Source organism: Pseudopipra pipra, chromosome 27, assembly GCF_036250125.1.
Source record: "Pseudopipra pipra isolate bDixPip1 chromosome 27, bDixPip1.hap1, whole genome shotgun sequence".
NCBI classification, from domain to species: domain Eukaryota; kingdom Metazoa; phylum Chordata; class Aves; order Passeriformes; family Pipridae; genus Pseudopipra; species Pseudopipra pipra.
The window spans coordinates 3,975,766-4,040,879 of NC_087575.1; the positions used below are offsets into that span (position 1 = coordinate 3,975,766).

Sequence of the window (65,114 nt, forward strand, 5' to 3'; positions counted from 1 at the left end):
TGGGGCTGGTCGGCTTCGCGGGCACCACAGGGACCGTCAAAGGGCAGAAAAGGGAACCTCAAAGGGCAGAAGAGGGAACGTCAAAGGGCAGAAAACAGATCGACCCCAGGGGCAGCAAAGGGACCGTCCTGGGGCAGCAAAGGGACCGTTCCGGGGGAGTGAAGGGGCAGTCCCCGAGGGCAGAATAGGGACCGTCCTGAGGCAGGAAAGGGACCATCCTGGGGCAGTAAAAAGGGACCGTACTGAGGCACCGAAGGGGTCTTCCAGGTGCAGAAAAGGGACCATCCTCGGGCAGAAAAGGGACCTTCCTCAGTGGCAGAAAAGGGACTGTCCTGGGGCAGTGAAGGGACCACCCCCAGGGGCAGCTCAGCCATCACAAACATCCCACACAATCAGAACAGGGGCAGAGCCTGCAGCCGGTTTATTGCCCGTTCCTGGCAGTACTGGGGTCCCTCGGTGGGACAGGGGACAGTGGCCCTGCCCTGCCCGTCACGGCCCCTCCCAGGGTGTCCCCGAGGCCGGCGGGCTCCAGGCGCTGGACTCCCCGAAATCCGCCACCTCCTTGGCGGCCACCTGGATGTGGTGGAGGGTCCCGGGTTCCACGTCGGTCAGGATGTGGGATGTCAGCTCCAATGGCCCGATCTGGGGACAGCAGGGTTAGGGGCACCCGGGGACACGGCCCTGTGTGTGCAGGGCAGCCTCAGTTTGCCCTGGGTGGGAGCAGGGGGGTGGCAGTACCGTGGTGGGGACAGAATCGTTGTCCCGGGTGTAGCGGAGGTGATACTTCAGTGGGAAGTACTCTGGGAAGGGCCAGGACGCCGGAGGGCTCCACTCCAGCAGCAGCTTTGTGGTCTCTCCAGGGATGGGAGAGACCCTCAGGTCCTCAGGGGGGTCCGGCTTTACTGAGGAACAGGGAGATAAGGAATCAGGGAATCCCAGAGTGGTTTGGGTTGGAAGGGACCTTAAAGCCCATCCAGTTCCACCCCTGCCATGGGCAGGGACACCTTCCACTAGCCCAAGTTGCTCCAGCCTGGCCTTGAACACTTCGAGGGATGGGGCAGCCACAGCTTCTCTACCCAACCTGTGCCAGGGCCTCCCCGCCCACAGGGAGGAATTCCTTCCCAATATCCCATCTCAATCTCTCCTCGTGTGGATTAAAACCATTCCCCACATCCTACCACCATCTGCCTGTGTAAAAAGCCTTTTTTCTTCTTTTTTAAATGAAGGGGAAGGTGATGCCTGGGGGATTCAGGGACACGCAGGGGGATCCAGGGACATGCAGGGGGATCCAGGGACACCATGTGTCCCCTCCCTGTGAGCTGAGCTGTGCAATGCAGGCTGCAGAGACAACCTGAGACCCCCAAATCATCGCACTGATGATTCCACATCCCGAGGAAGGGAGAAACCAGAGGGGAAAGACCCAAAGGTATCCGGATCAGACCCAGGGGGGTGAGGTGTGACGGGTGTGGAGGGGACTCCAGTGTCCCCCCATGCCAGCTGCACTCACTGATGTTCTCCAGGAGGAAGGGCAGGATTCCAGAGGCAGTGCCCAGGGGGTTCACAGCCGTCACATTCACCACGTAGGGGGTGAGGGAAAACACCTGCAGGTCCCCAAAGGAGCAGCTCCACGGCCCCGTGCGCTCGCACTCGCCCATGTCTGTGCCATGCCTGGGGGGCACAGGGGGCAGCTGGGTGAAGGGGGGGTGACACAGACACAGGGGGGGCTCAGCTGGGCTTTGAGGACCCCCCCACTGACCTGTACGTGGCCACAAAGTCGGTGTCCAGCAGCGGGTCGGGGGTCAGAGCCCAGGAGCAGTTCACAGCCTGCGGGTAACTGGTGGCCCAGCACTCGATGGCGGGTGGAGAGGGGGGGTCTGGGGAAGGGGACAGGGGTCACCCCACTGCCAGTGCCCCCAGGGGACCCCCCCAGCAGCACTGGGGGCCACGGCGGGGCTGGGGAGGGTCACTCACAGCCCAGGCGCAGGCAGATGGTGGCCCAGGTCTCGCCGGTGCCGGGGTGGTGGCAGCTGTAGTTGCCCTCGTGGGCCAGGCTGGCGTTGGGCAGGGCCAGCCCCGGGGCAGGGGACGTGCCCAGGACGGTGCCCCCCCGGCGCCACTCGGCCGGACCCCCCGGGCACTGCAGCAGCACCTCGGTGCCCAGGGGGCTGTGCTGGGGGGCACAGCGGGCTGGGGGGGACACAGGAGGGGTCAGGGGGACATGCCATGGTGGGGGTGATGCTGGGGCAGGAAGGGTCTGTGCCCCTCTGGGCCCCCCAGTGCCATTCCCAACACCCCAGTGCCCCCAGCCCCCCAGCTCTGCCCTTGATGCCCTCGTGTCCCCAGGCCCCCACTGTCCCTGTTCCTCCACCTCCAGTCCCTCCACGCCCCTGTTTCTGTCCCCCCATGTCCCCTATTTCCCTCCATACTCCCTCCCAGTCCCCCAGTCCCTCCATCCCAGTCTCCTGTTCTTCCCAACCTCCATCCCACTCCCCCAGTCCCTCCATCCCAGTCCCCTGTTCTTCCCAACCTCCATCCCAGTCCCCCCAGTCCCCCATACCTCTGTCCCCATTGTCCCTGTCCCCAGTGCCGTTGTAGGGGACGGTGCAGGCAGGTGCCACAAAAGCCACCACCCAAAGCCAGTTCATGTCAGGAGGCTCAGAGGAGCTGCCCAGTGACCTGCAGGGACAGGCAGGACAATCAAACCCCAGGGCAGGGGACAGCAGGGACACCACAGGGCCTGGGGACATCACCTTGAAGCTGGGGGGGGTTCAAACCCCTCTCTGGGCCACCCCACAGTGCTGTGCCTCAGTGTCCCCTCTGGCTGTGCCACACACCCCAGGGACAGGGATGGATTCTGGCTGTGATGACCAGATCCTGCTGCCAGGGAGGAGAGGGCATGAAAACTCCTGCTGTTCCCACAGTTTCCTACCAGGCCCTGCAGCCACCCCTGCAGTCCCGTGCCGGGAATTGAGGTTTAGGATCACTCCGGGCCTGGACCTGCACCCTGGGATGGCCTCCACCCCCATGGACATCCAGGGTGGGACCATCCCTCAGAGAGACCCCCAAAGCCCAGCCCGGGGCCCAGCTGAGCTCCCTGCTGTCCCCAAGCCCAGCCCCACAGGGACAGATCTTGCCCTTGTCACCTCCCACCGTGTCCCTGGGTTGGCTCAACCCCAGGAGGGACATCCCTCACTTTCCTTGGATTTGGGGCTCCTGCAGTGCCCTAAACCAGGTGCTGTGGGGTCACCCCAGACCCCCAACACCCCCCTCTGCCCCCAGCCCCGTGGGGAGCCCAGTCCCCCAAAATCCTCACCACAGCAGGGCCAGGCCTCTGGGACCGGAGTGTCCCCAGCGGAGCGGGAAGCCACAGCCTCATCCCACTTCCTCGGGCAGGAAACGCCGTCCCCCGTGGGGACCAACACACTTCCCAGTGTTGTTCCACTGGGATCCCCACGCTCGGGGCCCCAGGCTCACAGGGAAGGGATTCCAGCCCTGGCCAAGAGGGTTCCCACCTCCCCACACTGCCACCGAGCCCCCTTCCTTCACAGTCACCCTCTGAGGACAGCGGGGCTGGAGATGGTGGCAATGATCCCCCGCTGTCCCCCCCAGCTCCCCACACAGCCCCCTGTGCCCACCCTGGTGCCCCCAGAGAGGAGCCAAAATTGGTGTGGCTATAAATACTTTATTGCTGCTGTGCTGGGTCGGGGGGCAGCAGGGCCCGGGTGGGTGCGGGGGGTGGGTGCCAGTGACAGGGCAAGCAAAGGGGCACAGAGGGTGCTGTGACAGACCCGTCCCCACCCCGTGTCACTGGCAGTGCCACTGCCCCCCATGGCACTGCCGTGCTGGCAGGGGCTCATCTGCTCTGCTCCTGCAGCCGCTGCATCCTCAGGATCTGGCACAGGAGCCTCTGCACGTCCTCGTCCATGTGGCCCTGGCGTGGAGGGGACATCGAGGGGGACATCGAGGGGGGACATCAGGAGGTCTCTGTGTGTGTCCCAAGCGCCCCTGGGCTGGCACCAGTCCCTCAGTCCCCCACCCCTCTGCCCCCAGATCTTCCCAACCTCCATCCCAGCCCCGTGTTTGCCTGCTGTGGGCACCAAGGCGTGGCTGGCAGGTGGCCCAGTCCCCCCCAGCGGTGTCCCCAGCTGTCCCCCCAGCCCTGTCCCCGTCTCACCTGCACTGCATAGAGCAGGTGGCTCCGGTACAGCGTCACCACCTTGCTGTGCCGCACCTCTGTCTCCTGCAGGACAGGGAGGGGGGTTTGGCCACGGGGCTGGGGCTTGTGGGAGCCCAGAACCCACCAGGTGACGGCCACCAAACCCCCCAGGGCCCACCTCCAGCTTCTCCTCCAGCGCTCGGATCCTGTCCTGGAGCGCTGCGGTGTTGGGGAGGGACTGTGGTTGATCCCCTGGCTTGGGGAGGGCGTTCAGGGCTTCCTTCAGCCTGAAAACCTCCTTGGAGAGCTCCGTGATCTGCAGAGTGCACAGAGATCAGGGGGACCCCGCACCCCAACCCTGCTGGGGTGCAGCCCTGGGTGGGCCCCGTGCCTGGGAAGGGGAAGGAAAAACCAGGGAAGAGCCAGGAGAGCAGAGGAAATTCTCCTCTGGGAGGGTGGGGAGGCCCTGGCACAGGTTGGGCAGAGAAGCTGTGGCTGCCCCACCCCTGGAAGTGTCCAAGGCTGGGTTGGAGCACCCTGGGATAGTAGAAAGTGTCCCTGCCCGTGGCAAGGGGTGGCACTGGATGATTTTTAGGATCCCCCTCAACCCAAACCATTCTGTAACTCCATGTGTGCAGCTCCCAGAGGCAGAGCTGCCTCCAGGAGGGGATTTTCTGGGATTAAAAGCCCCGGAGTCCTTCTCCCAGCACCACCTTTGCCTGTTTGAACTGAACAGCCCTGAGAAAAAGAATAGGGAATAAGGACAGACCCCTGTGGTGCTCCTGCTCTGGTTTAGCCCAGCTCTGCCACCCAAACGAAGCCTGTGCTTGGAGCAAGTGCCGCTGAACTGGGGCCAAACTGGGGGAAATCAAGTCAGTCCTGTCTCATCCCCCCTGGAGGAGGTTCCCAGGAGTTGTGGGGTTTGGAGGAGCACAGGCAGAGCGTGGCTGTTTCCCTCTGGCTTCTGCACCGAGCTCCAGGGGACTTTCAGACCAAACGAGTTTCAGAGGGCTGGGAATGTCAGACCCCCACTCCCCCCAAACCTCTGCTCCGTGTCCCCCCCCCCCGTACCTTCCTATCCCTCTCCCTGACCAGCCGAGCCGCGTCCTCGGCGTGGCCGTGGAGCTCCCGCAGCCGCCGCGCCTCGGCCCGCGCCTCCTCCAGCTGCTTCTGCGCCGCCGCCAGCCCGTCCTCGGCCGCCTGGCGCTCGCTCTTCATGAACAGCGCCTGCCGCTGCACCCTGAACACCTCCTCGCACGTCCTCTCGTGCCGCCGGCCCAGCTCCTCCAGCCGCCGGCCCAGCGCCGCCGCCTCCTCCCGCAGCGCCGCCGCCGCCGCCTCGTGCTCGGCGCGCGGCACGGCCGCCGCCAGCTCGGCCTCCAGCCGGGAGGCCTCGCGCCCCTTGGCCTCGGCCGCCGCCTCCAGCTGCGCCAGCCGCTCCCGCAGCGCCCGCGCCTGCTCCTCCAGCGCGGCCGTGGCGCGGGCGTGCTCATCCCGCGGCACCCAGCCCTCGGCCCGCGCCTGCCGCAGCCGCGCCAGGGCCTCCTCGTGCTCCCGCCGCCCCACGGGCCGCGCCGCCAGCTGCTCCCGCAGGCTGCCCAGCTCGGCCTCCCGCCGCGCCAGGGCCTCCCGCAGCTCCGCCAGCTCCGCCGGCTCCTCGTGCGCTCCCGGCTCCGGCTCGCGCCGCGCCTTGGCCTCCAGCTCCCGCCGCAGCGCCTCGGCCTCGGCCTCCGCCCGCCCGCAGCGCTCCAGCAGCGCTTCCTTCTCCCTCGACGCCTCCTCCGCGGAGGCTCCCGGCGAGGCCTCTGCGGCCTCCAGCCGGGCCTGCAGATCCTTCAGCTGCTGCTCCCGCTCGTCCAGAGCTTTCCGTGCCTGCTGCAGGGCCGCCCGCGCCTCCGCCAGCTCCGCGCCCGAGGAGGAGGAGGAGGAGGAGGGCGGTGGTTGTGGCACCCGCAGCTCACCCAGCGCCGCCTTGCACTCGCCCCACGTCCAGGCCGGCTCCTCGGCGAGCCCCTGCGCCGCGCTTCCCTCCGGGAATCCCTCCGGGACTTGCTCCGGGGCTCTCTCGGCGGCGCCGCGCTGCCCCTCCGGCCGCCCCCCGGCCTCGCCCCTCGCGCCCTGTGCCCGCAGCTGCTCCAGCTCCCGCTGCAGGGCCCGGTAGAGGCTGGCGGGCACCACGTCCCCCGGGGTGGGCGCGCTGCTCTCGTCCCGCTCGTAGTTCTCCAGCACCTGCTGAGGACACCATGAGGCCCCCGCGGGACAGGGGGCAGAGGAGGGAGGGACAGACGGACGGACAGACGAGGACGTGCCTGTATTTTGTCCCTCAGCTCCTTGTTCTGCACGGTGAGGGACTGCACCTGCCCCTGCAGCGTGGCCAGCAGCTCCTCGGCCGAGGGGCTCAGCGTCTTCTTGGAGAGCAGCAGCTCCGCTCCTGCGGGGCACAGGGACTCCGCTCGGTGCCCACCCGTGCCCACCCACACCCCCACTCCCCAGTGCCACCCCCCGAGGTGGCCTCGGGAGGCCTTCAGGGCCCTACCTGGGAACTCAAGCGGGTCTCCCTCCTCGTCCTGCAGTGTCTCAATGTCGTAGCTCGTGTTCTCCTTCTCGTTCTGGGGACGCAGGGTGGTGGTGACCCTCACTGACACCCCTCCCAGCCCCTGGCACTGCCAGCTGCTGCCCACACCCACCTCCAGCGAGGACAAGCGGCTCCGCAGAGCCTCCACCTCCTTGCCCAGCCGCTCCTTCTCCCCATCCCGGGCCGCCAGCTGCTGCTCCAGCTCCTGGATCTGTGGGGCAGGATGCAGGAATTGTGTCCTCTTGGCTCCCATTGGAGTCCCGACGGCATTCCCAGCACCAGGAGCACCCCGAGCTCCTCACTGGCCTTTACCTGCTTCTCCATGGAGCGCAGGGAGCCCTCGTCCAGCTCTGCCCTCTAGCAGGACCCGGAGAGAAAACAGGGAGGGATGAATGCTGTCCCCATCCCTGCTGTCCCCATCCCTGCTGTCCCCATCCCTGCTGTCCTCATCCCTGCTGTCCCCATCCCTGCTGTCCCCATCCCCACTGTCCCCTCCACTCCCCAGGGACACGGTGCCATCTCCCCAGGGCCCTGCAGCTGGTACCTCCCGGCGCTGCTTCTCCTGCTGCTCCAAGCCCCGGATCTTCTGCAGGAACTGGGCCCGTTCCTGCCGCAGCCTCACGATCTCCTCGTAGGCGTCCCGGTCCTCCTGCAGGTAATCACAGAATCATGGAATCCCCCAAGCTGGAAGGGACCCACGAGGATTGTCGGGTCCAACTCCTGGCACAGGACACCCCAAAAATCCCACCGTGTGCCTGAGGGCGCTTTCTGACCCCAGGGAGAGAAGGAAAAGCTCTGGCAGGGTGGGGACCCCCCGAGGCCAGCACAGGGGTGTGCCCTGCAAGCGAGCCAGGTGAGGACCTGGAGTTAAGGGGGACCCCCTCTCACCTGGCTGAGGGTGCCCAGAGGAGGCAAAGGGGCCTTCCTCTTCCTCGGGGTGCTGCTCTTCTCCCTGATGGATGACTGGCTGGGGGAAGAGGTCTGTGGAGACACCAGGGCAGAGGGGACATCACACCCACGGTGACCTCCGTCCTCCCTGCCCCAGTGCCACCTCAGAGAGCCCCGGGGGACCCCCTGGCAGACCCTCACCTGGGATGTCTGCTCAGTTGACTCCTCTTCTGAGGGGCAGAGCGGGAGGGAAGAGAAACAGGGGAAGTTTGTAGGGGACCAGAGCCCGTGTGGGTGTGGGGACACTCGGGGACACGCACACGTGAGTGCACAGTGTTCAAGGGGACACAGACAGACAAATACAGGGATGTACACGGGTCTGAAGGACAGGGATGCAGTGCAGACACAGGGAGACACCTGCACACACAGGCACATGTGAAAACACCCATGCACTGAGACCCCCTCAACATGCAAACACGCGTGAACACGCGTGTGCAAGCATGCGCAGACACCGAGCCAGGCAACCAAGGGTCAGCACCACCTCAGCTGGTGACAGCACAGCCAAAGGCAGCGCCAGTGCCCAGGAGAAGGGGCCATGTGCCCCCCAGCCCCACCCAGCCTCCTCCATCCCCGCCCCAAAGCGCCCTGACGGTGCCAATCCCCCCGCGGGTCCATCCCCTGCGGGGTGACAACCCCCTCACCCTCCATCCCCGGGGCACAGGGAGCACCAGGGTGCCACGGCTGCCTCACCGCTGGCCCAGGAGCGGCGCTGAGCAGCCTCCTGCAGGAAGTGCTGGATGAGGGCGTTGCCCGTGGCCAGGCTGTAGTGAGCGGCGTCGTGGCCCGTGGCGTCGACCACGGCCACGCGGGCGCCGGCGTTGACCAGCACCTCCACGGTCTCCACGCTGCCGCTCTCACAGGCCAGCATCAGGGCTGTCCTGGGCACGGGGGGACAGCAGAGGTGAGGGGGGCATCCCCTTGGTCTCCACGTGCCCTCCCGGTGCCCGCCGGCGCGGCCCCACCTGCCCTGCAGGTCCCGGCTGTTGACGGCGGCCCCGCGGTGCAGCAGGTACCGGCACAGCTCCGAGTGGCACATCTTGGCAGCCAGGATCAGCGGGGTGGAGCCGTCCTGGGCAGGGCAGGGGGGGTGAGGAGGAGCAGACCTGATATCCCCCCCTGATTTCCACACCCCGCAGGCACAGCCTGGCACGAGGAGCACGAGGAGCAGCAGGACCTCACCTTGTCCTTGATGTTCAAGGGGGCCTTGAAGTCACAGAGGATCTCGGAGCACGAGATGCAGCCGCTGACGGCTGTGGAAGGGACAGAGCTGAGCGCTCCCTCCCCGGGGACAGGGCAGGGTGGCACTGTCCCCACTGTCCCCACTGTCCCCACTGTCCCCACTGTCCCCACTGCCCCCACTCACCTGCCAGGTGCAGCGCGGTCCGGCCGCTGCCGTCGGCCACGTCCACAGGGCAGGAGGCCTGAGGGACAGAGCCTGGGTTATAGGACAGGGACAGACAGACAGACAGACAGACAGACAGACAGACCGCTCGACGGGATGTGGTTCTGTGGCACGGGGGAGGGCAGGGCACAGGCTGACAGATTGCTTGAGTGGGCATGGCTGCGTGGCACGGTGGATGGCAAGGGACGGACAGACAGACAGACAGACAGGGGTTCCATGGTGTGGTGGAACACAGGGGACAGACAGACAGACAGCCAAGTGAAGGACAAGGGACAGACAGACAGACTCCTTGAGTGGACACAGCTCCCTGGAACAGTGGAGGGCAGGGGACAGACAGACAGTCTGTGGCTCCGTGGGGTGACAGGGGACAGACAGCCTGGTGAAGGACAGGGGACAGACAGACAGCCTGGTGAAGGACAGGGGACAGCCAGCCAGCTGTGGCTCCATGATGTGATGAAGGACAGGGGACAGACAGACAGTCTGTGGCTCTGTGGGGACAGGGGACAGACAGACAGCCTGTGGTTGGTTCTGTGATGTGATGAAGGACAGGGGACAGACAGACAGCCTGTGGCCCCGTGGCATTGTGGAAGGCCGGGCAGGTGCCAGGCAGCACCACACAGAGCCAGGAATCACCATGCCAGGTCAGGGCACTGGTGAGGGAAGGGGGTTCAAGGACAGGGAGGACACTCTGCTGGCACAGCACCCTCCTCCTCCTCCTCCTCCTCCTCCTCCTCCTCCTCTTCCCCTCCCTCCCTCCCTCCTTCTCCACCCGCCTCGTACCTGCAGCAGTTTGCTGACACACTGAGGGTGCCCGTGCTTGGAGGCCAAGTGCAGGGCAGTGGAACCTGGGGAGGGACAGACAGACAGAGGGGTCAGAGCACAGACAGCAGGTCTGTGGCACAGGGGACAGCCTGGGGGACACACAGAGGGATGGGCACACGGGCTGGGCACACAGGGACATCCTCAGGAGCCTCATCGCTCAGGGTTTGAACTCCTGGCGTGGCCGTCACCTCTGTCCCCTGGGGACAACCAGGTGGTCCTGGGCGGCCCGTGGCAGTAGCCAGGGGCACGTGGTGGCCCTGCCCTCACCCGAGCTGTCCTTGGTCATGGCATCCACGCCGTGGGCCAGCATGGCTTCCAGGCAGTCCACGTTCCCCCGGGTGGCAGCCAGGTGGAACCTGCAGCGAGACCGGGGGGCTGTGGCACCGTGGCACTCGTGTCCCTCGTCCCCGGCCCTGTCCCCGGGGTGTGGGGTGGCACTCACGCGGATTTGCCCTCCGAGTCCAGCTTGGTGGGCACCAGGCCCTTGCGGAGCAGGAGCGACGTCACCCGCCCGGCATCGTTGTAGTCCACGGCCTGCAGGAGCTTCTCGTCGTTCTTGGTCCAGTCCTGGCTCTGCAACAGAGCCCAAAGGAGCTCTGTGACACTGTGTGACATTGTGTGATACTGTGTGACACTGTGTGACACTGTGTGTGTGACACTGTGTGACACTGTGTGACACTGTGTGTGTGACAGTGGGTGACATTGTGTGACACTGGGTGACACTGTGTGTGTGACACTGTGTGTGACACTGTGTGACATTGTGTGACACTGTGTGTGTGACACTGTGTGTGTGACACTGTGTGACACTGTGTGTGTGACAGTGTGTGTGACACTGTGTGTGTGACACTGTGTGTATGACACTGTGTGACACTGTGTGTGTGACACTGTGTGTGACACTGTGTGACATTGTGTGACACTGTGTGTGTGGCACTGTGTGTGTGACACTGTGTGTGTGGCACTGTGTGACACTGTGTGTGTGACACTGTGTGTGTGACACTGTGTGTGACACTGTGTGACACTGTGTGTGTGACACTGTGTGTGACACTGTGTGACACTGTGTGTGTGACACTGTGTGTGTGACACTGTGTGTGACACTGTGTGACACTGTGTGTGTGGCACTGTGTGTGTGACACTGTGTGTGTGACACTGTGTGTGACACTGTGTGACACTGTGTGACACTGTGTGTGTGACACTGTGTGTGACACTGTGTGTGTGACACTGTGTGTGACACTGTGCTGTCCCCGGGGCTGGGCTGGGGGCTGTCTTTGTCCCCGTCCCTGCTGTCCTGCACCCAGCCCTGCCCCTTAGGGTGGCTGTCTCTGTGCCAGCCCCTCTGCTGGGGGCTGTGCTGTCCCACTCCCAGTACGGAGGGTTCAGCTGGGACTGGGATGAGGGTCCCCTCCAGCCCCTCCCAGTTTGCAGCTCACAGACCAGGGCATTTACAGACCCAATGGGACCAGCTGGGATTTGGGAACGAGCCCGGCTGCCCCTGCCACCCCAATAAACACAGCCAGCACCCAAGGGAGCCCCACCCTGCCCCATTCTCCCCACTGATCCCAATCCCAGCCCTGAGGAGGAAAGGACCAAGCCGGGGCAGCTCCCCTGGGATGCTCCAGCCTCGCTGGGATAACACGACACTGTCCCCGTGCACAGCAGAGGGGCTGGAAGGGACCTCGCTTTCCCAGTGCTCCCGTTCATCCCTATCCCGAGGGACTGACCCGCAGCGGGACAGCACCAGGACAAGGACTGGAAGTCCTGGGTTCACCCCGCGCCCGGTGACGACAAAGCCGAGCCGGCTGCGGCCGCGGCGGCAGGAAATGGATGTCACCTTTCGGGAGCTGCTGGCACCGTGCCCCGAGCCAGCCCGGGGGCACCGTGCCCGCCGGGAACCCCTCGGAGCCCCTCCAGCCCGGCGGGGCAGGGAGTACACCAGTCTCCCGGGGTTACTGGGCAAACTGGGAGGGTGGTGCCCGCGCCCCCCACCCCCTCGTGGGGCAAGGACAAAGCAGGTTTGGGGAGGGCGCAGGGGGAGCCCCGGGGTGGGGCCGGGGAGGGGGGCGCGGGGGGTGCGGGCGGGGCGGGGGGGACACGGCTGAGCCCGCAGGACGCGACCGGAGGGGTCCCGAGGGGGGTCCCGAGGGGGGTCCCGAGGGGGACGTACCGCGAAGGAGGCGGCGGCACAGAGGCAGATCTGCTTCATGGTGCTGAGGAGGAGGCGGCGGGCAGCCATAAACCCCGCGCCCCCCGCCTGGGCCAGCCCGCCCACCCCAGAGCCCGGCTCGGAGCAGCATCGCCGCCCGGGCGGGGCAGGGGCTGCCGCAGTGGGAAGCGGGACCCGCCTCCCTCCATCCCTCCGTCCCTCCCTCCCTCCTCTCCTCCCTCCCTCCCTCCTCAGCATCCCCGCATCCCGCCCCGGAGCATCCCCCAGTTAGGGACCAGCACCCAGACTGGTCCCAGTTCCAGTGGGAGGGCTTGGGGAGTGGGCGCAGCTTTCCCACCCCAAGCTCAAGCGAGGCGTCAACTCCTCCCCAAAGCAGGGCTGAGCATCCTCCTGCCCCTCAGATCCTGCCCCCCGAGGAGGGGGACGTGGGACCCCCTGCCCCGCCCTGGGGGCACGGACTGACCTCCCACCGCAGCCCGGCGGCCAAGGGGGCGCAGGACCCCCCGCCTGGATCTCCGGGTCCCCCCGAACTCCCCCCAAAGTGCAGAGGGTCCCCAGACACTGTCCCGGCAGAGCCCCGGGAGCAGCAGGACAGCGGGAGCCTCCCAGGGGATTGTCCAGGGCGGAGCGGGGGAACTGAGGCACGGAGCACCCCTGAGGTGGGTGGGGGGCTCCAACCTGTGTCCCCGTGTCCCCAGCCGTGTCCCCCGGGTGCCTGTCACCCGCCCTGTCACCCTGTGCCCCCGGGGCAGAGCCCTCGGCCGTGCCAGGCGGCTCCTGAATAATTGAGGAGCATCGACTCGCTGCTTCCGCGGGCTGTGGCAGCTGGAAAGCTGGCAGTTGTCACCAGGGAGAGGACAGGGAGAGGACCTGGGACCTGCTTCCCTCTCCTTTGTTCCGCCCCACTCCCAAGGTTGGCTCTGGGAGCACTCGGGGGTGCGCTGGGGGCTCGATGCCACCGGCCAGGGTGGCAGTGCCAGCCTCCTTGGGGCTGCTGTCCCCGTGGGGGAGCGGCCACCCCTTCCTTGTCCCAGGGGGTGTTCCCGTGTCCCTGTGACACTGGGGACATCCTGGGGGGAATCTCCATGTCTTCAAGTCCCTGTAAGACTTGGGACATTCTGGGGCAGGTCCCCACCCATATCCCAGGGCAGGTTCCCGTGTCCCTGTGGACATCCCAGGGCAGGTCCCTGTATCCCAGGGCAGGTCCCTGTATCCCTATGTCCTTATGGACATCCCAGGGCAGGTCTCTGTATCCCAGGGCAGGTCCCTGTATCCCAGGGCAGGTCTCTGTATCCCTATGTCCTTATGGACATCCCAGGGCAGGTCCCTGTGTCCCTGTGTCCTCATGGACATCCCAGGGCAGGTCCCTGTGTCCCTGTGTCCTCATGGACATCCCAGGGCAGGTCTCCGTGTCCCTGTGAAACCTGGGACATCCTGGAGCAGATTCCTATGTCCCCAAGGACACACCAGGGCAGGTCCCTCTGTCCTCATGTCCCTGTGGATATGCCAGGACAGGTCCCCATATCCCTGTGGACATCCCAGGGCAGGTCCCCATGTCCTCAAGGACATCCCACAGCTGGTGCCCACATCCCTGTGGACATCCTGGGGCAGATCCCTGTATCCCTGTGTCCTCATGGACATCCCAGGGCAGGTCCCCATGTCCTCACATCCCTGTGGATATGCCAGGGCAGGTCCCTTTGTCCCTGTGGGGCATCCCAGGGCAGGTCCCCATGTCCCCAAGGACATCCCAGGGCAGGTCCCCATGTCCCCAAGGACATCCCAGGGCAGGTCCCCGTGTCCTCCTGTCCCTGTGGATATGCCAGGGCAGGTCCCCACGTCCTCAAGGACATCCCAGGGCAGGTCCCCATGTCCCTGTGTGCATCCCAGGGGTGGTCCCTGTATCCCTGGATCCTCATGGGCATGTCCCTGTGCCCCTGTGGACATCCCAGGAGAGGTCCCCGTGCCCCCAAGCCCCCAGGGATGGCACTCACGTCTCCCTTCTTGAACTTGGCCCTCAGGCTCTTCATGGTGGCTCCAACCTCAGCCTCGTGGCACCTGGAGGGGGGATGGCCGTGCTGGAGGGTTTGTCCCCCCCCGGGGACAGCTCAGCCCCCCCGTCCCGTCCCGCTGTTCCCAGCCCTGTCCCCGTGTCCCCGCAGCCGCAGCGGAGCCGGGAACAGGACCCGGGGAGTTGGGTTACGGCTGCGGCTGCGGTTACAGCCCGGGGGGGTCCGGCTGGGGAGGGGTCTGTCTGTCTGTCCGTGTGGCTGTGTGTCCCTGCAGGGACAGGGACAGGGGGCAGAGGGGACATGGGCTGGAGGGGGAGCTGGGGGGGCTCAGCTTGGGCTGCTCAGCCCTCTTGCGGGCTGGTGACAGGCACGGCTGGGTCCTGATGGTTGGCACCTCCTGAATTTCCTTGGCACCCCCTGAATTTCCTTGGCACCCCCTGAAATTCCATGGCACCCCCCTGTTCTTCCCTGACCCCCCCTGTCCTTGATGGTACCTCTGTCCTGCCCTGGCACTCGCTGCCCTGCCCTGGCACCCCCTGACCTTGGTGGCACCTCCTGGCCTGGCCTGACACCTCCTTCCCTTCCCTGGCATTCCTTGCCTCTCCCTGGCACCCCCTGCCCTTGCCAGCACCCCCTGCCTTCCCCGACACCCCCTGAACTTCCCTGACACCCCCTGAACTTCCCTGACACCCCCTGTCCCTCCCTGGCATCCGCCATCCTTCCCTGGCACCCCCTGTCCTTGCCAGCACCTTCTGCCCTTCCCTGGCACCCCCTGTCCCTCCCTGGCATCCACCATCCTTCCCTGGCACCCCCTGTCCTTGCCAGCACCTCCTGCTTCCCCTCCATCCTCCCCTGCCACCCCTCTCCTACCTTGCCCTTCATGGCACCCCTTTGCCCTCACTGGCACCCGTCAGCACCCCCTGCTCTCCCTGTCACCCCCTGCTATCCCTGTCACCTCCTGCCCATCCCTGTCACCCCCTTTCCCCGCTCCCCCATCGCAGCCCGGGTTGGGGGGGCACAGCCCCGGTTTGGGCAAGGTTTGGGCAAGGTTTGGGCAAGCGCTCGGCTTGGCCCGACACAAAGATGGCGGCGGCGGCACGGGGGGCGTGTCCCGTTCAAGCCCCGCCCCCTCGGCGCCCCGCTTCCGGCCGCGGTGCGGCCGCGCCGATGGCGGTGAATTACGCGGCCGGGCTGTCCCCGTACTCGGACAAGGGCAAGTGCGGCCTCCCCGAGGTGAGCAGCGCCCGCGGGAGGGACCCTCCGACCGTCCGGGGGGGTCTCGGCCCGCCCGCAGCGGAACCGCCGCCCGCCCGGGCCTCCCCCCGCCATCCACGGGCCCTGCCCCGGCCCGGCGCGTTCCCATGGCAACCGCGGCCGAGGCCCCCGCGGGGACACCCCTGAGGAGCCCAACCCCGGGAGGGACCGAGCGCTTTGGGTGTGCCCAGCCCTGCCCCGTGGAACCTTCCTTGTCCCCCCTCCATGGCCCCTTCCAGGCGCCCCCCGCCCATCCAACGGCTCCCTCCTTACCCCTCCAGCCCCACCCAGGGACCCCCTCCTTGGCCCCCCATATCTCTCCTTGGCCCCCCCTCCGTGGCCCTTTCCATGACCCCCCCAACCCCATCCAGCTGCTCCCTCCGTATCCCCTCCAGATCCACCCCATGGCTCCTTCTTTGTCCCCCCCCAGCCTCACCCCGTGGCCCCCTCTTTGTCCCCCCAGATCCATCCCATGGCTCCCTCCTTGCCCCCCCCTCAGCCCACCCCATGTCCCCCCTCCTTGTACCCCTCCAGGCCCGTCCCATAATTCCCTCCATGTCCCCCCCATCTCACCCCGTGGCTCCCTCCTTATCCTCCCAGTCCCACCCCATGACCCCCTCCATGTCCCCTCCATGTATCTCCCAAATCCCTCCACGTCCCCCCCTGAGCCCCAGCAGTACTTGGGACCCTTATAAAGGCTTTGGGGTGAGGGGACAGGGAGATGGGGCTGGAGAAGCATCTCAGGAATTCAATCCAGGTGGGCACAGTGCTCCCCCCCAATCCCGTGTCCCACCTCCATGGCTCCCACGTCCCTCGCTGTCCCCGGGGCTGGTGGCACTGCTGGTGACAGCTGGTGACACGCGGGGTGGCCCCAGGTCACTCCTGGAGCCCAGCCTGGATCAGCTGCCTGGGAGAGCAACAAACCCCCCGGGAGCGTTGGGTGTTCCCGGCCCTGCCCCCTGCTCGGACAGGGGGGCTCCTCTCCCGTTAAATGCTTCTGTTGTTAAGGAATGTGGAATCTTCCATGGATAAGGAAGAGCTGTGGGTTACTGGGAGGTGTGTGGGATCATAGGATCACACACTGGTTTGGGTTGGAAGGGACCTGAAGGATTATCCACCCCCTGCCATGGGCAGGGACACCTTCCACTGTCCCAGGTTGCTCCAGCCTGGCCTTGGACACTTACAGGGATGGGGCAGCCACAGCTTCTCTGGGAAAACCTGTGCCAGGGCCTCCCCACCCTCCCAGGGAAGAATTCCTTCCTAATGTAACCCACAGTCACATGCACCCCATGGGGATCCACCCCCACATCCCTCCATCCCGGGTTTGTCTCTTTGCCCAGATTTTCGACCCTCCGGAGGAGCTGGAGCGGAAGGTCCGGGAGCTGGCGGAGCTGATCCGGAGCTCCTCCAATGTGGTGTTTCACACAGGGGCAGGAATCAGCACGGCCTCGGGCATCCCTGACTTCAGGTAAGGGGATGGCACCTCCTCCAAGTCCATCTTCCAGCTTAGAAAGCTCTTGGAAAGCTCTGGCTTACCCCAGCCAGACCTACTCCATCCATCCATCCATCCATCCATCCATCCATCCATCCATCCATCCATCCATCCATCCATCCATCCATCCATCCATCCCATCAGTCCTGGATCCAGCTGTGAACACCTTTTTCACACCTCCCTGATGTTCAGCTCTTCCCACCAAATGCCCCCATGTGCTCTGCTTGCATCAGCCACCGAAATCCTGGTGGTCCATGACCTCCATTCCGCAGGGCCTGGCTCATCCCTTCTCCCTCTTTCCCTCTTTCTGCAGGGGCCCCAATGGTGTCTGGACCATGGAAGAGAAAGGGCTCTCCCCAAAATTCGACACCACCTTTGAGAATGCCAGGCCCTCCAAGACTCACATGGCGCTGCTGGGGCTGCAGAGAGTGGGAATCCTGAAATTCCTGGTCAGCCAGAACGTGGATGGCCTGCACGTGCGTTCGGGATTCCCACGGTACTGCCCCTGCCTTTCCCAGCCCCGTGGAAGGGATTTGATTCCCAAGGGATCTGATAGGGGGAGTGAAAGCTGGAAGGGGATGAACCAGCTGGAATTTAGAGGCTGTGGTTCAAATCCAGAGGGTGGTGGAGTGGAGTCGTCCTCGGTTGTTGCTCCCTGGAAGTGCTTCTTGTGCACAGGAAAAACAGGTCATGGAATTGTAGAATCCCAGAATGGTTTGGGTTGGAAGGGACTTTAAATCCTATCTCATCCCACCCCCTGCCATGGGCAGGGGCACCTTCCACTATTCCAGGTTGCTCCAACCTGGCCTTGGACACTTCCAGGGATGGGGCAGCCACAGCTTCTCTGGGAAATCCATCCCAGTCCCTCCCCACCCTCCCAGGGAGGAATTCCTTCCCAATATCCCATCTAACCCTGCTGCTCTCCTGTGCCACATCATGGAGTCAGGGAATCCCAGACTGGTGTGAGTTGGAAGGGACCTTAAAGCCCACCCAGTTCCACCCCTTCCCTGGGCAGGGACACCTTCCCCTATCCCGGGTTGCTCCAAGCCCCATCCAGGTCGTGGTGTTTGTAGGTGTCGGTGCTCCCTGAGGGATCAGGGCCCTGGGGGTGGGAATCTGGATCCAAGCAGGACACGTGCTCCTGGGAGCAGCTCAGGGTCCTTTCCACCCTCTCCATACCCATCCAGAGGGGTGGAGGCACAGGAGGGAGGATGGGAACAGCTGGAATGGCTCTGGGTGCAGAGACGTGTCTCGCCCCAGTTTGCCGGAGCTCTCGGAGCACTGGATCCTGGCCTGCCTCAATTTGCTTCCATTAAATTCCAATAAAACCAGTGCTGGGCCCCAAAGAGCCTTAACAAGCATTTGGCCTCTTGATAAATCTGGGAATCTCCAAGAGCAGCAAGAGAGAGAGGGAAGGTCCCGGGGCTGGAACTGCTCTGACTTACCGGTGCTCTCCGATTCCCTGGCGGTGAGGTCGGGATCCCACGGAGGATTCCCGAGGATTCCGAGAATTCCCTCTGCAGGGAAGAGCTGAGGGTACCAGAGCTCCAGTCCCTGCCTGGGGGGGACTGGAGTGGCTGTTCCAAAGATGTCCTCAAAGGAACCTGCCTCTCCCCCCAGCCCTCGTGACAGCCGGAGCTTCGCCCTTCACGAACTCCAGCCCGTTATAAAACCCATTCCCGGCACTTAAGAGCAGCCAGGGATTGTTGTGGGAGGGAAAAGTGCTCGGAGCTGCCTGGGAAGGGGAGGGGAGAGCAGCAGAAAATAAAAGGAAGGGAGGCATTGAGGCTTGAAAGATGCTGAGTGTCCGGGACTGACGTTCAGACCTCTGGGGTTTTTATGCTGAGGCACCGGAACAGGTTTGCCAGAGAATCTGTGGATGCCCTTGGAAACAAGGATGGGAAAAGGGAAATAGGCCTTGGAAAATGCTCTCAGGGACATGGTGGCATTGTTGGGGTGTCCTGGGCAGGGCCAGGAGTTGGACTGATGATCCTTGGGGGTCCCTTCCGACTCAGGATGTTCTGTTATCCCTGGAAATGTCCAAGGCCAGGTTGGAGCAACCTGGGATAGTGGGAGGTGTCCCTGCCCATGGCAGGGGTTGGAATGGGATGATCTTTAAGGTCCTTCCAACCCAAACCATCCTGGGATTCCACGAGTGGGGGTGAGAATGAGGATCATGAAGCAATCTCGGAGAAGATGCTTCTCACAAATACCTTCAACCATCTCTGGCTGAGCAGAGCTGCCTCCAGGGGGGATTTCCTGGGATTAAAAGCCCCAGAGTCCTTCTCCCAGCACCACCTTTGCCTGTTTGAACTGAACAGCCCTGGGAAAAGGAATAGGGAATAAGGACAGAACTCCAGTTGAGCCCAGCTCTGCCACCCAAACGAAGCCTGTGCTTGAGCAAGAGCCACTGAACTGGGGCCAAACTGAGGGAAATCAAGTCAGTCCTGTCTCATCCCCCCTGGAGGAGGTTCCCAGGAGTTGTGTGTGGGGTTTGGAGGAGCACAGGCAGAGCATGGCTGTGTTTCCCTCTGGCTTCTGCACCGAGCTCGAGGGGACTTTCAGGCTAAACGGGTTTCAGAGGGCTGGGATGGCACAGGGACAGAGAGGTGCTGAGGAAAGCAAAGATCCAGGTGCTCCCAGGAGCAGAGATTTGAGCTGGATCAGGAGCTGGAATCGATGCTGCAGGTGGAAGCATTCCAAGTAAAAAGCCAGGACATGCTGTCCCTCCTCAGTCCCTGCTGTGGTGGCCTCGGGGAGATGAACCCCCCACCTGGCAGAGCTGGAATGCAGGGAAGCCCTTGAGCTTCAGGGCCCTGGTGAGGAAGGGAGGAGGGGTGTTGCTCCAGGGCTCTCCACCCCTTTCCCACCTCACCTGTGCCGTTCTCCCGCAGGGACAAGCTGGCTGAGCTCCACGGGAACATGTTTGTGGAAGAGTGCGTGAAATGCGGCAAGTACGTGTGCCCTGAGCCCGGGGAGGGGGGCTTGGAGGGGTTTTCCACGTCGGGGGGGGCATTCCAGCCCTTCCCTGAGCAGCTGGCCCTGAGTGGCTCCGTGTCTCCGCAGGCAGTACGTGCGGGATGCCGTGGTGGGCAGCATGGGGCTCAAACCCACCGGCCGGCTCTGCAGCGTCACCAAGGCCCGCGGGCTGAGGGCCTGCAGGTAGGGCTGGGGCCCTGCAGGTGGGGCTGGATCCCTGCTGGAATGCTGGGTGTGGGATGGCAGGGATCATAGAATCGTAGGATCATAGGATCATAGGATCAGCTGGGTTGGAAGGGACCTCCGGGATCATCAATCCAACCTTTGATCCAACCCCGCTGTGGTTCCCAGCCCATGGCACTGATGCCACATCCAGTCTCTTCTTAAAAACCTCCAGGGATGGAGAATCCACCCCTTCCCTGGGCAGCCCATTCCAATGGCTGAGCACCCTCTCTGCAAAGAAATTCTTCCTAATATCCAACCTAACCCTCCCCTGGCACAGCTTCAGACCCAGCCCTCTTGTCTTGCTGATGGTTGCCTGGGAAAAGAGACCAACCCCCCCCAGCTCCCCCCTCCTGTCAGGGAGTTGTAGAGAGTGATGGCAGGGATCTCTTGGAGTGGCCAGCAGTGCCTCAGGGTTAGGAGAAGCAGCTGAGGGTGTGGGAAGGTCTGGGACAAGGGGCTGGGTCACCACTCCCCCCCTTCCTCACCTCTGCCAGGGCAGCTCTGCTGTTCCTGCCTGGCAGGGGAAAACTTGGGCCCTGTGTGTGTTTTCCAGAGGGAAGTTACGAGACACTATCCTGGACTGGGAAGATTCCCTGCCCGACCGTGACCTCACGCTGGCAGATGAAGCCTGCAGGTGACTGAGCACCCTGGGGAGTGGGAGGTGGAACTGGATGAGCTTTAAGGTCCCTTCCAACCCAAACCATCCCGTGGTTCTGGAGTTCTGTCTCCTCCCCGCAGGAAAGCCGATCTCTCTGTCACCCTTGGGACCTCCCTGCAGATCAAACCCAGCGGGAACCTCCCGCTGATCACCAAGAAGAGAGGAGGGAAGCTGGTCATAGTCAACCTGCAGGCAACCAAACACGTGAGTGAGCGTCCTCTGCACCCTGGGCTGCTCCTCTGCCCTCGTGTCACCTCCCCCAGGCCCAGCCCAGGTTTGTCCCTGTCCCCTCCCAGGTGGGAGTTAAACCTGCAATTCCAGATAAACACTTAGAAATTGCAGGTAAATCTGCAGACTGGTTTGGGTGGGAAGGGACCTTGAAGTTCATCCAGTCCCACCCCCTGCCATGGGCAGGGACACCTTCCACTGGACCAGGTTGCTCCAAGCCCCGTCCAACCTTATCCAGGCAAGTTTTAAGAGCAGAATAAAAACTCAGCCCAAAGCCTGATGTATCCTCTGGTGAATCAAAGCCCAGTGAAATCATGGAATATGCTGAGTTAGAAGAGACCCCTCAGGATCATCGAGTCCAAGTCCTGGCCCTGCACAGAAACCCCAACAATCCCACCCTGTCCCTCAGAGCGTTGTCCAAACCCTCCTGGAGCTCTGGCAGCCTTGGGGCTGTGACCAAACCCTGAGGAGCCTGGGCAGTGCCCACCCACCCTCCGGGGGAAGAACCTTTCCCTGAGATCCAACCTAAACCTCCCCCAGTCCAGCAGGTCCACTTTCTGCTCAGCCCTGATTTCGGTGCCCCAATTATCCGAAATCTTTAACACCCAGATTTCTGGGACGTCGTTATCGCTCCCCTTGTCCCCGTCCCACCCTGTCCCTGCTCTCTTCTGTCTGGGTGTCCGGGTGTGTCCCCGGGGTGTGACACCCTGGGGACATCTCCTGGTGTCCCTGGGAGGGGCCCTTTGTCCCCAGCAGTGTGTCCCCACCCCAGGACAGACAGGCCGACCTGCGCATCCACGCCTACGTGGACGACGTGATGACGAAGCTGATGAAGCTCCTGGGGCTGGAGGTGCCCGAGTGGACGGGGCCGGTGGTGGTGGAGAGCGCGGAGCTGCCGAGGCCGGAGCAGCTCCTCACATCCCCCGGGAAGTGGCTGAAGGAGGAGCCCGTCTCCCAGCACAACGGCACGGGAACGCCGTGTCCCGGGAATACGCCGTGTCCTGGGAATACGCCGTGTCCCGGGAATACGCCGTGTCCCGGGAATACGCCGTGTCCCGGGAAGGTGCTGGTGGAGCACCACGATGGGCTGAAGCAGGAGTGTCCCAGCCCGGACACGGGGCTGCCGCCAGTGAAGAAGGTGAAGGTGGAGCCTCTCCTGAGCTGAGCCCTGGACTGTTCCCTCTCTCCAGACACTCGTCCGTGCCGCTTTTCCTACCGACTTTTTTTTACACCCTTAAATATTGTCCCTTTTTTTATGTAAGTATTAAACACACTTGAAGCACACGCGGCGGGGCTTGGGAAGGGCGTCGCTCCTTCAAGTGTCCCAAAGCTCCCGGTTCCTTTCCTGAGAGGAGGCAGCTGTGGGGCACAGCTGGAGCTCGGGGAGCAGAAGGATGGGGGGTCTGGGCACTGGGATGGTGACACGGGATCAGTGGGACAGCTGGCACCAGGTGGTGGTTGGGATGAGCCACCACCAGGTCCTGGCTGTGCCCATCCCACAGACTGGGGGGTGTGGATTTTCCCAGAGAAGCTGTGGCTGCCCCATCCCTGCAAGTGTCCAAGGCCAGGTTGGACAGGGCCTGGAGCAACCTGGGATGGTGGAAGGTGTCCCTGCCCGTGGCATGGGGTGGAACTGGATGGGCTTTAAGGTTCCTTCTAACCCAAACTGCTCCATAATTCTCTGATTCCATGTCACTTGGCCATGGAAGGGGACTGGTGCTGGCTGGATCCCAGTTGGATGCAGGGCTGGGAGCTGTGGGATGTGCCCTGGTGTCCCACTGGGCCTGGCCACATGTCCCATCTCTCCTGGGCCCCATTGCCTCGAGACAGTTGGGCTTGAGGTCCCCCTGGCCCAAGGCTCCTTGAAACCTTGTGGATCACCCCCTCTTAAATTAAATCAGGTGGATTTTTTTCCAAAATAACTTGTATTTAGAGATGAAAATAAAAATATAAAAAAACAAAAGAACACCAAAACAACCCAAGAACAAAACCAACCAGTTGCACCATCAGCAAAACCAACCAGCCCAGGGCCCCTCCCGCTCCCTCAGCCCCGTCCTGAGCGACCCCTCATCCCTTCCACAACTTCCAGTGCACCCAGGGGGCAGGAGCAGCCCCTTCCCTCCCAGTAAGGCCAATGGGAAGCGATCTCCTCTTCCCAGTTCCCAGGCACAAGCAAAGCCGAGCGGGTCCAGCAGCTGGAGGCACGTCCCGGAGGGGTCACCCCGAGGGCTCATCCCGGAGGGGATGAGGTGCTGTGTCACCCCGTGGCGTCCCCCGTGGTCCCTGGGTGCTGCTAAAGCTCCTCCTCTGGCTCCAGCCCGGCGGGGTGGCCGTGCCCAGCTTTGGACCAGGCCAGCGCTGCCAGGCTCTGGTGTGACGTGGGGCTGTCCCCTGGCACGGCGTCGGTGCCGTCCCCGGCCCCGCGGCTCAGCCCCTCGGGGGCCAGTGCCGCCGTGTCGTTCCCGAGGGGCACTTTGTTCCTGAGGGACACTTTGTCCAGGTGTGTGTGGCCACTGAAAGCTTCGTGCAGGGTCTCGGGGGGCTCCGACCACAGGGGCTCCCGGGGCTGCTCGTCCCCGGGCTGGGGCTGGCTGTGAACCACGCGGGAGGCGGCCGCGTTGTGCAGCGACCTGGAGAAAACTGAGCGCCACGGGGCCAGGGTCAGGGCCTGGGCTGGGACCCGAGGGCCTGGCACGGCCCTGGCACTGCCCCAGCACAGCCCAGCTCAGCCTCAGCTCAGTCCCAGGACAGCCTGGCACAGCCCCGGCACAGCCCAGTACAGCCCAGTACAGCCCAGCTCAGCCTGGCACAGCCCCGGCACAGCCCAGTACAGCCCAGCTCAGCCTTGGCTCAGCCTGGCACAGCCCCAGTACAGCCTCAGCTCAGCCTTGGCACAGCCCCAGTACAGCCTCAGCTCAGCCCCAACTCAGTCCCAGGACAGCCTGGCACAGCCCCAGTACAGCCCAACTCAGTCCCAGGACAGCCTGGCACAGCCCCAGCACAGCCCAGTACAGCCCAGCTCAGTCCCAGGACAGCCTGGCACAGCCCCAGTACAGCCCAGCTCAGCCTTGGCACAGCCCCAGCTCAGCCCAGCTCAGTCCCAGGACAGCCTGGTACAGCCCAGATCAGCCTTGGCACAGCCCCAGCTCAGCTCAGCTCAGCACAGCCCCAGCACAGCCCAGCTCAGCCCCGGCTCAGTCCCAGCACAGCCTCAGGACAGCCTGGCATAGCCCAGTACTGCCCCAGCTCAGCCTGGCATAGCCCCAGCTCAGCCCAGCTCAGCCTTGGCACCGCCTGGCACAGCCCCAGCTCAGCCTTGGCACCGCCTGGCACAGCCTGGCACAGCCCCAGCTCAGCCTTGGCACCGCCTGGCACAGCCTGGCACAGCCCCAGCTCAGCCCAGCTCAGCCCTCACCTCGCACTGGCCTGAAGTCGCCGTTGGGCTCGTCCTTGCTGGGGGCGAAGGGGCTGACGGAGGGGAAGACGATGAGGGTGAAGGAGAGCAGCAGGACCTGGGGACAGAGGGGACATCACCACACAGCAGTGGAGGGGACCAGGGGCTGGGACACAGCTCCCAGGGAGGGGCTGGTGGCAGAGCCAGGACTGTGTCCATCCCTCCATCCCTCCTGGGGCATGTGCTCCTGCCAGTGCACTTCCATCCATCCACCCATCCCTGCCTCCATCCATCCATCCCTGCCTCCAGCCATTCATCCTTGTCTTTCTCCATCCACCCCTTCATCCATCCACCCACCCATCCCCACCCTCCATCCCTCCCTGCCTCCCTGCCTCCCTGCCTCCATCCATCCATCCATCCATCCTTGTGTCCTTCCTTCCCTTCATCCATCCATCCCTGCTTCCCCCTATCCCTTCATTCACCCATCCCTGTCTCCATCCATCCCTCCAACTCTGGAGCATCTATCCCTCTGCTTTAGCACATGGAGGGACTCCATCTCTCTATCCATCCATCCATCCATCCATGCATCCATCCACCCCTTCCCACCCCGAAGACCCCGGGGGGTTGGAGCCCCACACACCGCCAGGCAGGTTCCCGTCTGCGCCGCCTTGTTGCTCGACTGGACCACGAGGGCCTGGAGCTTCTTCAGCTGCTCCAGGAGGGATCTGGGAACAAGGAGAGCCTGTGAGCCCCCCAGGCCTCTCCAGCAGGTCTGGGAGTGAGGGGGGTGTCCCAGCTGTCCCCATCCCACCCTGGGAACACCTACGAGTTCTGCTTCTCCAGGTGCAGGACTTTCCTCTGCAGCTCCTGGTTCTGGGCCGTGCACGCCGACATCCTGGGGGACAGGGAGAAGGGGCTGGGATCAGGAGGACAGCTGGGGGGGCTGGCTGTGCCCCCCAGGGTGCCCCCGTGCCCAGGCTGAGGGGTGGGGTCCGTACCTGCTCTCCAGCCCGTCGATATATTCCTTCTTCTTCTTGCGGCTCTCCTGAGCCGACTGCTTGTTCCGGATCTTCCGCCGGATCTTCTTCAGCACCCGCTCCTCGTACTGGGGGACACGGGGAGGGGGGTCAGGGACGCTGGGGATGGGATCTCCCCCACCCCACACCCTCCCCAGGCCTGCTGGGACCCACCTTGGTGAGGGGCAGCTGCGTGGGCAGGGTCACCCCCTCCTTGGCCAGCAGCTTCTTCTCGTCCTCCGTCAGCACCAGCTCCTGGAAGTGGCCCTGGTTTGGCCGGAGCAGGGAGCCGGGAGCCTGTGGCTGCTGTGGGAACAGGGAATGGTCACCCCAGGGACTGTGGTGGGGACAGGGGGTGGGATCGTGGGCCAGGGAGGGACAACCTCACTCCGTGGTGTGGGAATGGGGACAAGTGTGGGGATGGGGAGGGATGGGGGCAGGAATGGGGGGGATCGTGGTCCAGGAAGGGACAAGGGATGGGACCATGGGGTGGGAAAGGGGACAAGTGTGGGGATGGGGAGAGATGAGGGCAGAAATGGGGGGGATCATAGTCCAGGGTGGGACCATGGTGTGGGAAAGGGGACAAGTGTGGGGATGGGGAGGGATGGGAGCAGGAATGGGGGGAATTGTAGTCCAGGAAGGGACAAGGGATGGGACCATGGTGTGGGAATGTGGGGATGTGGAGGGATGGGGCAGAACTGGGGGGGGATTGTGGTCCAGGGACAAGGGATAGGACCCTAGTGTGGGGATGGGGAGGGATAGGGATGGGAATGGAGGGGATCAGTGGCCAGGAGGGGCCAAGGCTGCAGACAGGGAGTGCTGGGGACACAGGGACAGGGACTCACGTTGTCAGAGCTGCCCGAGAGCAGCAGGTCCTTGACAGTGAGGGCACAGGTCGGCGGCGGGGAGACCACGGGCGGGTCCTGGCTCTCCTCCAGGAAGAACCCGGGGTGCCACATGTCTGGTGAGGGCACAGCAGGGCTGTGAGGGGTCCTGTGTCCCCCTCTGTCCCTGGTGTCCCTCCCCTGGGGGTGACCCTCCCCCTGCCACAGCCCCACAGCTGGGCTGACTTGCTGCCCAGTCCATGACCCCGACTCTGCCCCCCCCAAACTGTTGCTCTGGTGCTGCCCCAGCTGCCCCCCAACACCCTGTGCTGCTCAGCCCCCCCAGTCCTCCCAAACCCCTCTCCTCATCCAGCCTCCCCCACCAACACCAGCCTGCCCAGTTCACCCCAGTTCCTAAGCTCTCCCCACTCACCAGTCCTCCAGACCTCCCAGTTCTCCCCAGTTCCCTCCAGTCCCCCCAGCTCCCCTAATTTCCTCACAAGCCCCAAGAGACCCCACCTGCCCCACCCCTCTCACCCCCCCAGTATCCCCAGTCCCTCCAGTGCCCCCAGCCCAGTGTGGCTCACCCAGGTCGATGGAGACCTCGGGCTGCAGGACCCCAGACCCCGCTGGGATGGGCTGAGCCCGGCAGGGGTTGGTGTAGGGGTACAGGACCTCCTGGGGACCCCCGTCACAGCACCTGGGGGGGCTGTCGTGCTGGTCCGAGGGGGGGTCCTCGGAGACCCCGCTGTCACTGGTGGCCGAGGACCAGCTGGGCGAGTCCGACGCCGAGTCCCCGGAGCCCAGGATGGAGCTGAGCAAGTCCTCGCTGTCCTGGACACGCTGTGGGGACACAGCACCCATCACCACAGGGCACTGTCACCCCGGGGTGCCCACGGGAGCCCCCCAGCCCGGGGGTCTCACCCTGCCCTCGTGCCAGGCTCCCGGCGGCGTTCCCAGCTCCACCCCGCGCAGGATCCCGTCCTGGCGGTCGAAGAGAAGGTCCAGCAGGTCCAGGCTGTCCACGCTGGAGGCCATGGCTGGGAGGTGACACAGGATCAATGCCCAGCCCTGGTTGTCCCCCGTGTGTCCCCCCCTCACCCTGCACAAGCTGCACAGGGCCTGGGGACACCTCGTGGGGCAGTGGGAGGGAGCAGGGAGCGGGTTTGGGGCTGTCTGTGCACAGATGTGGGCACAGCTGGCAAAGCCCTACATGTGTGGGAGGGAGAGAACAGGGTGTGGGGGCTCCAGGCATGGCAGTGCCCCCCCCCAGCTCCTTCCAGCTGCTGAAACTCCCAAATCCTCTGTTTTTCCCTCCAGAATGACCCAGCCAGGAGCTCCCTGCAGGCACAACCCCCTCAGGTCCCTCAAGGGCAGGAGGGGCTTGGGCAGCTTCCCCCTCCAGCCCTGGCCTGGGGGTGACCACTCTGGGAGGGCAGGTTAAGCATTTTGGGTGGGAAGGGGAGGGGAGGAGACTGGGGAGGGGACTTATCCCCAAGGAGGGGATTCAGCCCCAGGGAGGGGATTCAGCCCCAGGGAGGGGACTCAGTCCCTCAGTGCCACCCCAGGCACTGCTCAAGACCCTGGATTCAGAGAGAGCCACCAGGCCAGTTGACCACTTGCCCACGTGGCCAATCAACCCACTGACAACCCAACTAACCCACCAGCTGACCTACTGACCAAGTGGTTGACCAGTCAATCAGTGAGCCCATCAAGAACCAGTCCAAATGGTCAACCTGTTGGCCAAGTGACCAAAGGATGGACTGACCAAATAGCCAACACACTGACCGATGGACTGACCAGTCAACTCTCTGACTGATTGATCACCCAACCCACCACCCAACCCACCACCCAACCAATTAACCCCCGACTCAAGTGTCCTCCAAGCCAGGTTTGGGGACAGTGTCATTACTGGGACATCTGTCTGGCCAGCCCAGACCCGGGGGGGCTTTATTGCACCCTGTCCTTCACCCTCCACCCTGATGGTCCCACGGGACCCGCTGAGGGCCATACCTGGGTGAGATCCCACAGATTGTCCTCTCAACCCTCTCTGAGTGCAGGGCAGTGGGGTGGACACCGAGCCCAGCCTCCTCCTCCTCCTCCTGTGTGATGCCCTGACCCGAGTGGCAAAGTTTAAACTCCAACTGCACAGAAATAACGTCCTGGATTGCGAAATATCCCCGACCGGGGCCGGCGGGATGTGATGGGAGGGAATGGACCAGTAACTCATTAGCCACATGTTTTTGTGCTCCCTTGCCAAGCAGGGCAGGAGGGGCCGGGGCTGCAGAGCGAAGTCCAGGTGCTATAATTACCCATGAACCTTCACCCACTTTTGGGGACAATTTCCCTTTTTTTTTCAGGCGGGTATCTCGGCGTTAAATCACATTTGGTGGGTGTTGGAGAAAACATCCGGGGGACGTCAAAACAAACCTTGGGCCCCTCAGCTCCCTGTGGCCAGGGCTGGGCTGGGGCTCTGCTGCTTGAGCCCTCCCTGCCTCAGTTTCCCTCAGTGACCTTCCAGTCCCTGAAGGGGCTCCAGGAGAGCTGGAGAGGGACTTGGGACAAAGGGATGGAGGGACAGGACACAGGGAATGGCTTCCCACTGCCAGAGGGCAGGGAGAGATGGGATACTGGGAATTCTTCCCTGGGACAGTGGTAAAGGGCTGGGATGGAATTCCCAGAGAAGCTGTGGCTGCCCCATCCCTGGAAGTGTCCAAGGTCAGGCTGGAGAAGAGTAGGCTCCAACGAGAGCTTAGAGCACCTTCCAGGGCCTAAAGGGGCTCCAGGAGAGCTGGAGAGGGACTTGGGACAAGGGATGGAGGGACAGGACACAGGGAATGACTTCAAAGTGAAAGAGGGGAAATTTAGATGGGAAGGAATTCTTGGCTGTGAGGGTTGGGAGGCCCCGGCACAGGTTGGGCAGAGAAGCTGTGGCTGCCCCACCCCTGGAAGTGTCCAAGGCCAGGTTGGACAGGACTTGGAGCAACCTGGGCTAGTGGAAGGTGTCCCTGCCCGTGGCAGGGGGCGGAACTGGATGATCTTTAAGGTCCCTTCCAACCCAAACCATTGCATGACTCCATGATTCCCTCATGGGTGTTTATGGCTGAACACGGTGAAGGGCCGTCAGCACAACACTGTCACCCGTGTCCCCTCCATGAGCTGTTCCCCCGAGATTCCCAGGACACCTGGACCCCCCGGGATCCCCAAACCCCCCGGGATCCCCAAACCCCCCGGGCTCCCCGGACCCCCCGATCCCGGGCTCCCGGGCGCAGGGAGGGGCCTGCGCTGACTAAGGCTCCGTGTGCCCCAGGCGTGGCACAGGGACAAGGCCACGGCCCCTTATCGGCCGCCCCACGGCCCCTGACCGACGGGGCAGCGGCTGCTCCCTGGTTTATGGCCCCGCCGAGACCGGGCAAAGGGCGCCCGGGGCTGTGAGGGGTCGCCCCGTGATGGGTCCTGGAGTCGGGCAGGGAACGGGCTGGGGAGAAGTGGGGGGGCTCCTGCTTATTGCTGGGTCCCTAATTAGTTAATTAACGCCCCTCACACGGCGGGACCGCCGGTACCCCCGGTGCCCGCCAGTCCCTCCCATCCGGCCGCCATGGCCGCCTCCTCCCCCGCCGCCTCAGCGAGATCTCGCGAGACTCCACTCCCTCAGCCCCGCCCCTCCTGGCCCCGCCTCCGCCCTGTGCGTAGTCCTGTCGAGGCTCCGCCCCCCGACCCAGGTCACGCCCCCGTGGCTCGGTCACGCCCCCCGAAGCACCGGCCACGCCCCCATTGCCCCATCCGTGGCCTCGGCCCCGTCCGCGGTCCCGCCCCGGCCCCCGGCGCAGCCCTCGAAGGCCCAGTCCCGCCCCCCAGAGCCCTCATTCCCACCCCAAAAGTCCTGTTTATGGCCCCGGCCCCATCCCGTGGCTCCGCCCCGTCCCTTGGCCCCGCCTCCCGGCTCCCCGAGGCCCCGCCCACCGGAGCCGCGCGTCCCCGCCGCGCTCGACCCGTGCGAGGCCCCGCCTCCCATGCCCGTCCCCGCCGCTGATAGGCCCCCTGCAGGCCCCGCCCCCCCGGCGCGGCCCCGCCCCCGCGCGCCCCCGCGGCCGGCGCGCCCCCGCGGCCCCAGCGCGGCCCGGCCCGGCCATGCCGGCCAAGAGGAAGCCGGTGCTGCCCGCCCTCAACATCGCCCCCAGCGCCGCCGAGGGGCCCAGCCCCGACGGCTCCGCAGAGTGAGTCAGGGCCGGCAGGGAACGCCCCGGCCGCGGGGGGGGCCGGGCCTGGCAAGCGGAGCGGGCCTGGGGGGGGGACACTGGGCCTGAGGGGGACACAGCGCCCTGGGGGGGACACACCGGGACAGGGAGGGGACGGGGACTGGGGGGAGCCGGAGCGGGGCGGGCTGGGGAGACCGCAGCAGAGCGGGCGCTAGGCCTGGGGGGCCGGGCCGGGGCGGGGACGGGGCCTGTGGGGGGGTGGGACACGTCTGGGGGAGAGCAGGGAACAGGCTTGGGGGGCTGGGGACAGGTCTGGGGGTCTGGGACAGAGTCGAGGGGACCAGGAAGGCCTGGGGGATTTGGGACAGGCCTGGAGGGGCTGGATGGGCCCAGCCCGAGGAGGGTCTGGGGTTGGGTGAAGGGTCAGGGAGCCAGAGCTGGAGGGGGTTTGGGGGCAGACGGGGGTGGGGTGGGCAGGGGGGAGGCTGGGCTGGTCCCTGGGCTTGCTGGGGGGTGCTTGGGGCCTGGGGTGTGAGAGAACCAGGCCTGGGGTGTGCAGGGAGCAGGCCTGGGGACACAGCTTGGAGCTGGGATGGGGTCCTGGGGATTGGAGGGGGGGGATTTGGGGCATTAATGGGGGCTCAACAGACAGGACATGTGTAGAGGGGACAACAGAGCCTCGTATCAGAGCACTGGGTGGGAGGGATGGGGTGAGACCCTCCCGTGGGTGAGGGGGGGACAAGGGGGTGGGCAGCAACTGGGAGAGAGCAGCTGGAGCCCTCAGCAGGTGCTGGGGGAGCACAGCCACCCCTTTGTGCTCGGGGTTTGGGGCTGGGGGGGCTGCTGGACCCCTTGGAAAGCCCTTCTCGTGTTTCTCAGCGAAACCCAAGCTTGGCTTCCCGGGACAGGGAGCTGGTTGCTGTGCTGCCTCTTTAAGGATTGAAGGATTTTCCCTACTCCTTGGGCTCTCCCAGAACAGCTGACTGCTCCAAAGCTCCTCTCCAGAGGAGATGTGTGTGTTGGGCAGGGATTGGAGCCGGGCTCTGCCTCTCCCTGGAGCTTTGCTTTAGCCCTGCTGCTCTGCCAGGGGGCTCAGGACGTGTCAGGGGATGGTTTTAAGGCATTCCCCTAAAAAAAATGAAACCTTTCCCCGCTGCTGAGCGTGCTCCCATCTCCTCCTCCTCTCCTCAGGGCGAACCTGGTGGACCTGCAGAAGAAGCTGGAGGAGCTGGAGCTGGATGAGCAGCAGAAGAAGCGCCTGGAAGCTTTCCTCACCCAGAAAGCCAAAGTGGGAGAGCTCAAGGACGATGACTTTGAGAGGATCTCCGAGCTGGGGGCTGGAAACGGCGGCGTGGTCACCAAAGTGCAGCACAAACCCTCAGGGCTCGTCATGGCACGGAAGGTAACGAGGGGCTGGGCAGTGTCTGAGGCTCTCCCTGGCTCTGGGAGGGCTGGTTCTGGTTGGATTCTCCCTGTTTTGGTTGGATTCTCCCTGTTTGCACCCTCACCTGGGTCAGGAGCACGGTCCTGGCAGCCCCCAGGCAGGTTTTACATGGATCCTGTCTCCAAGTCCTCCTTTGGGAGAGGCCTCTGCGACAGATCCCTGGGGTTTGGACACCCTGATGTGAACACATGAGGTTATTTTTTTTTCCCAGTGAAGCTGGTTTTGATGGATAAACTGGCCAGAAGCAGCTGGAAGGAGATCCCGTGAGGGTTGTGGCTGAGGAGGGCTGGAAGTGGCAGAGGGAGGGATGGCTTTGGGATACACGTTCCTCACCCCTCACCACCCACTTAACAGATCCCAAAGGTCATTCCAAGCAGTGACTGATTCCTCTCAGACTTGGATTTATGGGGAGCATCTTCTGCTGCAGTAGAAAATCAGGAGATGCTTCGTGTGCCTGTTGGAAGAGGCTCGGCGGGAGCAGCACAACTGCTCCAGGGCCTCTGCTCCCTCCTGCTGTTGGGATCATGGAATCAGAGCGTGGTTTGGGTTGGAAGGGACCTTAAAGCTCACCCAGTTCCACCCCCCTGCCATGGGCAGGGACACCTCCCACCAGAACAGGGGGGTTTCCCTCCCCACAGCTGCATTAACTGACCCCAGAAGCGGCCGCTCGTTCTCGTGCAGAACCTTCACGGGGTTGGGGTTTGTTTTTTTTTTCTTTCTTTTTCCTGTGGTTTCCTTGATCTCAGAGCACCTTCTTACAACACCTACAAGAGCTTGTGAAAATGGTCCTGTGTGTGCTGAGTCAGAGCTGCTGAGATCAAACCTGTGACTCGTCTTTCCGCTCCCGTCCGGTGCAATCCCGGCGCGGTCGTGGCCTTCCCTCCCTGACAAGGGAGCAGAGAGCTCTCCCTCTGCCTTCATCATGGAATCACAGCCTGCCTTGGGTTGGAAGGCACCTTAAAGATTGTTTCATTCCACCCCCTGCCACGGGCAGGGACATTTCCACTCTCCCAGGTTGCTCCAACCTGGCCTTGGACACCTCCAGGGACGGGGCAGCCACAGCTTCTCTGGGAAATCCATCCCAGATCCTCCCCACTCTCCCAGGGTGGAATTCCTTCCCAATATCCCATCTAACCCTGCCCTCTGCCAAGTCATTTGAAGTCATTCCCCTTTGAGCTGTCACTTTATCCTCAATATTAACCTGCAGGTGGGATAAACTCTGTTCCAAAGCAGAGCTTCCCTTGATTTTACTTCTCCCAGCACCCAGGACTTGCTCACACGCTTCCCGTGAGTTGTTCTTTTTTTTCCCAGGTGTTCCACCCTGACTCCCTGCCCTGTTTTTTCTTTCTTGGCAGCTGATTCACCTGGAAATCAAACCTGCCATCAGGAACCAGATCATCAGGGAGCTGCAGGTGCTGCACGAGTGTAACTCCCCCTACATCGTGGGGTTCTACGGGGCCTTCTACAGCGACGGGGAGATCTCCATCTGCATGGAGCACATGGTGAGAGCAGCCCCTCCTCTTTCATCCTTCCAAATTCCATCTCCCCTGCCAGCTTGGGGCACTGGCAGCTGTGCTGGCTCCTTGCTCTGCTCCTGGTGGGAGCCACAAACTCCCGCTCGGGCCTCAAATCGAGGGGGGGGAGAGAGGGAGCGACTTTTGGGGAAGAGGAAGCAGAGGTTTGGGGGTTGGCCAAACGGAAATGTTGCCAACCCACCGCCCTCCTGAGCCTGCTCAGAAGCTCAGTGAGCAAATTCTGCTGTTTCTGGTGGCAAATGAACACTATTTCTCCTCCAAATCAGCACCAGCAGCATCATCCCTGCGTTTCCACAAACCAGCATTAAAAATGGTTTTCAAGTGATAAAGTCGAGCTCAGATCAGCAGAAATCTCTCGGTGCTGAGGATGCTCTGTGCTGCTTATCCACCCCTGCCCAGCTCTTGTTTTCCTGCTGGGAATTGGCCTGTGGGTCATTCCCAAAGTTCTCCCGTTTTAGGACGGCGGCTCTTTGGATCAAGTGTTGAAAGAAGCCAAAAGAATTCCCGAGGAAATCTTGGGCAAAGTCAGTATAGCGGTGAGTTGTGGTGGCTCCTCAGGCCTCCAGGCAGGATTTCCTGGGAATGCTGGGTTTGCCTCGGGAAGCTTTTTGTGTTTCCCCACGTGCACTTCCCAATCCTGACCTGGGGCAGGAGGCCAGTGTTGTGTGCCAGAGGGGAGGGCAGAGCATATTCCCAAGCCCTTTTCCCAGCTCCAAGCCCTTTGGGTTCCTCTGGGTGGTGGTGAGGGGTCGGGAGAAGCTTTTTTTGGGTGGTTAAGCCAAGCTCTGGGATGGGCTCTATGTGATAAACTGCAAACCCTGAACCCTGTGTGCACCACGGGGCAGTTCCCTCCCCCTGCAGCGTGTCCTGAGGGAGGGAAAGCTCTTCCCTTCCCAGCTCTGATCTCATCCAGCCTCTGGATTCCTCCCAGGTTTTACGAGGCTTGGCCTATCTGCGGGAGAAGCACCAGATCATGCACAGAGGTGAGAGGAGAGGAACCTAAAAATAGCTGCTCCTGCAAGTGCAGGAGCCCCCGGGGGTGTCACCCCCTTCACTCTGCCCTCCCTGGCATCTCTTCCCAGATGTGAAGCCTTCCAACATCCTGGTGAATTCCCGAGGGGAGATCAAGCTGTGTGATTTCGGGGTCAGCGGGCAGCTCATCGACTCCATGGCCAACTCCTTTGTGGGAACTCGGTCCTACATGTCTGTAAGTTCCTCCCAGATGGGTTTTTTTTTGGGGAGGGGGGCATTTGGGTTCAACAAAACAGAATTGGGATGAGGATGGTTTGCTCGTGGCTTCGCTCTGAGTTTCCACCCTGGTTTGTTTTGGGGTGAGCCTTTGGAAGTGGGAGAAGCAGAGACCTCCTCATCCTCTCAAGGACTTGGTGGCCTCTCAGCTCCAGGCTGTGCTCCCCAAGCACGTGGAGATGCACAGACTTGCAGGGAAAGACATTTCAGATCCTGCAAATTCCAGGCATGGGGCAGCCACAGCTTCTCTGGGAAATCCATCCCAGTCCCTCCCCACCCTCACAGCCTGGAATTCCTTCCCAGTATCCCATCTATCCCTGCCCTCTGGCAGTGGGAAGCCATTCCCTGTGTCCTGTCCCTCCCTGTTTTATTTTAGTGCGTTTTTGGGGGTTCAAAAAATCCCTTTCTGCTTGCAAAGCTCTGTACAAAAACTGGTGCTGATCCACCCACCTCCTCTGGGGGTAAACAGGGGTAAAACCACTTCAGTGCAGCTGGGATTTGGTGCAGGCTACTGGGAAATTAAAGCCAAACTGGAGCCAGCCAGTGAGAGTGAATCCAGAATGGATTGTGCTGGAAGGGACCTTAAAGCCCATCCAGTCCCATCCCCTGCCATGGGCAGGGACACCTCCCACTGGAGCAGGTTGTTCCAAGCCCTGTCCAACTTGACCTTGAAGAATTCCTATGAGAGAACACCTGCAAGAACCAAATTGGTGCCCAAAATTCAGGGGGTGGGTGGGGATGTCAGGGCAGGCCCCACACTGCACTCGGGCGCTCAGGTCTGAGCTGCTCTCGTATTTTGGGAATGGTTAGTCAAGCCCAGTTATAGTTAGACTGGGGGCTATTTAAAAATAAGATCCCCTTTGCACCCAGGCACTGGCTCCAAGCTGCCTCGGAGCTGCCAGTGGGGATGACTTGCAGGGATGGATTTATTTTTAATTTTTTTTTTCCTCTCTGGACGGTAAGAGCCTCGTGTGGACTTTTTGCCCCTGGATGTGAAACAGGGATGAGCAGGAAAATAAAACTTTTGTCAATCAGTTAGATTTCAGGACACAGAAAGATTCCTGCTGTGTGTTCCCAAACATCAGCAGCTGTAAATGCTGCTGAGCTGGAGCTGTGGATGAGGTGCTACAAGTGCTTTATGTCTGCACATGATGCTTCTTTTCCATCCTCTTTGCCCGTGACCCTTTTGGGACCGCCCTTTCCCTGGAAGGGTGGAGACTTGGAATGGAGAGACCACTGGGATATCACAGAATCAAGGAGTGGTTTGGGTTGGAAGGGACTTTAAAGCCCATCCAGTCCCACCCCCTGCTGTGGACAGAGACACCTCCCACTATCCCGGGTTGCTCCAACCTGGCCTTGGACACTTCCAGGGATGGGGCAGCCACAGCTTCTCTGGGAATTCCATCCCAGTCCCTCCCCACCCTCAGAGCCAGAAATTCCTTCCCAATATCCCATTTATCCCTGCCCTCTGGCACTGGGAAGCCATTCCCTATGTCCTGTCCCTCCATCCCTTGTCCCAGATCCCTCTCCAGCTCTCCTGGAGCCCCTTTAGGCCCTGGAGTATGAGTCTCATCCATTTAATTCCAGCACAGGATATTTATGACCCTGAGTGCTGATATTCCAAGGCAGTGGATATTCCTGTGCTCTCTGTGTGTCAATATTCCATGGCAGTGGCTGTTCCTCTGTCAATATTCCCAGTCCTTTGATGTCCCTGTGCTCTGTGTGACTATTCCATGTCAGTGGCTATTCCCATGCTCTGTGTGTTGATATTCCATGTCAGTGGATGTCCCCATGCTCTGTGTCAATATTCCATGTCAGTGGCCATTCCCATGCTCTGTGTGTGACTATCCCAAGCCCGTGGCCGTTCCTCCCTCAGCATTCCCAGCCCGTGACATTCCCATGCTCTGTGTGTTGATATTCCTTGTCAGTGGATGTTCCTGTGCTCTGTGTGACTATTCCATGTCAGTGGATGTCCCCATGCTCTCTGTTGATATTCCATGTCAGTGGCCATTCCCATGCTCTGTGTGTGACTATCCCAAGCCCGTGGCCGTTCCTCCCTCAGCATTCCCAGCCCGCTGACATTCCATGTCAGTGGATGTCCCCATGCTCTCTGTGTTGATATTCCATGTCAGTGGATGTTCCTGTGCTCTGTGTGACTGTTCCAAGTCAATGGATGTCCCCATGCTCTCTATGTCAATATTCCATGTCAGTGGATGTCCCCATGCTCTCTGTTGATATTCCAAGTCAGTGGATGTCCCTGTGCTCTGTGTGTTGATATTCCAAGTCAGTGGATGTCCCTGTGCTCTGTGTGTTGATATTCCATGTCAGTGGATGTCCCTGTGCTCTGTGTGTGACCATCCCAAGCCCGTGGCCGTCCCTCCCTCGGCATTCCCAGCCCACTGACATTCCAAGTCAGTGGATGTCCCCGTGCTCTCTGTGTTGATATTCCAAGTCAGTGGATGTCCCCATGCTCTCTGTGTTGATATTCCATGTCAGTGGATGTTCCCATGCTCTGTGTGTTGATATTCCATGTCAGTGGATGTTCCTGTGCTCTGTGTGACTATTCCATGTCAGTGGATGTCCCCATGCTCTCTATGTCAATATTCCATGTCAGTGGATGTCCCTGTGCTCTGTGTGTGACCATCCCAAGCCCGTGGCCGTTCCTCCCTCGGCATTCCCAGCCCGTGACATTCCCGTGCTCTGTGTGTTGATATTCCTTGTCAGTGGATGTCCCTGTGCTCTGTGTGTTGATATTCCATGTCAGTGGATATTCCCATGCTCTGTGTGTTGATATTCCATGTCAGTGGATGTCCCTGTGCTCTGTGTGTGACCATCCCAAGCCCGTGGCCGTCCCTCCCTCGGCATTCCCAGCCCGCTGACCCCGTTCCCGTTGCTCTTCCCTTGCAGCCCGAGCGCTTGCAGGGCACTCACTACTCGGTGCAGTCGGACATCTGGAGCATGGGGCTGTCCCTGGTGGAGCTGTCGATCGGAAGGTACCCAATCCCCCCGCCAGACTCCAAGGAACTGGAAGCAATATTTGGCCGTCCTGTGGTGGACGGGGCGGAGGGAGAGTCCCACAGCGTCTCGCCGCGGGCCAGGCCCCCAGGACGCCCCGTCAGTGGTAGGGGCTGTGGTGTGACTGCAACCAACACCTCACGTGTGGGGGAACGAGGGGCTGGGGGCTGGGAGAGCCGCAGGAGGAGGAGGAGGTTGTGCTGGGAAAGGAGTGGTTTTTTAGGGAAGCCGCCTTGGAACTGAGCTGGGAACCCCCGGGCGAGGCAGGCAGGATCCGGGCGTGCGTGGGGAGGTGGAGGTGGCATCCCAAATCCGTCCTTTGGACCCTGCTGTGTCCCCTCTGCTGGGAATGAACCACTTGGAGGGGCACTGCCACAGCCCCTGGCGCTCCCCCGGCAAGTTCCTTTCAAGCCTGAGGCGGTTTTTTGGGAAGAGCTTTGCTGGGAGCTCTCACAAGAGCACCAAAGGAGCACCGGGGTTCCAAGGAGGCTGGAGCCACTCCCTTGGAAGCAGAAGGCACCATCAGCAGCAGATGGTGCTCTCCAAGTGCTCCGAGCAAGGAAATAAGTCTGGACTGTGCAGGCCTGGTGAAAGAAACCCGAAATTTCGGAATGTGGTTGGTTTTCTCTTTAACCACAACTCGGTTCCCCGGCGAGTCGCCTCTGCCTCTCCCAGCAGGAGTCCCACAGGCACGGTCTGCACACAAAATTTAAGTCCTTTGCTGTCCCCAAACAGCCCCTGACCACTGTTTTTGTCCCCTTCCCCACGCAGGCCACGGGATGGACAGTCGGCCTGCCATGGCCATCTTTGAACTGCTGGATTATATAGTTAATGAGGTGGGTGTTTGTTTTCCACGGGCATTCCAGAGGTGCCAGAGTGATGTGTCCACTCTGCTGAGTCAGGGTGGGCTTGGAAATGGTTGTTAGTCGTGGAATCCCGGGTTGGTTTGGGTTGGAAGGAGCTTAAAGCTCATCCAGTGCCACCCCCTGGATGGCAGGGACACTTTATCCACTATCCCAGGTTGCTCCAACCTGCCCTTGGACACTTCCAGGGATGGGGCAGCCACAGCTTCTCTGGGAAATCCATCCCAGTCCCTCACCACCCTCACAGGGAGGAATTCCTTCCCAATATCCCATCCAACCCTGCCCTCCTTCAGCTTAAGGCCCTTCCCCCTTGTCCTGTCAGACTCGTGGGGGTGGAAGGAGCAGTTTCCCCTTCCAAGGGGATGGGAGTTGACCCCAATTATCATTTCTGGGTTGTTTCATCAGCCCAAGGCGGTGCCAGAGCTGGGATTTGTGAGGCTGGAGAGGGAATTGAGATGCTTGGATTTTGATTTCCCAGCTCTGGGTCCCCCCAGCTGCAGGGTGAGCTGGAGGAGCAGGGCAAGGAATGGCAAGGAGCCATGTCCTGGTTGGAAAAGCAGTGAGGGTGAGGATGGTTGTAGAGCACTGAGCTCACTGAGACTGCAGGTGACCCTGGATGTTTTGGCACATTAACCCCACAGTGATGCAGGAAACCCTTCTCCTTCTCTCCACAGCCACCTCCCAAGCTGCCAAATGGAGTTTTCACGCAAGATTTCCAGGAGTTTGTAAATAAATGGTAAGGATTTCATCTCCTGGCTGGAGGGGGAGGCCTGTCCATGCTCCCTGACAGCCCTGCAAGCTGCTGCTCCCCCCGAGGTGTTCAGCAGGGCTCTGGGTGATCCCTCCCTGCCTTCTCTGCAGTGCTGTGCTGGCAACTCCAGCCTCGAGAAGGCTTGGAATAAAAGCAGTTTATCTGGGGGGATGCTGAGCAGGATCCCAGCTCCTTCTAAATCTGGCAAAGGGGGGGATGGTGGAGCAGATTCCCGGGGCTGAGTCACCCCAGAGGCACCAGGAACACACCAGCCCTTCTGGTGGGGTGGGGGGACACCTGAAGGTGCTGCCACAGCTCCCATTAAACCAGGGATTGGATGTTACAAGGATCACTACTAATTCCTGCCAAGCTTTAGGGCCTTTTCTCCCTTTGCAGGGTGCAATTTATCCCCATGGAAGACACGGATCCCTCGGCTCTCCTTGGGAGCTGGGCTGGTGGGGACGGAGCCAGGGAAGGAGCCAGGGGGCCCAGTGGCTTTGGGGGAAGCTGGAGACCTCTCTCTATCCAGCCTGATAACCACTTTTCCCCCAGGGAATGTCTCACATTGATTTTTTTTCTCTCTTGTTCTTCTCATTTCAGCTTAATTAAGAACCCGGCGGAACGGGCAGATCTGAAGATGCTGATGGTGAGTGAGGGGGGGAGAGAGAATTTTCTACCAGCTCTACCAACTGCTGCCCCTTCCCTCTGATGAGCCTCTTGCTCCAAAGGCTGGAAACTCCCAGGGCTGAGCTTTAGGATGAGCCAAATGGAGGCAGGGAGAGGGAGTGACTCACCCACCTTTGGTTCAAAGGCGCTGATGGTATCGGGGAACCACCCGCCTGTCCGGTGTCTGCTGAGGTGCCTGAGCCAAACCTGGCTCCTCACCCGGGCAGGTGGATGTGAGTGGGGGCTGAATCCGAGCTGGAAAGGTGTGCTCACATCCCAGGAATCCATCCATGTCCTGGGCTCATCCCACAGCCAGGGGAAGGAGGGGATTCTGCCCCTCTGCCCAGCTCGGGTGAGACCCCTCCTGCAGAGCTTCCTCCAGCTCTGGGGCACCAGCATCCAAAGGATGTGGAGCTGCTGGAATAAGTCCAGAGGAGGCCACAAAGATGCTCCAAAGGCTGGAGCCAGGCTGGGAGAGCTGGGGGTGTTCACCTGGAGAAGAGAAGGATCCAGGGAGACCTCGGAGCCCCTTCCAGGACATAAAGGGGCTCCAGGAGAGCTGGAGAGGGACTTGGGATAAGGATACAGGGAATGGCTTCAAAGTGAAAGAGGGGAAATTTAGATGGGATGTTGGGAAGGAATTCCTGCCTGTGAGGGTGGTGAGGCCCTGGCACAGGTTGGGCAGAGAAGCTGTGACTGCCAGACCCTGGAAGTGTCCAAGGCCAAGGTGGAGAAGAGAAGGCTCCAGGGAGATCTGAGAGCCCCTTCCGAGGCCTAAAGGGGCTCCAGGAGAGCTGGAGAGGGACTTGGGATGACAGGCCAAGGGGAATGGCTTCCCACTGCCAGAGGGTGGGGCTAGATGGGATATTGGGAAGAAATCCCTCCCCGTGAGGATGCTGAGACCCTGGCACAGGACTGCAAAGAGCAGCTGTTTTCCCAGCACCAGCACCTTCTCCCCTCTCCAGGGTGTATCCCACAGCCCAAGGGCTTTGCTTTGGGAGCCGGGGAGGGTGCTCCTAACCCTGTTTTTGGTTTGTTTTTGTTTTTTTTTTTTTCTCCCCTGTGCTTGCAGAGTCACACCTTCATCAAGCGCTCCGAGGTGGAGGAGGTGGATTTCGCGGGCTGGCTGTGCCGAACGCTGCGGCTGAACCAGCCCAGCACCCCCACCCGCGCTGCCGTGTGAGCCCCGCTGGCACCGCAGCTGCCTCTGGCACCACCTCCTCTCCTTCCCTCCGCCACAGAACTGCCCTCCTTCCTCCTCCTCCTTTCCCAGCCCTCCCCCCGACTCCCAGCAGCCAAAGCACCGACCCTTCGGAAGTGTTTTCATCGTCCGACCCCCCCTCCCTCCCTCCCCGGCCCGAGCGGGGTTGGTTTCTTTTGATGTGTGTGTTAAGGGGAGGAGGGGGTGTTTTCCAGGCCTCTGCTCCGGCTCTGGAGCTCCTGACACTTTGGGAATTGTGGTGCTGCTTGTGTTGATTTTTTTTTTGGTTGGTTTTTTTTTTTCTTTAATTTGTTGGGTTTTTTTTTGGTGTCGTGTTCGGTTGAAAACGAGAAGGTAACAGGGTGTGGGGGGGTTTGTGGGGGCTGTGGGAGGTGGTGGCAGGGGATGGGGAGGGTGATGCTTCACCTCCTCCCTGCTTTTCGCTCCCGGGGTGGAGAATCAGCGGGATCAGGAATGGAGAAACCCTGTCTGGGGTGGCCCAAAACGGTGTCACTGCCCTGCCTGGGGACAGGGGGTGGTCTTGGGGGGTGATTTATGGAGGAGACACAGCACTGGGCTCCTCCTGCCCCTCAGAGCAAAGACTTGTGCTTTTTTGGTTGGTTTTTTTTATTATTATTTTCTTTTTCTTTCCTGGTTTTCCTTTTAAACGGTTGTTTCCAAGCCTGGTCTTGTCACGTGCTTGGATGTTCAGGGAAGGGGCCGGATCAGTCGGAGGGAATCAGGTGGGAGCTGGGGGTGGGCAAATCCCCCCAGGGCTGTGGCTCCCACTTTTCAGTGTCAGGATGAGGGCAGAGCGTGGATTTTCCTTCCCTGGCTCCTTCCAGCCCGGAGAGGTGGGAGCAGAGCCTGGTTGGTCACCGTGGCCGTGCCCAGGATTTGGGGTCCCTCTCCTGACCCCGCCATTCCCAGGGCACAGGGAAGGGTGAGACCCTGTTTTTCCACCTCTCCAGCTGCCTCTCCCCCATCCCACGGGTGGCCTCATCCCTTGTGGATGTGGCAGAGCTCCAGGATTCCCTGTTGGAGCCCCCCCTGGAGCCCCCCTGGGCCAGTGTGGGGATGAACCCACCCAGCCAGACCTGCATTATCCCAAATCCAGAGGGTTTTCCAAAGGGCTGGAATGGTCCCTCCCATCATGGACCTTGCAGGGCCCCATAGCTGAGCCCCCACCCCTTCATTTCCCTCCGTGTGTATTTTGGGGTGAGTCACTCCCCTGCTCCCCCCCGACCCCCCCCAAGCCTCCCCTGAGGATTTGGGATTTTTTTGGGAGGGAGGGGCGTTTCCCTTCTTTTTTTTGGCTGTTTTTTCACCCAGTCAGGCTGACAGGTGCCAATCCCCTCTGCCTCTGCTCAGGTCCCACCACTGCAGCCTCCCCCCCCCCCCAAAAAATGAAGTGCCAGGGCTTGGGAACCCCAAACCCTTCGTGTACCTTTTCCTTCCCTGTTTTCCAGCGCTGGACGAAGGCACTGCCCTGCTCAGGGCAAACCTGGGGGGAGAATACCCCAAATTTTTTGGGGGAATACCCCAGATTTGGGAGGGATACCCCAGTTTTGGGAGGGATACCCCTGATTTGGGGGGGTTCTGTGCTTGCTGGCTCAGCTCACGCCCGGACAAGTCACTCCGGAGCTCCAGGGTGCTCAACGTGATGGATTTTTTTTGCCTCTTATTTTCTGTGGGAAGTGGGGAAGAGGACAGTTCCTAAAGATTCGGGCTATTTTCCATAGGTTTTTGGTGCTGGGTTTTGGAGGAGGAAGAGGAGGGAAAGGAGGAGGAGAGTTTGGATCGAGCGGTTTGTTGGTGCAATTAATTTTTTTTTTTAAACTCGATATTTTCATCATTGGGGGGGGGGGGGGGGAGGAGGAGGGGAAATAATAAATAAACGGCACTTTACATTTCCAGGCGTTTTCTCTCCTTGGTTGTGCCCTAAGTGCCCGGAATTCCAGCCGGGAATGATGTCACTGACGGGGTTTGGGGAACGCTGGGATGCACCAGCAGCTCTTCCCACGCTGTCCATCGGCTGCCTCCAGCGGAAACAGGAGATACTGGAATTATCTGGGCACAGAGGCAGCCCTGGATGGGATGGATGTGGAATCCCAGGAGCTAAATCCCGCCCCGAGGGAGCCGGGATGGGCTTGGGAATCCTTTGGGAGAGGGGAAATATTTGTGGGTCTTCAATATTTGGGGTGAGGAGGAGCAGGGAGAGGCCGAGCTGGGCTCTGCTGGGAGAGCAGAATTAGCCCGAAAATTGGAAAATAAGTTGATTTTTGCGAAGTTTTTTGTGCTGTGAGTGGTGCTGGAGCTCAGGGGGTGACACTGGGCACCTGCCACAGTGCCATCCCTGATGCCAGGCTCCCGTGGTGGCACTTTGGGGGGTCCTGTGGTGGCACTTTGGGGGTCCCTGTGATGTGGCACCCGATGCCAGGCTCCTTCTGTGACATTTTTGGGGGTCCAGTGGTGCCACCCCTGATGCCAGGCTCCTGCAGTGACACTTTTTGGGGTCCCCTGGTGCAATCCCTGATGCCAGGCTCCTGTGGTGGCACTTTAGGGGGTCCCATGGTGGCACTTTGGGGGTCCCTGTGGTGTGGTACCCGATGCCAGGCTCCTGCAGTGACACTTTCTGGCTCCTGTGGTGGCACTTTGGGGGTCCCTGTGGTGTCGTACCCGCTGCCAGGCTCCTGTGGTGGCACTTTGGGGGTCCCATGGTGGCACTTTGGGGGTCCCTGTGATGTGGTACCTGATGCCAGGCTCTTTCTGGGACAGTTTTGGGGGGTCCCATGATGTCCCTGACCCCAGGCTCCTGCGGTGCCACTTTTAGGGGCACCTCCTTTGGCTTCTCCAGCTGTTTTGGGGTCCCTGAGGGTCTGGGGTGTCCTGCAGAGACCGGGACGAACTCACTGCACCCATGGAGGTTTGGGATCACAGTGGGGGGGTCCCGTGGGGGTCCCCAGGGTGAGTTTGAGCACAACCCCTGCGCCCCAGCACCATTTTGTGGGTGCAGGGAGGAACAAGGGCTGGAAAAAGGGACACCCCAAACCCCGCTCCCTTTGTGGGGCAGGATGGGGGGGGGTGTTTTAGGGTCTTCCCCCCGCCCCCAGACACACAGGGGGGATCTCTGTCTGTGCTGCAGCTGCTTTTGGGGTGGCCCCAGTGCCAGGGGAGGGGCTGGGGGGGTCACTGGGGCTCGACGTTTTGGGGGGGGCCCCCTGGGCGTGCCCCCGGCAGCGCCGGGGGAAAGCGAAAGCGCTCGGGGTGGCTGTGACGTAGGGCAGGGCCCAACCCCGGGGGTGCAACCCCCCCCCAAAAAAAACCCCTCCCGGTGCCCCCCCGACACACCCAGGCACCCCTCGACCCCCCCCTCCCCGTCCTGCCTCGGTTTCCCCACCCCCACAATGGGGTTAATGCCACAAAACGCCCCTAAAATCCCTTTTCCCCCCCCCCGCGGGGGGCTGGGGGAGGGGGGGGGAGCTGAGCCGGGGTTATTTAAGGCAAAAAAGGGGAGAAAAGGGAAAATCCCGCGGGGGGGGGGAGTGGGGCCCCCTGGAGTCTGGGGGGGGGGGGCTGTCGAGCGAAGCTTTTGCTTTTCTTTCCTTCTCTTCCTTGAATTAATTAAGAAAAAAAAGCGACGATTGAGCCCAAAGCCACCCCAAATCTCGCGTGGTGTCCCCGCACACACACACACGGTGTCCCACGTGGGAACACGCGGGTTTTAGGGATAGGTTCCCTCCGGAGCGGGATGGGGGGAATGGGGGACACGCTGGGGTTGTGTCCCCGTGTCCCCCCCAGCCCGGGGCGGGCCCGGAGCCGGTGGCTCCGGCGGGATTGTCCCTGTCCTTGCCAGGCTGGCTCCCAGCCCACCGGTGACCTTGGGCTCCGTGTCCCCTTCCCAGCGTGGGGGGGGAGGGCTGGGAATGCGGTGGGAATCTCAGGGATATGGGGGGGGGAGTAAAGGGGGTGATGGGGGGGCTGGGGACACGTGGCGGGGCCGAGGGGGGACACGGGTGGGTTTGGGGGCGTGGGGAGGTGACACAGGGGGTGACATGAGGAGGGGAGGGGGGGGGCGCCTTGTGGGGTGACACGGGTGGGTCTGGGAGTGTGTGGGGTGACACGGGTGGGGCTGGGGTGTGGGGAGGGTCCCGGGGGGTGACACGTGGTGGGGGTGGGTTTGGGGGTGCAGGGAGGTACCTGATGGGGTGACGTGGGTTGGGGGTGACACGGGTGGGTCTGGGGGTGTGGGGAGGTACCTGATGGGGTGATGTGGGTTGGGGGTGACAGGAGTGGGTCTGGGGCTGTGGGGGGTGACACGGGTGGGTCTGGGGGTGCAGGGAGGTACCTGATAGGGTGACATGGGTTGGGGGTGACAGGAGTGGGTCTGGGGGTGTGGGGGTGACACGGGTGGGTCCCGTGGGGTGTGGGGAGGTACCTTATGGGGTGATGTGGGTTTGGGGGTGACATGAGTGGGTCTGGGGCTGTGGGGGGTGACACGTGTGAAGGCTAACCCAGAGGGACCCAGGAGTGGTCCCGTGGGGTGACACGAGTGGTTTTAGGGGAGCGTGGGGGTACCCAGTGGGGGACACACAGGTATGGTGACCCAGAGGGCCCGGGGGAGCCAGGTGGGGACACGAGTGGGTCTGGGGTCATGCGGGGGCTGCCCCGTGGGGTGACACTTGGGTTGGGTGACCCAGAAGGGGCCGGAGAGGGGGTGCTCTGTGGGGTGACACGAGAGGGTCTGGGGTCACTCGAGGGCGTGTGTGTGTGTGTGTGACACTCCCCGGGGGGGTTTCTCCCCTCAGTCCCCCCCACCCTGTGACACGCGTGGGTCTGGGGGCGCTCAGGGCTGTGTGTGACTCTCCCTAGGGAGTGTCTCCCTGCAGTCCCCCCATCCCATGCCACGCGTGGGTCTGGGGTCTCTCAGGGGGGGTGTGACTCTCTCCAGGGAGGGTCTCCCTGCAGTCCCGTCACCCTGTGGCACGCGTGGGTCTGAGGTCTCTCAGGGGTGTGTGACACTCCCTAGGGGGGTTGTTTCCCCGCAGCCCCCCGCCCCGTGCCACGCGTGGGTCTGGGGTCTCCCAGGGGGGTGTTTCCTCGCAGTCCCCTCCCCCGTCACACGCGTGGGTCTGGGGTCTCTCAGGGGGTGTGTGACACTCCCCCAGGAGGGTGTTTCCCCCCCGTGCCACGCGTGGGTCTGGGGTCTCTCGGGCTCTGCGTGACGCTCCCCAGGCAGGGGGTTGGTGCGTGTAACCTGCCCGGGGCGGGGGTGTCTCCCCGCGGTCCCCCCACCCCGTGACACGCGTGGGGTGACACTCGCTGTTTGGGGGGGGGGGGGGCGGCGCGGACCATCCCACTCCCCGCGCGCCGCGGGGGTGTTCGGGGGGTGTCCCTCCCGGGGTCCCTTCGCCGCGTCCCCCCCGCACCCCCCTGTCCCCTCGCTGCGCCCCCCCCCGGCCGCGGAGTGGCTGCGCCCCGCGTGTGACGGGAGGGGGGGGGGGGCGGGAGGGGGGGGGGGGCGGGAGGGGGGGGGCGGCGCGCGGCCCCTTTAAGAGCGGGGCGGCCCCGGCCGGAGCAGGAAGGAGCCGCATACGGGGCCTCGGCGAGCAGCTCCCGCGGGGCGGCCAGAGCCTGCTCCGCCCGCCCGCCCCTCCGCACGGCCCGGCCCGCCCGCCTCGGCACGGCGCGGCCCCGCTCCGCTCCACCGGACCGCTCGGCCCCCGCCCGGTACGGAATTTGGGAAGGGGGGGGCGTCAGGCATGGGGGGGGGGGGGCTGGCGGGAGGGGGGGGGGGGGGTCAGGCCTCAACACTCCTCAGCGTGGGGAGGGGTCGTTGGGTCCGTTGCGGGGGGGAGGGGGGGGTGGGCGGTTGTTGCCCCCCCCCCTCACGCTTCAACCCAACCCCCCCCGCCCGGCATACGTTGGACTTGGCCGGGCTGGGGGGGTCGCGGAGGGGGGGGGTGAGGGGGGTGGGGGGGGAAGGGTTCGGCGCGGGGCGGGTGTGTGGTGGTGGTGGTGGTGAGGGGGGTGTTGGCGCGGGGGTTGCCGGGAGTTGTAGTCCCTTCGCGGGGGTCCCCGCCGCAGGTGCGGGCGCACCGCGCGGAGCGCGCGGACTTCGCTTCCCGGCGGCCCCCGCGCGGCGGCGGCGGGGGGAGAGCGAGAGGCGTTGTTGACGGGCAGCGGGCGGGGCCAATCGGGGCGCGCCCTCCCCTGCCCCGCCCCGCCCCCGCCGCCCGCCCGGCCCAATGGCGGGCGCCGCGCGGGGCGGCCGGGGACGGGCGCGGCGGGGCCTGCGCGGGGCCCCCCCACTCCCCTCACCGCGACCCCCCGCCCGCCACCGCCACCCCCGGCACCCCCCAACCCGCTCCGCGACCCCCGCGGCTCCGCCACCGCTTCCTTGCCACACTCTTCCCCCCCCGCCCCCCCTTCTCCGCCCTGCACGGCGCCCCCCGCCCCCGCCTCCCCCCGGCCTCCATTGCGGCGCCCGCCCGGGGGAAGGGGTGGGGTCGTGGCGCCCGGCCAAGGCTCCCTGTGGGCCCCGCGGGGGGGGGCGGCCCGGGCCGGCGCGGGGGGGGGAAGGCCGGTCATGGGTGGGGTCCCCCGGGGCCGCCCCGCGCGGGGGTGTCGGGCAGGGCCCGTCCCCGCGCACCCCCAAGGTCGTTACGGGCCGGGGGGCGCCGGCCCGGCCCGGCCGCGCTCGCTCGCGGCGCGCCCCGGGAGGGGCTTGTTTTGACCCCCCTCGCCCGTTCCCTTATCTCCCCCCGGCCGGCTGCGGGCAGGGGGGGCCGCGGTGATAATCCCCCCGCGGGGCCGGGGCGCTGCTGCCCGGAGGAGCCCGGCGGGATAAGCCTCTCCCCCCCGCGGGACTGCGCAGCGGCCGGGCCGGGAGAGCTCGGCCAGAGGGGGCTGCAGCCCCCGCTCCGGCCAAAACACCCCCTGCTCGCCCGGGGAACTGCCACTGCCTTCTCCTCGTCGGCCCACCCTCCAGTTTGAGGGGGTCTGGAGTTTGAGGTGGTGGGGCGGTTCAGGTACCCCGAAGTGCAGTGCTGAGCCCCCCGTGAGAGAGCCGATGGTCCCTGCCCTCTTCCCCCGGGATTGCTGCGTTGGGAGGCTGGAGGCAGGGACAAAGTCACGGGCAGATCGCTGGGAACGTGGGCCGGGAGCTGGGCACTGCCAGGGCAAGGGCTTCCTTGGCTGTGCTGCTCCAGAAGTGTGGGAAAAAGTTGGTTTGGGAAGCTGTGTCAGGAGAGGTGCAGGTGGGATCTCAGGGAAAGGTTCTTCCCCCAGAGGGTGGTTGGGCACTGATCAGGTTCCCCAGGGCAGTGGGGACAGCCCCAAGGCTGCCAGAGCTCCAGGAGGGTTTGGACAATGCTCTGAGGGACAGGATGGGATTGCTGGGGTGTCTGTGCAGGGCCAGGATTTGGACTGGATGATCCTGGTGGATCTCTCTCAACTCCATGGTTCCCTGGGAAGCCCTGCGTGCGGAGCAGGACTCCGGCACCTCAACCAGGACGTGTAAATCCCGACGTTCCCGTGTCGAAAGCAACAGTTCCTGTTGTACAACCACAGCCGACGTGACTGCCTGGCCCCCAGCCTGGCTCTCCCTGTTCCCAGCTCCTGGAGACCCTTAGTTTGCAGGGCAGGAGGAGCTTGGGCAGCCAAAGTTTCTGTGGGCTCAAGGACTCTTGGTAAGAGTTTGCTGCCGGGCTGAGTTCAAGATCAGCCCTTGTGTCCCCAGGGCTGTTAATTGTCCTGGCTATCGAAGCCATAACTTATATAATAAGTATTTTATGGACATGGGTAGAGAAAGGCTCTGCCTGGAAGAATTTACAACCTAATGAGGGTTGAAGTTGTGCTCGGCGTAGCAACGGAGCTAAAAGGTCATCCCGGCGCTTTCTGAGAGTGTTTGGGGTTGGTTCTTGTTGGTGTTTTTCAAGGAATTGTTTTATTTCTCAAGGTTTCTGCCGGGCCTGGTTGGAAATTGTAGTATGTGGGCACTCGTGGAGGCTGAGCAGGAAGAGATGGGCTGGCTTTAATTCGGGTGGTTTGCTGGAGTTGTTGGATTTAAACTACTTTTTAAAAAAAAAAATAAATAAAAAAATAAAGGAGACCGAGAGAAACTGAGCAGTTTCTTAGAGAGGAGCCATTCTTGTTTAATATTCATTCTGGCCCCTGTTTAGGCTTGTTCTGGTGAAAGAGGGAGTGAAAGAGGCGCAACCCAAACATGGGTGAGATGGTGGGATTTTTCCACCAAGCCTTAATTGCATTAGTAACTCCAGGGAGGGTTTTGCAAGGCAGGAGCTCCTTAATAAATTTGGTGGTGAATGAAAGCAGTTCTTCGCTTTCTGCTGCTCTGCAACTCTTTCCTGTACCCATTCTCTTTTTTTTTTTTTAATTATTAATCGTTTTTCGCTCTTGTTTCGTCTCGTGGGGTCTGGTGCTGAACTTCAGCCGTGCTGTGGGTTTTGTGAGGAGCTCTGGGGCTGAGCTGGGTGGAATTCATTCGGCCCAGCAAGGGCCGTGGGTTCCCCTTCGCGTCGGGCGACTTCTCGAAGCCGAATTCAAAATTCCAGTTGTTCTCACCCGGCGTGGGAATCTGGATGTGGGCACGGGAGGCAAATCAGGGGGAAATTTATGCTCCCATCGAGGCGCTGGGATGGTTTGGGTGCTCTTGTCTTCTCTGAGGCCTTCTTTGGGCATCAAGTCGTGCCCAAGTGCTGGGTTTTAGCTGCAGGATCGAGTCCCACGCGGGTGTCCCACCTAAAAACTGAGGGGTGGCCTGTGAAATTCCCGGTCTGCGTTGGAGACTGGAGCCTAAACACTCCAGAACTGTGGTTTAATCTTGATTAAAAATGTCACTTGAGGGTTTTTCTCCCGTCTCAGGATGCTGAGTGTATTGGAAGAGCAAACTTGTGTGGTGAACAATTAGAACCCGGCTCGTTATCTTGCCTAGTCCAGGCAATAAACAGTTGCTTTAACTACTCTCCCAACCAGCCTTAAACCTCAAATTTGAGCAGACCAGGCTGTAATTAAAAGCCTTTAGACGAGCAGGACTCAGGGAAAGGGAGAAAGACAGGCAGTCTGTGGGATGAAGGGAAACATTTCTCCCCGATCCCGCGGCCCTTTGATCCGAACGGGCGCTCGTTTTCGGTGCCACCTGCGGTGTGTCCGTCCCCATCCCTGTGCCCGGAGCATCCCGGAGAAGCTCTGGGAGGACGTCAGCGGGAGTAAACGAGGTCAGACGAGCGCTGGGATCCTCTCTGCGAGTATCCAGGGACAATTGTTTCCCTCCCAGCTCCCTGCCCCGTATCGCCTTCCCTCCGCATAGTTTCAGTTTCCGTGTCAGCGCCGGCTCCGGTGGCAGAGCCCGGGCGGCTGCAGAAGCACCTTGGGAGCGCCCGGTGGGGGCTCCTTTTTCCCCGTGCACTCCCAGGATTTGGGAATCTTCCCGCCGTGCAGGTGGGAGGGAACTCTGGAGGGCTCTCTGGGCGTCATCGATGTGACAAGGTGCGAGAAACCGGAGCCGGGCTGGAGCTGCCCCGCGGGCGCGGGTGGGAGCCAAGGCCACGGTGGTGAGATGAGCCGCAGATCCCTTGGCAATCAGCGGCTTCCCAGCGCCCATCCCTGAAAAAAACCGTGCGTGGCCGGCCCGGCAGGAGCGTGGCCAGCCCGGCAGGAGCGTGGCCAGCCCGGCAGGAGCGTGGCCAGCCCGGCAGGAGCGTGGTCAGCCCGGCAGGAGCGTGGCCAGCCCGGCAGGAGCGTGGCCAGCCCGGCTTGGAGCGTGGCCAGCCCGGTGGGAGTGTGCCCGTGACCTCCCGGCCGCCGAGGCTCCTCACGGATCCGGGCGGCCACTCCCGGCAGGCACCTTCGGGCTCGTTTTCCTCCCGTTTTCCACCACGTGAGACCCTCTCCCTGCCGTGGGAAGGGCCGCTGCTGGCATTTTCCACAGCAGAGGATGCTCCCAGGCGTCCCGGCGCTGCGTTTTAACTCCCTCCTGCCCGCTCTTAACCCCGCTCGGGCACCCGTTTCCTTCCTGCTTCGGGCACCTCCTTATTTCCCACCGGCAAACTGGAAACCAGTAAGTTGATGTCCTGGTGTTGAGTTTTGTTGGGTTTTTTGTTGTTGGTGGAGCTGGGAGGGTGCTGGAGGTGGGCTTGTAGCTACAGGTTGCTGCTCTCCAGCTCCCGGGAGCCTCCTGCCCGGACAGGCAGAGCACACACGCGGTCCCGGAGCAGCGTTCCCGGAGCAACATTCCCTCCTCCTTCCATCCCCCTGCTCCGAGGAGAGTGTTACAGGGGATGAAACTCCGGGGATTCGCTGTCACACGGAGTCGGGAATGTCGGGAAGAGCTGCCTGTTAATCCACAAACTGGGAATTACATAAGGGGCTGCCCTGCCCGGTGCTCTCCGCTCCGGCGCTGAACTCCGCTCTTATTATTCCTTATTTATGTTCCTTTTTTTTTTTTTCCCCCCTCCTTCCCGGTGTGGAAAAGAACAACGGGTGTGAGAGGTGTCATTTGAGGCAATTAGATTAATGCCAGAGCTCCAGAAACGTCAGGAGAGTCGGGGAAGGGGGGGACACGGGGGCTGGAGGGGAAACCTGTGACACGGGTTGGGAGGGACAGGGATGGGTGGGTTTGGGGTCGTGCAGGGAGCAGGTCAGGAAAGGGGGGGCTGTGGGAATGGGGGGGTTTGGGACTTAGGGCTCAGTTTAGGAGACCATAGGAAGCTGTGACAGGGGAGGGGGAACGTGGGGTGAGGGGGTTAATGGTGTCCAGGGCCAACAGGAATGGGGAGATTTGAGGAGTTTTTATGGTTTTCTTGTTTTAGGAGACCAGGAGAAGCTGTGACAGGGGAGGGGGAATGTGGGATGAAAGGGTCAGTGGTGTCCAGGACCAACGGGAATGGGGAGATCTGAGGAGTTTTGATGGTTTTCTTGTTTTAGGAGACCAGGAGAAGCTGTGACAGGGGAGGGGGAATGTGGGGAGAATGGGGGGATTTGAGGGGTTTTATGATTCTCTCAGTTTAGGAGACAGTGAGAACTGTGACAGTGGATCAGCAGCTTGTTCCTGCAGGGATCTTGGGGCCTTCAGGTTGGAAAAGAAACCTCCTCCAGCCAGAACTCAAGCACAGCTTCATGTTCTATGGAGTTTTTTCCCCTTTTTCCATGTAACTTCTGAGGTTCTGAAGTATTGAAGAGAACTGGGGCTGACTTAGGTGTTTTCTGTGGGATCTCCTGGAAACCCTGCCGTGGTTTTGCAGGGAGCTGCTCCACGAGGGAGAGAACCTGTCAGAGGAGTGTGGGCACGCTTGGGCTGGGCTCAGAAGAGTTGTTCCAGCAGCAGAACAAGCAGCTTCCAGTAGTGTGGAAGGCCAGGGTGTCCAGCTTTCCTGGGACTGTGCTTGGGTGGGCTCAGGCTGAGGACTGAGGGAAGCCTGGGAGCGACTCACGGCATCGCTGGAGCAGAGATGGGCTTGGAGCACCTTGGGATTGAGGGTCTCTGGGCAGCTCTCAGTCTCTGTGATGGATTGTGGCCTGTTTTGTCTCGGAGCAGAGGTGGGTTTGGAACAGGGATTGAGGGTCTCTGGGCAGCTCTCAACCTCCTCAGTGGATTTGGATCGGTTTTCTCTTGGAGCAGAGGTGGGTCTGGAGTAGGAATTGATGGTTTCTGAGCAACTCTCAGTCTCCTCAGTGGATTGTGACCTGTTTAGGGTTTGGAGCAGGGATTGAGGGTCTCTGGGCAACTCTCAACCTCCTCAGTGAATTGGGACCTGTTTTCTCTTGGAGCAGAGGTGGGTTTAGAGCAGGGATTGAGGTCTCTGGGCATCTCTCAACCTCCTCAGTGGATTATGACCTGTTTTCTCTTAGAGCAGAGGAGGGTTTGGAGCAGGGATTGAGGGTCTCTGAGTAACTCTCAACCTCCTCAATGGACTGTGGCTTGTTTTGTCTCGGAGCAGAGGTGGGTTTGGAGCAGAGGTGGGTTTGGAGCAGAGGTGGGTTTGGAGCAGAGGTGGGTTTGGAGCAGGGATTGATGGTCTCTGGGCAGTTCTCAGCCTCCTCAGTGGATCATGGCCTGTTTTCTCTCTGTGCAGAGAAGCCCCTGGGGGTGCCAGTGCCAGCCCAGAGACCTCTGTGCCCTGGTGGTGCCGTGGCCCTTCCCACCAAGAAACCCCCGGACATGGTGACAATGCCATTGCCGGGGGGGCTTCCCACACCCAAACACCCCCTGCACGTGCAGGGCCACACGTGGACCGTGGGCCTGGGACTCCCCAAGCTCAAAATAAGGCACATTCCTGCCGGATTAAACACGGGCTCTGATGACAAAGGAGAAAATTGGCGAGGAGGTCTCCGGGTGGAGGAACCAGTTCAGGGGAGCCTTGCAACACGAGAGGAGTTTCTGTGCCTCCTGTCAGCGGGGTGAGGGCTCCCTGCTGCTCCCTGGGGTGGTGGCAGGCCAGGAAGGTCCGTGCCTGGTTGGGATCTGGGCTGTTTGGCCCCGTGGCTGTCGGGCTCCACGTCCTGCTTTTTGCCGGCGGTCAGCACAAACCCAAGTTCCCCGTGTGAGCCGTGCCCTGGAAGGAAACCCCATCCCAGTCACAGCCATCCCAGGGAGCTGTGGGGTCACAGAGCGTGATGTTTGGTCATTCCTCACCTGCTTGGATTGTGGGAAGGATTCCAGCATCCTCAGAGAGGGAGCCGTGCCGTGGCTCCATTAGGTTGCTTGGAAAACACAGACCTTGTCCTGGGAGAGTCTTTTCCCCCCTTCCCAGGCCTTTGGGATGGGTTGGAGTGAGCCCTGTGCCCTGCAGCAGGTGGCTGTCCCTGGCTGGTTGTGGTTGAATTCCCTGGGATAGCAGCAGGAGTGGTCTCAGCGTCGTGGGTGTGCTCAGAGGTCGGAGTTTGGATGGACAGACGGAGCCGAGCGGGGAAGGCAGGGAGAGAAATGGGGCTGGGAGGGCTGGAGGGTCCCTCAGTGGGTGGGGTTGGGGTTGAAGGTGGGGGGGGGGAGCTCATTCCTGGTTCTTGCACTGCCCATGCCACTGGAAGAATTCCACAGGCAACTTGTCCTCCCCTCACCTGAGCCAGCGTGTGAAAAACACTGGAATTGGAGCAGTTTTGGGAAAAAAAGAGTGACAAGCCCTTTTTCTTCCTGGTGGCTCTGTAGCAGCATCCCTAAAAATTCCCTGTAGCATGATGAGGAATGCCAGACATCCAGGGTAGTCACCATCTCCCTGCTCCATTGTGGTCACACCACCCTTCCTGCTGCTGCCAGTGGGATTTGGGAGCCCCGTTCCAGTGGCTCTGGTTGGCACCAGTGGTCACTGTCACCACCAAGGTGTCCTGGTGCAGTTCTTCTTCTCTCTGAAGGGCTGGAAGGGGGGGGGGGCAGCTTGGAATACTGAGGAGATCATAAATGGGATGAGGAGTAACATTTAAATGGATCCTTTGGGAATGCCTTCAGCCCCCTCCCATGGTTTGCCTTGGCTTGCCAGGAGAATTCCAGCTGAATTCCCACCAAAACCTGTCTGTCCAGGAGCTGCTGGGCCCTGGGTCACCTTGAGGAGAGGCTTGGTGTTCCCTCACAGTCCTGATCCTTGGATGAGACGACACCACGGGCCCTGGGTTTGGGGCTTCATCACCCAAATCCTTCCCCCAGCTCTCCCGGCCCGATTTAGATCCTCTGCCAAATAGATGGGCCCTGGGCAGGCTCCTGGGAATTGAGCACAGGATGCAGCCGTTCCCCAGCGAGGAAATGGCTGGATGGGAGCTGGGAAGGGCTGGGAATTGCTGGGAAGGGCTGGCCTTGCTCTGCACATCGACCCCTCGGGCCAGCTCAGGGCCAGGAGAGCAGAGCAGTGTCCTGGCACTGCCCCTCCCTCCCTGCAACTGGGATGGTTGTTATTATTCCTTTATTAATATGAAGGAGAATAAAGGGGATTCAAGTTCCTGGGATGCCTGTTGAGTGTCTTGGGGTGCTCAGTTCCAGCTCTCCATCCGGATTTCACCGGGAGCAATCGCTCTTCCTGCCAGAGCTGCCTTGGCAGCAGTTGCAGGATGTGGGATTCTCCTTCCCTGTGCTGCGAGATCCTCGTGTGTCCTGCCCTGGCCAAGTGTCCCCAGATGTATCAGGTGGACAATAAATCAGTGTCCTGTCAATAAATGGCTTGTGAAGGGTTTGGCTCTTCCCTTTGCAAGGGCCTGGAGTGACAGGGCAAGGGGGAATGGCCTCAAACTGAAAGAGGGGGAATTTAGGTGGGATATTGGGAAGGAATTCTTGGCTGGGAGGGTGGGGAGGCCCTGGCACAGGTTGGGCAGAGAAGCTGTGGCTGCCCCTGGATCCCTGGAAGTGTCCAAGGCCAGGCTGGAGAAGGGAAGGCTTCAGGGAGAGCTGAGAGCCCCTTCCAGGGCCTGAAGGGGCTCCAGGAGAGCTGGAGAGGGACTTGGGACAAGGGATGGAGGGACAGGACACAGGGAATGGCTTCAAAGTGAAAGAGGGTGAATTTAGATGGGATATTGGGAAGGAATTCTTGGCTGGGAGGGTGGGGAGGGGCTGGCACAGGTTGGGCAGAGAAGCTGTGACTGCCCCTGGATCCCTGGAAGTGTCCAAGGCCAGGTTGGAGCGACCTGGGACAGTGGGAGGTGTCCCTGCCTGTGGCAGGGGGGTGGACCTGGATGATCTTTAAGCCCCTTCCAACCCATCAGTGATTCCAGCAGCAGGGATATGTTGCTCTGTGCTGCAGGATCAGTGCTGGGTGTATCCAGGGGGTGGATTTTGGGGTAGATTCCCTTTTCCTCGGAGCAGCTGCTGGGTGGGAAACAGGCCCAGAACAGGAGTCGACCGACTCCATTCTGGAGCTTCCTGTGCTTCCCATATTCCTGCCCATATTTGCAGGCAGGAGGAGGGAGAGGCAAACCTCCCTGGCAGGTTGGACCTGGCAGGGGCAGGAAAGCCCCGGCTGCTTTGGTTACCTGATAGTGCCGCGAGTCCGTCGGGTTGGACTGAAATGGGGGGGGGAGGAGACGCCGTCCCACAGCTCCGCGGTAAATTTGGGACACTGAACCATCCCAGAGTGGTTGGGTGGGAAGGGATCCTAAAGCCCATCCAGTGCCACCCCCCTGCCACAGGCAGGGACAGCTTCCACTAGCCCAGGTTGCTCCAACCCGGCCTTGGACACTTCCAGGGCTGGGGCAGCCACAGCTTCTCTCTGGGAATTCCATCCCAGCCCCTCCCCACCCTCACAGCCAAGAATTCCGTCCCAGTATCCCGTCTAACCCTCCCTCTGGCAGTGGGAAGCCATTCCCCCTTTTCTTGTCCTTTCATCCCTTGTCCCAAGTCCCTCTCCAGCTCTCCTGGAGCCCCTTCAGGCCCTGGAAGGGGCTCCAAGGTCTCCCTGGAGCCTTCCCTTCTCCACCTTGGCCTTGGACACTTCCAGGGATGGGGCAGCCACAGCTTCTCTGGGAATTCCATCCCAGCCTCTCCCCACCCTCCCAGCCAAGAATTCCCTCCCAATATCCCATCTAAATTCCCCCTCTTTCACTTTGAAGCCTTTCCCTGTGTCCTGTCCCTCCATCCCTTCTCCCAAGTCCCTCTCCAGCTCTCCTGGATCCCCTTTAGGCCCTGGAAGGTGCTCCAAGGTCTCCCTGGAGCCCTTCCAGCAGCACTCCAGTATCCAAAGGGATCTGCAAGAAGCAGGATGCTCCCATCTTTGGAAGGACCAGGACAAACCAACCCCCCCCTCTTGAGCAGTGTTTTGGTGTGGGGGTGACACTGAACCCCCCTGATGTGGTCACACTCCTTCCCAAGCTGAGCCTTCGTGTCCCAAATCCTCAGCAATTCCAGCTGTGGTTGCTTTTTCCCTGTTTGAGAGCTGGGGAGGAGGGAGATGGAGGGGCTGGAAAACAGAGCTGGATTGTCCAGAGCAGCCCACAGATATTTGCAGGATGCTGGTTCTGCTCTGATCTCTTCACTTCAAGAGCTGCATGATCTTGGTCATGTTACCCCAGATGGGATGTCCAGTCAGGAGAGAAAAAGGCTGGAATTCACCCTTTGCCTGGGATGGCACAGCACCAAAGTTACCTGCTCAGCACCAAAGGCTTGTTCTCTGTTGCATTCCAGAAAATTTAGATTTATTTCAATCGATTTATTTAAATCTAAATTTTATTAGATTCATTATTAAAAAAAAAAAATAAAAACCAGCAGGCTTTTATTTTCTCCTGATTCCTATTTTCTCCTAATTCCTGTTTTCTCCTGATTCCTATTTTATCCTAATTCCTATTTTATCCTAATTCCTATTTTATCCTAATTCCTATTTTATCCTAATCTCCCCAGATTTTTTTTTTCTTCCCACAGTGCAGTTTCCCTCCTGTCAAAAGTGTCTTGGGAACATCCACCTGTTTTCCAGGTCCTCATAATTGGGATAGCTGGGCCCTAAACCACCAGCAGCACATTCCTGGGGGAGAGCCAGTTGGATTTTCACGTGGAATAGTGACTTCTGAGCAGGCAAAAAACCACCCTCCTTCATTTCCTCCTGCCTCCCATCTTCCCACCTCTCCTGCTGCTCCGTGCTAGGTGTGTTTCCCGAGGCCTCTGCATAGTTTTGGGTGGATCCTGGGCAGAGGGAGGACCTGCTCGGGCTTGTCCCAGGGATGTTGCAGAGCTTGGTGTCAGCAGAGATGGTGCCTCGTGCTCCCAGAGTGGCCAGAGAGCCCATTTCTCCAAAGGGATCCAGGCTTTCAGATGTATCTGGGAGAAGGAAAGCAGGACTGGGATGGTCTCTCCTTAAATTGGTGTTGGGTGAGCTGGAATTGGGGTGAGCTGTTGGTGGGGAATAAATGCCTGTTCCTCCAGTGGGTGGGGATCGTGTTCAGGCCTTGGGCAGCAAAGCACCGGCTTTATTTTGATTTTTTAAATTTATTTATTTATTTTTATTTTATTTATTTTAATGGTTCTTTCCCGGTGCTGCTGCAGGGGCTGCCCTGCCTGGGTCACGTGTTTTTCCTCCAAGGAATCCCAGAGAACTTGGGATCTCCTTCCTTGGGGCACCTCGAGCTGCAAGAGGCCGAATATCCCAGAATCCTGGGATGGTTTGGGTTGGAAGGACCTTAAAGCCCATCCAGTGCCACCCCCTGCCAGGGGCAGGGACACATCCCACTATCCCAGGTTGTTCCAACCTGGCCTTGGACACTTCCAGGGCTGGGGCAGCCACAGCTTCTCTGGGAATTCTATCTCAGGTTGTTCCAACCTGGCCTTGGACACTTCCAGGCATGGGGCAGCCACAGCTTCTCTGGGAATTCCATCCCAGCCCCTCCCCACCCTCCCAGCCAAGAATTCCTTCCCAATATCCCATCTCCCCCTGCCCTCTGGCAGTTTGAATCCATCCTCCTTGTCCTGTCCCTCCATCCCTTGTCCCCAGTCCCTCTCCAGCTCTCCTGGAGCCCCTTTAGGCCCTGGAAGGGGCTCCAAGGTCTCCCTGGATCCTTCCCTTCTCCAGGTGAACCCTCCCAGCTCCCCCACCCTGGCTCCAGAGCAGAGGGGCTCCAGCCCTTGGAGCATCTCCGTGGCCTCCTCTGGACTTATTCCAGCAGCTCCACATCCTTTGGATGTTGGTGACCCCCAGTCCCTCTCCATCATTCCCACAGGCTCAATATCCACGTGCTTTCCACACAGCTAATCCCAGGAAACATTGCAGGCTTCCCTAAATCCAGTTTGCCTCGTGCTCCACATGGAAGCTGATGCTGATTTTCCCTTCCTGCCCCGAGCAGGTGCGAGCTGTTGCTCAAGTTCTCACCTGTCTGCTGCAGTGGGTGGCACCTCTGCCTTTGGGAAAACTGTTTTGGGATCTTTTCCGGATAAGACATTGGCTCTTCCCGGCTCTCGAGGTGTGACCGAGCTCTTCCACCCAAACCCTTCATTTTTCCAAGCCCTGAGCTGCTCAGTGTCCCTCTAAAATTTTCAACTCAAAGAAGCAAAAGGAGGGGAAGAAAAAAAACAAACCCCACTGAGGTTTTAGGTGGGAAACTGGTAATTAAGAGGTGTTTTGTCAGCACTTCTGGTCCTGATCCCATCTTAATGTGGTCGCCTCATTTGAATGTAGATGTCCAAAATTCCAGAGCTCTCCTGGAGGAAAGGGACTGGGAGGTGAGGGGGAGTTTTGGGGAGTGCTGCTCCTCTGCAGTTGGGGCTGGTGGGTCTGGAAGGAGCTGGTGGATGAGTTGGGTTGAAGGAGAGAAAATGAACGTTGCAGTGGTGAGGGCTGGGTCCATTTGTGGGCCCATCACGGCAGGAAGGACTTTGAGGGGCTGGAGCGTGTCCAGAGAAGGGAAGAGAGCTGGAGAAGGGTCTGGAGAACTCCTGAGGGAGCTGGAGGGGCTCAGCCTGGAGAAAAGGAGGTTCAGGGGGGACCTTCTGGCTCTGTAACTCCCTGACAGGAGGGGGGAGCCAAAGGGGGGTCGGGCTCTGCTTCCAGGGAACAACAGGACAAGAGGGAACGGCCTCAAGCTGTGCCAGGGGAGGTCCAGGTTGGACATCAGGAGGAATTTCTTCCTGGAAAGGTCAGTCAGGTGTTGGCAGGGGCTGCCCAGGGAGGTTTGGAGTCCCCACCCCTGGAGGTGTCCAAGGAACCCCTGGATGTGGCCCTCGGTGCTCTGGGCTGGGGGACAAGGTGGGGACGGGTCACAGGGTGTGACTCCCTGATCCTGGAGGTCTTTTCCAAGCTCAGCAATCCTGGGATTCTGTTTTGGTGCTGAGGAGCAGCATCAGAGGGGGGTCAGTGCTGGAAATCAGCGGCTCAGGGAGGCGGAGGAACTTCCCCTGCTCCTGCAGCATTCCACATCCAATCCAAAGCAGATTTTCCTGCCTGGAATGGGGGCTGTGTGTGTGCTGGACTGACCTGTGGAGCTGGAACAGCCCGAGCTCCGTCGTGTTGGGGTTTGGGAAGCTCAGAGCAGGGCTGGGGCTGCGGGTGGTGTCGCGCCAGGTCCGTAAATCAGCTCCATGAATCCCTCGGAGGGCTCCGGGCTCGCGACAAACCCTCTTTCACACGGGGCTGTATTTTAAGCTGATGGTTTCCCCCCTCGGTTGGATGCGAGGCCCGTTCCCAACCTTCTCCCAGGCAGCTGCTTGGGGGTGAAATGTGGCATCTTGGAGCCCTGCAGAGCCACCCAGTCTGGGACAGCGCCCTTGGAGCTCCTCGGGAGCGGTCGGAGCAGGCAGGGAGAGAATGGAGCTGCCTGGGAAATTTAGGGCAGTAGTTGAAGCTCCCCCTTGGTGGCCCATTCAGACCTTTTCCTTGCCAAGGAGGGGACGAGCTGGTGGCTGTGCCAGCGGCTTTTGTCACTTGTCACCTGGCCCTCAGGGGCTTTTCCAAGTGGATTTCACCCATCCCACCGGGATGTCGAGCCCGGTGGCTCCTGCTGGGAGCAGACAGTGGGTTTGGGGCTTTAAGGGGTGGAAACATAAAGTGGAAGACCCCAAAAAAGCTCCAAGTCCATAAGGTGGAAGACTCCATCTCCCGTTAGTAATTCCCAGGTTCTGCTGATCCGGCTGTTCAGCCCCTTGGAAAGGGAACGGGGTGGGATTTTACGGGCTCTGGATGTGGCTGGAGCATCCCAGGCCCCCAATCCATTCCTGGGGGGCTCGGAACAGCCCCGTTTGCCCCCCGACGTCCTCGGCCACCGCGGCCGAGGGACACAAAGGGCGTGTTGTGCGAGGAGAATGAGGGGAGAAATTGGACAACTCTCCAGGCCAGCCCTCGGCAGTCTCATGACCCTGCAGCCGTTCCCACACTGTCCAGCCCATTATCCCGGCCCCCAGGCTGGGGAGGGGTGACCTTCCCTGGGTGTCCTGGCGGCTCCCAAAGGCCCCTGGGTCCCCGGGATCCGGGATCGGCACCGACGGAGCGCGGCCGCCCGGGGATCGTTGCCTGAGGCTTCCAAATGCTTCCCCAGGGAGGGAGGGGGGGGGAATCCTTTGGAAAGCATCTCATGGAGAAGGGAAGGGGAGGGAGGAGGGTTTAATGTCATTTTTAGGGGCTGGGAGGTGTTGGATATGCTCTTCCTGGGAGTGCTGTGTGGTGGCTCCGAGCGGGGGGTTTTCGGGAGCTCTGGGGCTGAGGCAGCACAAACCTCCCCTGGAAGCTCAGGAGGCTGGAGGGGTCCCTCTGATCCCCTGGGGATTCTGGGATGAGGTGACCTTGCCCAAGGTCACACCTGGAGCCCAAATTCAGAGCTCTCCTGCACTTGGAAACAGCCTTTCCCTCCCTGCCAGGACCGGGATTTAAAAATCCCTGAAATTAAGGGCTCAGAGGTCAAATCCCAGAGCCCAGGATTTGCTCTGGAGTCGATCCCTTGCTCCAGGTGCCTCAAGGAAGCCACTTTTGCTGCTTGGTCATGGTGGCAGGACTTGTGCCTGCCCTGCACATCCAGCCCAGCTCCCCTGGACCCTCCCTCTTCCTCACCCCCATCCCATTCCTGTTGGGAGCAGAACCCCTGGCTGTTGTGGAATATCCAGGGATCTCTTCCTGCTCCGCGTGTTCCTCAGCCCCGCCTCCCTCCCGCCCTTTCTTTGTAAGAAAACAGGAAGGTGCAGCAAATAAATTTATTTGCTGGGATTAAGGAAACTTTTGAAAAAAAAGAAGTAAATATGGAAAAGTACCGAGTGGGAGGGGGGTGGGTGGGGGAAGCTGGAGTTGTGCAACCCAGTCTCCTGCTCCGTGCTAGAACCCGGTGCTGGGAGTTGCTTCCTGGATAAATGACTCCTGTTCTGGATCTGTCCTGACTCATCCACATCCCCCCTGTCCCGTGGGACAGGCCACGTCCTGCTGTGCCTCAGTTTCCCTGAAAACCTGGAGACTGGGGGCTTGGATACTCCAGGCTTTTGTGCCAGGCTGGTTTGGGACCCGATTCGGGCGTGGAATTCTTGGCTTCTGATGATCCCAGTGCTTGGGGGGGTGGAATATGTTGATTTATGGGCTGCTGCAAGGAGCATGTGGATTTGCTGCTGGAGGTGGAAAAACATTATCCCTGATTTTCAGGATCAGAGGACTGGGATCATGGGAGAATTAGGGGCTCGTTCAGGCTGGCAGTGAACCCACGTTTGGCCCCAGTGCCCTCTCCTGGCAAAGAGAATCTCTTCCCAACAGGGCCACCTGCTTCCCTCTGGGTATTCCAGTTCTTTGGAGTCGTGGATCTGTCAGGAGTGACTTTATTTCTCTTGTCCTTTGGGAGGAACAGCTGCTTCTGGTGAAGCCTTTCCGAGATCTGGGCCTGGTGCTGGCACTGGGTGATCCCAAAGTCCTCCCTCTCTCCTGTTCCTGGGAAGGTGCAGCAGATGGAGGTCCAAGGTTTCATCTCCACCACCCACAGCAGCAGCTTGGGGTGGTTGCTGTTCCCCTCTCCTTGTCCCCAGGGGCTGCTGGGCCCTTCCCAGAGGATGCTCCCTGCCTGCATCCCTCCAGGTGTATCCCAGCAGTGGGAACGGTGTTCCCAGTGCTGACATCACTCTGTCAGCAGTTCTGCTGGGCTGGGTGAGCAGGGGGACTTTCCCAGGAGGAGTGGGGTTGGGAAATGCTCCCAAAGGTGGGCTGGGATGCTCTGGCAAGGCTCAGGCTGCTGGATCCCGGTGCCAGGTGCTTCCTGGCCACATGATCCCTGCTCCTTGCCAAGCCTTGCTGGCCCTGGCCTGGTGTTAATTCAGCCACTTGAGAGCTCCCGGGCTCTGTTTCTCCTCCTCCCTCCAGGAGTGAAGGTAAGCACAGGTCCATCCTCACCTGGGGAGGAGGAAGCCAGGCAGGATGGCAGGCTCAGGGCCATGGAGAGGGCCTGGGCACATGGAGAGGTCCAGGGGCATGGAGAGGTCTAGGGGATATGGAAATGTCCAGGGAATATGGAGATGTCCAAGGACATGGAGAGGTCCAGGGGATATGGAAATGTCCAGGGAACATGGAGATGTCCAAGGACATGGAGAGGTCTAGGAGATATGGAGATGTCCAGGGAACATGGAGATGTCCAGGGAACATGCAGAGATCGAGGGGACACAGAGAGGTCCAGGGAACATGGAGATGTCCAGGGAACATGGAGATGTCCAGGGACATGGAGAGGTCCAAGGACATGGAGAGGTCTATGGGATATGGAGATGTCCAGGGAACATGGAGAGGTCCAGGGACATGGAGAGGCCTAGGGAATATGGAGATGTCCAGGGCACATGGAGAGATCTAAGGATCATGGAGAGATCTCAGGGACATGGAGGTCTAGGGGATATGGAAATGTCCAGGGACATGGAGATGTCCAAGGACGTGGAGAGGTCTAGGGGATATGGAAATGTTCAGGGAACGTGGAGATGTCCAGGGAACATGGAGAGGTCCAGGGGATATGGAAAGGTCTAGGGCACATGGAGAAGTCCAGGGATATGGAGAGGTCCAGGGAACATGGAGAGATCTAAGGGGCATGGAGGTCTAGGGGATGTGGAAATGTCCGGGGAACATGGAGAAGTCCAGGGGCATGGAGATGTCCAGGGAACACAGAGAGATCCAGGGAACATGGAGAGGTCCAGGGAACACAGAGAGATCCAGGGAACACAGAGAGATCCAGGGAACATGGAGAGGTCCAGGGAACACAGAGAGATCCAGGGAACACAGAGAGATCCAGGGAACACAGAGAGATCCAGGGAACATGGAGATGTCCAGGGAACACAGAGAGATCCAGGGAACACGGAGATGTCCAGGGAACACAGAGAGATCTCAGGGACATGGAGAGGGACACGCGGCCGGCGCTGCCGGGCACGTTCCTCGGGAGTTCTCCCATGGGTGTGATGCCTCCCAGCCGTGACTCACCGCCTTCCCCTCCTTCTCCGCAGCCTTTTGCGTGGAAGATGGCGGGTGGCGTGGACGGCCCCATAGGGATCCCGTTCCCGGATCACAGCAGCGACATCCTGAGCAGCCTGAACGAGCAGAGAAACAACGGGCTGCTGTGCGACGTGGTCATCCTGGTGGAAGGCCAGGAGTTCCCCACCCACCGCTCCGTCCTGGCGGCGTGCAGCCAGTACTTCAAGAAGCTCTTCACCTCAGGGTTAGTGGTGGACCAGCAAAACGTGTATGAGATAGACTTTGTGAGTGCGGACGCCCTGTCGGCGCTGCTGGAGTTCGCCTACACCGCGACCCTCACTGTCAGCACTTCGAACGTCAACGACATCCTCAACGCGGCCACTCTGCTGGAGATCCCGGCCGTCAGGGATGTCTGCACGGATCTCCTGGACAGGAAGATTCTGGCCAAAAATGACCAGATGGATACAGTAGATCAAATTGATCAGAGGAACCATCTCAGAGCAAAAGAGTACCTGGAGTTCTTCCAGAGCAACCCCGTCAACGGCCACCAAGGCAGCTTTCCGTGGACCAACCCAGAGTTGAGAGACCTTCAGAGACTGAACTTCCGAGGCCAAGAGGAGGAGGAGGAGTCGAACTGCAACGGCCTGGACTTCTACTCGCAGGCCACCCCAACCGAAAGACCAAAGGCAAGTGACTGTGACCCTGACAGCAACCCGGCCATGTGGCTGGACCGGGAGGAGGAGGAGCCGGTCACCGCCGGCATGTTCTCACCTTCCCAGAACGGACATTACAGCAGCCGTGGCTTGGCCACGCCGGGAGAAGAGGAGGGGGGGACCCCCCGGGGGCCTCTGGACCCGCAGGAAGCCGGCGACTCGCCCGGCTTCATCCCCGCCGGGGCGGAGACGGAGGACGACGCGCGGGAGGTGGACGACTTGGCCGCCAGCGCCCTCCTGCAGCAGATGATCAACTCGGTGGGGCGGCAGCAGCTCGGGGACGACGACCGCAAGGACGACGACGGGGTCATGGATTATTACTTGAAATACTTCGGCAGTTCGAACGAGGGCGACGTCTACCCGTCCTGGTCCCAGAAGGAGAAGAAGATCAGGGCCAAAGCATTCCAGAAGTGCCCCATCTGCGAGAAGGTGATCCAGGGCGCCGGGAAGCTGCCGCGCCACATCCGCACCCACACCGGGGAGAAGCCCTACGAGTGCAACATCTGCAACGTC

At 61.4% G+C, this 65,114-nt stretch overlaps 6 protein-coding genes across 12 annotated transcripts in view; 3 read left to right on the forward strand and 3 right to left on the reverse strand.

The window, feature by feature from the left end:
• Positions 1–397: 397 nt before the first annotated feature.
• On the reverse strand, positions 398–3,493 carry EBI3 (Epstein-Barr virus induced 3). Of its 3 annotated transcripts, none has more exons than XM_064637218.1 (8): positions 3,314–3,493; positions 2,751–2,874; positions 2,558–2,676; positions 1,972–2,187; positions 1,757–1,874; positions 1,508–1,668; positions 739–902; positions 398–642 (listed from the first exon to the last, which is right to left on the reverse strand). In XM_064637218.1, the coding sequence occupies exons 3-8, from the start codon at positions 2,643–2,645 to the stop codon at positions 490–492; spliced, it is 900 nt and encodes a 299-aa protein (XP_064493288.1). In that variant the 5' UTR covers positions 2,646–2,676; positions 2,751–2,874; positions 3,314–3,493; the 3' UTR covers positions 398–489. The 3 variants fall into 3 exon arrangements, with proteins under 3 accessions (XP_064493288.1, XP_064493289.1, XP_064493287.1); XM_064637219.1 differs by having other exon boundaries at positions 2,751–2,877; positions 3,314–3,441; XM_064637217.1 differs by lacking the exon at positions 2,751–2,874 and having other exon boundaries at positions 3,314–3,491.
• Positions 3,494–3,662: 169 nt separating this feature from the next.
• On the reverse strand, positions 3,663–16,216 carry ANKRD24 (ankyrin repeat domain 24). 4 transcript variants are annotated; one of them, XM_064637197.1, is made up of 19 exons: positions 16,121–16,216; positions 14,056–14,119; positions 10,346–10,476; positions 10,171–10,259; positions 9,862–9,926; positions 9,043–9,100; positions 8,859–8,929; positions 8,642–8,748; positions 8,370–8,557; positions 7,821–7,849; positions 7,620–7,712; positions 7,276–7,380; positions 7,044–7,088; positions 6,844–6,942; positions 6,466–6,765; positions 5,228–6,385; positions 4,335–4,472; positions 4,175–4,240; positions 3,663–3,931 (listed from the first exon to the last, which is right to left on the reverse strand). In XM_064637197.1, exons 2-19 carry the CDS (start codon positions 14,089–14,091, stop codon positions 3,854–3,856), a joined length of 2,856 nt encoding a protein of 951 aa, XP_064493267.1. In that variant the 5' UTR covers positions 14,092–14,119; positions 16,121–16,216; the 3' UTR covers positions 3,663–3,853. The 4 variants fall into 4 exon arrangements, with proteins under 4 accessions (XP_064493267.1, XP_064493269.1, XP_064493268.1 ...); XM_064637199.1 differs by lacking the exon at positions 16,121–16,216 and having other exon boundaries at positions 6,466–6,587; positions 6,693–6,765; positions 14,056–14,488; XM_064637198.1 differs by lacking the exons at positions 14,056–14,119; positions 16,121–16,216 and adding an exon at positions 12,065–12,225 and having other exon boundaries at positions 6,466–6,587; positions 6,693–6,765.
• SIRT6 (sirtuin 6) lies at positions 15,198–22,193 on the forward strand. Its single transcript, XM_064637212.1, has 8 exons — positions 15,198–15,306; positions 16,668–16,795; positions 17,133–17,315; positions 19,714–19,773; positions 19,886–19,981; positions 20,577–20,657; positions 20,762–20,885; positions 21,682–22,193. The coding sequence occupies exons 1-8, from the start codon at positions 15,241–15,243 to the stop codon at positions 22,072–22,074; spliced, it is 1,131 nt and encodes a 376-aa protein (XP_064493282.1). The 5' UTR covers positions 15,198–15,240; the 3' UTR covers positions 22,075–22,193.
• A 77-nt stretch (positions 22,194–22,270) lies between these two features.
• On the reverse strand, positions 22,271–29,307 carry CREB3L3 (cAMP responsive element binding protein 3 like 3). 2 transcript variants are annotated; one of them, XM_064637208.1, is made up of 10 exons: positions 28,157–29,307; positions 27,068–27,183; positions 26,731–26,986; positions 26,165–26,280; positions 25,494–25,622; positions 25,302–25,408; positions 25,130–25,198; positions 24,944–25,028; positions 24,325–24,421; positions 22,271–23,549 (listed from the first exon to the last, which is right to left on the reverse strand). In XM_064637208.1, exons 1-10 carry the CDS (start codon positions 28,380–28,382, stop codon positions 23,203–23,205), a joined length of 1,548 nt encoding a protein of 515 aa, XP_064493278.1. In that variant the 5' UTR covers positions 28,383–29,307; the 3' UTR covers positions 22,271–23,202. The 2 variants fall into 2 exon arrangements, with proteins under 2 accessions (XP_064493278.1, XP_064493277.1); XM_064637207.1 differs by having other exon boundaries at positions 25,494–25,625; positions 28,157–29,306.
• A 913-nt stretch (positions 29,308–30,220) lies between these two features.
• On the forward strand, positions 30,221–42,978 carry MAP2K2 (mitogen-activated protein kinase kinase 2). Its single transcript, XM_064637213.1, has 11 exons — positions 30,221–30,360; positions 31,534–31,744; positions 33,142–33,288; positions 33,780–33,857; positions 34,253–34,304; positions 34,404–34,528; positions 37,477–37,690; positions 38,356–38,420; positions 39,122–39,183; positions 39,799–39,844; positions 40,937–42,978. Exons 1-11 carry the CDS (start codon positions 30,275–30,277, stop codon positions 41,045–41,047), a joined length of 1,197 nt encoding a protein of 398 aa, XP_064493283.1. The 5' UTR covers positions 30,221–30,274; the 3' UTR covers positions 41,048–42,978.
• Positions 42,979–46,660: 3,682 nt separating this feature from the next.
• The window catches only part of ZBTB7A (zinc finger and BTB domain containing 7A), a 27,712-nt gene continuing 9,258 nt past the window's right edge, over positions 46,661–65,114 (forward strand). Inside the window, exons 1-2 of the mRNA XM_064637205.1 lie at positions 46,661–46,795; positions 63,921–65,114. The exon at positions 63,921–65,114 is cut by the window's right edge and continues 11 nt beyond it. Coding sequence (XP_064493275.1) covers positions 63,936–65,114 — 1,179 coding nt within the window. The 5' untranslated portion in view covers positions 46,661–46,795; positions 63,921–63,935. The remainder of the gene's footprint in view (positions 46,796–63,920) is intronic.

Excerpts from the sequence above, each read along its gene's own strand:
- EBI3 (XM_064637218.1), bottom strand. The coding sequence starts at position 2,645 with ATGAACTGGCTTTGGGTGGTGGCTTTTGTGGCACCTGCCTGCACCGTC. Across the intron at positions 1,875-1,971 it reads CATCTGCCTGCGCCTGGGCT|ACCCCCCCTCTCCACCCGCC; the intron begins GTGAGTGACCCT and ends CCCCTTCCCCAG. Across the intron at positions 1,669-1,756 it reads GACTTTGTGGCCACGTACAG|GCATGGCACAGACATGGGCG; the intron begins GTCAGTGGGGGG and ends TGTGCCCCCCAG.
- ANKRD24 (XM_064637196.1), bottom strand. The coding sequence starts at position 12,133 with ATGGCTGCCCGCCGCCTCCTCCTCAGCACCATGAAGCAGATCTGCCTC. Across the intron at positions 7,089-7,275 it reads AGGAGAAGCAGCGCCGGGAG|AGGGCAGAGCTGGACGAGGG; the intron begins GTACCAGCTGCA and ends GGGTCCTGCTAG. Across the intron at positions 4,473-5,227 it reads TCAGGGAGAGGGATAGGAAG|ATCACGGAGCTCTCCAAGGA; the intron begins GTACGGGGGGGG and ends TGCACTCTGCAG.
- SIRT6 (XM_064637212.1), top strand. The coding sequence starts at position 15,241 with ATGGCGGTGAATTACGCGGCCGGGCTGTCCCCGTACTCGGACAAGGGC. Across the intron at positions 16,796-17,132 it reads TCGGGCATCCCTGACTTCAG|GGGCCCCAATGGTGTCTGGA; the intron begins GTAAGGGGATGG and ends CTCTTTCTGCAG. Across the intron at positions 19,774-19,885 it reads GAGTGCGTGAAATGCGGCAA|GCAGTACGTGCGGGATGCCG; the intron begins GTACGTGTGCCC and ends GTGTCTCCGCAG.
- CREB3L3 (XM_064637207.1), bottom strand. The coding sequence starts at position 28,382 with ATGTGGCTAATGAGTTACTGGTCCATTCCCTCCCATCACATCCCGCCG. Across the intron at positions 26,281-26,730 it reads CGAGGTCTCCATCGACCTGG|ACATGTGGCACCCCGGGTTC; the intron begins GTGAGCCACACT and ends TGCCCTCACCAG. Across the intron at positions 24,422-24,943 it reads AGACGGGAACCTGCCTGGCG|GTCCTGCTGCTCTCCTTCAC; the intron begins GTGTGTGGGGCT and ends CTCTGTCCCCAG.
- MAP2K2 (XM_064637213.1), top strand. The coding sequence starts at position 30,275 with ATGCCGGCCAAGAGGAAGCCGGTGCTGCCCGCCCTCAACATCGCCCCC. Across the intron at positions 33,858-34,252 it reads TGGGCAAAGTCAGTATAGCG|GTTTTACGAGGCTTGGCCTA; the intron begins GTGAGTTGTGGT and ends GATTCCTCCCAG. Across the intron at positions 39,184-39,798 it reads CAGGAGTTTGTAAATAAATG|CTTAATTAAGAACCCGGCGG; the intron begins GTAAGGATTTCA and ends TTCTCATTTCAG.